General features: G+C 49.5%; 3 protein-coding genes across 6 annotated transcripts in view; 2 read left to right on the top strand and 1 right to left on the bottom strand.

The window, feature by feature from the left end:
* PLA2G5 (phospholipase A2 group V) overlaps positions 1 to 2,336 on the top strand; it is a 21,791-nt gene extending 19,455 nt beyond the window's left edge. For 2 of the 3 annotated variants that reach the window (XM_034957061.3, XM_003814411.5), the window contains 2 exons: positions 223 to 329; positions 1,002 to 2,336. In XM_034957061.3, coding sequence (XP_034812952.1) covers positions 223 to 329; positions 1,002 to 1,126 — 232 coding nt within the window. In that variant the 3' untranslated portion in view covers positions 1,127 to 2,336. The other variant, XM_055097315.2, reaches the window with a different exon arrangement.
* Positions 2,337 to 22,367: 20,031 nt separating this feature from the next.
* On the bottom strand, positions 22,368 to 30,379 carry PLA2G2D (phospholipase A2 group IID). Of its 2 annotated transcripts, XM_003814410.6 has the most exons (4): positions 29,866 to 30,379; positions 26,740 to 26,884; positions 25,912 to 26,018; positions 22,368 to 24,664 (listed from the first exon to the last, which is right to left on the bottom strand). In XM_003814410.6, exons 1-4 carry the CDS (start codon positions 29,951 to 29,953, stop codon positions 24,519 to 24,521), a joined length of 486 nt encoding a protein of 161 aa, XP_003814458.1. In that variant the 5' UTR covers positions 29,954 to 30,379; the 3' UTR covers positions 22,368 to 24,518. The 2 variants fall into 2 exon arrangements, with proteins under 2 accessions (XP_003814458.1, XP_057156925.1); XM_057300942.2 differs by lacking the exon at positions 25,912 to 26,018.
* Positions 30,380 to 49,871: 19,492 nt separating this feature from the next.
* On the top strand, positions 49,872 to 64,843 carry PLA2G2F (phospholipase A2 group IIF). The gene is made up of 5 exons (XM_003814409.5): positions 49,872 to 50,092; positions 50,713 to 50,765; positions 53,995 to 54,139; positions 55,119 to 55,228; positions 58,727 to 64,843. Exons 1-5 carry the CDS (start codon positions 49,977 to 49,979, stop codon positions 58,936 to 58,938), a joined length of 636 nt encoding a protein of 211 aa, XP_003814457.4. The 5' UTR covers positions 49,872 to 49,976; the 3' UTR covers positions 58,939 to 64,843.
* The last annotated feature ends 5,359 nt before the right edge of the window (positions 64,844 to 70,202 follow it).

Genomic DNA, 70,202 nt, shown 5'->3' with positions numbered 1-70,202 from the left:
GTAGTCTAGTCGTGAGACCAGGAGGAAAAAGAGGGTCCATGACCTGCTGGCTAGAAATGAGGAGCAGGAAATTACTCAGTCACACTACCAGATCCTCCCTGCCACATCGCGTCCACCAAGGTGGCCTCTGCTAAAGTGACATGGTTGAATTTTTGCTCCTATTAGGGATGGGGTCAGGAGGGCACCCCTCCCACTTGGGATCTAAGTCTCTTGCACGGACAGGTGCTGTTGGGCGCATGACCACTGCTATGGGCGGCTGGAGGAGAAGGGCTGCAACATTCGCACACAGTCCTACAAATACAGATTCGCGTGGGGCGTGGTCACCTGCGGTAAGGCTGGGGCTTCCCGTTCGGGCCATTGGAAGAGCACCTGACTTTAAGTTCAGCTGCCCTAGAGAACAGCCAGCCTGTATCTTGTTGGGGGAGGAGGAGTTGGGTGCAGAACTGGGACGAGAGGAGCAGGATTACTGCAGCTGTATCAGACCCCCAGGGTAGGGCTGAATCATCCACTGGGTGCAAAAGTGCTTGACATGCTTCCTTTTTCTTGATTCCCCCCCAAAATACCTGTAGAGTATGTTTAGTCTTCTCCATTTTAGACATCAGGAAATGGAAGCTCGAAAGCCTGCCAGTGCACACAGCAGGATTCAAGCTCAGGGCCTCTGAGTTCAAGGCTAAATCTGGGGATGGTTCTGCTCTATGAGAATGAGAGTTCCTCCAGAGCAGCGGCTGCCTCCACCATCAGACTGGGAGTCCCCCAGAGGAAGGAAGGTGCTTCCTCTATCAGACTGGGAACTCCCTGAGGGCAGGAGCTGTCTCCTGGACTGAAACCTCACCCTGAGCAGCAGCTGTGCCCCTTCCATCAGATTCTCTATTCCCCCGATTTAGGAGCCATGCCTCTTCCATCAGGCTGAAAGCTCCTCGGAGCAGGAAGTCCATGGGGTCTCTGCTGAGACTGGAGCATGCTCTTCCCACCCTCATTCTGCTCTTGGTGTCCTGTTGCAGAGCCCGGGCCCTTCTGCCATGTGAAGCTCTGTGCCTGTGACCGGAAGCTCGTCTACTGCCTCAAGAGAAACCTACGGAGCTACAACCCACAGTACCAATACTTTCCCAACATCCTCTGCTCCTAGGCCTCCCCAGCGAGCTCCTCCCAGACCAAGACTTTTGTTCTGTTTTTCTACAACACAGAGTACTGACTCTGCCTGGTTCCTGAGAGAGGCTCCTAAGTCACAGACCTCAGTCTTTCTTGAAGCTTGGCGGACCCCCAGGGCCACACTGTACCCTCCAGCGAGTCCCAGGAGAGTGACTCTGGTCATAGGACTTGGTAGGGTCCCAGGGTCCCTAGGCCTCCACTTCTGAGGGCAGCCCCTCTGGTGCCAAGAGCTCTCCTCCAACTCAGGGTTGGCTGTGTCTCTTTTCTTCTCTGAAGACAGCGTCCTGGCTCCAGTTGGAACACTTTCCTGAGATGCACTTACTTCTCAGCTTCTGCGATCAGATTATCATCACCACCACCCTCCAGAGAATTTTTACGCAAGAAGAGCCAAATTGACTCTTTAAATCTGGTGTATGGGTATTAAATAAAATTCATTCTCAAGGCTAATAAAAACCACATTGGCATTTTCCTCTGCTGTGGGGGATCGCTGGTGCCTCTTTCTCTGCCGCTGGGGCAATAAACCCAAAGATGTCTACATTATCTCCGAAACAGAAGGGAAGATTAGTAAATGCACGGTTTTCTGGGATGAGCTTCAGGCTTTCTCTTGGGCTAATTTTCTTAGACCTTGGGGTCCTCTCCAGTATTGGGTCTCATTCTTCCTCGATGGGGTCAGGGAAAGATAACTGGTGATTATGCCAGCTTCAGCTTCCAGGCCAGAGAGGGTGGCATTCAAATCCCAGTGCTGGCTTCTTCAGCTGTGTGGTCTTGGACCCGTTACTGAACCTCTTTGACTTTCAGTCTCTTTGAGAAATAAACTGTCTTGTTCCTTGCAATGTAAAATGAGACTTCTAAAGCCCACCTTGATGCTGATATGGAGAATGCTGAGGTTCTAGGATTTCACACAGCAGGAATTTTTTTTTAATAGGTGTCAGCTGTGGGGTTTATTTTTTTACAAAGTAAGGACATTAAAAAAACCAACCCGTCTATCAATTCATAAAAGAAAGGATGTTCTGATACCAAGACTGAAAGAAGAATGGATGTATTCCAAAACAAAGGAACATCCTTCCAAGAAAGGACCTATGGCTTCTTTATTCCGACATACCCCAAAATAACTGCATGATAAATAGGTCTATATTTAAAAAGCTCTAGTGTTGAATGTTTTCAAAATAAAATTTAATTTTATGAGATTACCCTGAATGCACCAGTGCTTTAGAAAAGTTTGATTTAGACTCGGTGTCTATATTTGACAATGCCACACAGGGAGGGACTTAAATGCTGAATTTGCTTATGAAATATTTAAAATCAAAGCCATTTCCCAGATCCAATTTTGAATGGGTATGTGGGGGAAATTGAAGTCTTCACTCTAATCCCATTTTCCTTCAATTGTGATATTCTGGATGACAGAGAAGAGAACCCAGTCCAGACTTCTCCCTTCTCCCATGGGGGTCAGGTGGGAGGCAGGGCAGTGTTTTGCTGGTAAGTTCTGCAGGAGGGGGTGTGGGCAGGCCCTTCTCATTGGCACATCCCAGCTCAGGGTCCCAGCATCCACACAGGAGCAGGATGCTATGAGGTTATGAAGGCAACACTACAGGCTGGTGTGGGATTGAGTTGGAAGGAACCATGGAGAACCTTCATTTATCTACCAAGAAATTGAGGCCCAGAAAGTTTAGGAGACTGTCCAAAAGTCACACAGCACATCAACAGCAGACGTAGGATTCGATCTCAGATCCTAGCTTTAAACCCTGGGCTCTGGCCACTATCCCACATTGCCTTCAACCCCAGCCCACAAAAGGAGCAGTTCAGGGACTCACCCACATTAGGGGTTCGTCAGGGGAACCCCTGGATTCCAGCTGAGGGCCAGCTCCATGTCTTCCCTGCTGCAACTGCCTCTTTGGATTCTGGAGGCTGTCCCCGGGTGGTCAGTCAGTCTGGGGCTCTGGGCTTCATCCTCAGTGGAGGAGATCCCATTGCTGTCTTCCACCTTGGCTGCTGTGAACAGCTCTGGGGAAATTATGAGAGCAAAGGGAGCCTCGAAACTTGGGGAAAGGCGTTCTCCTCAATTGTTGCATTTGCTGATCCCTTGGCTGGCAGGAGAACCATCAGGGAGGTCATCCCATTTTAAGAAAGCTAGTGAAACATACAGACCAGATCGCAATGCCTCCCTAGCTAGATCTTTATATGTCCTTAATGGACAGACTGCCCTGTACATACAGATCCTTTACTGTTATCTGAATTGGGCTTCAGGCACAAATGTGAGCCTCCAAACATAAGTAAAATGATCTCTATAAGCATATCTACAGAGGGGTTGGGCAGTGGGGAGCCCCCTTGCAGTTGTTACCAAACTGAAAAAGCCTCAAGTAAAGCCCACTGATCAGGATGGAAGGGAGGAGGACAGAGCTAAGGTGGGCTGATGAGGTAGGAGGTGTATGGATCTTCTTCTTCTTCTTCTTCTTCTTCTTCTTCCTCCTCTTCCTCCTCCTCTTCTTCCTCCTCTTCTTCCTCCTCCTTCTCCTTCTCCTTCTTCTTCTTCAGATGGAATTTTGCTCTTGTCACCCAGGCTGGAGTGCAATGGCACGGTCTTGGCTCACTGCAACCTCTGCCTGCTGGGTTCAAGCTATTCTCCTGCTTCAGCCTCCCGAGTAGCTAGGATTATAGGCATGCACCACCATGCCCAGCTAATTTTGTGGTTTTAGTGGAGACAGGGTTTCACCATGTTGACTCGAACTCCTGACTTCAGGTGATCTGCCTGCCTCGGCCTCTCAAAGTGCTGGGGTTACAGGTTTGAGCCAGCGAGTCTGGCTGGAGTTTCTTCTTTGTGCGGGACACCATGTAGACATTATTAACTGCCCAGTGAGGCTGCTGTTTTCATTCCCATGTGAGGGGTGGGACCTGACGACTGGAAAAGTGAAGTGTTTTGCTTGAGACCACACAGGTAATAAGGAAGAGAGGTGGGAAAGAAGCAGTCTGTCTGATCCCAAAGCCATGTTCTGTGGTCTCTTTTTTTTTCAGGGACAGGGTCTCACTTTGTCACCTAGCTGCAGTGCAGTGGCGTGATCATAACTCACTACAGCCTCAAACCCCTGGGCTCAAATGATCCTCCCACCTCAGCCTCCAGAGTTACTAGGACTACAGGCATGCACCACTACACCTTGATAATTTTATTTTTCTGTAGAGCTGAGGCTTTTGCTCTGTTGCCCCGGCTGGTCTTGAACTCTTGGCCTCAAGCGATCCTCCCACCTCGGCCCAAAACCGTGTTCTTAGTAGAACATCATGCAGGGGAAGCTTGGAGCTGGGGCCAGGTCTTGCAACAGGCACTGAGGAAAACACATTTTGTTTTGTTCAGGGTGGGTGTGGCAAGTTTGGATTGTGTAACTTTAGCTAAGCTATGTTTCCCAGAATTCCTTTCCCTGTAGAGTTCTGGGTTAGGTTCTGGTTAGTTGCTGTAGTTTAGGGCCCAAAGAGATGTTTTGTTGAGATTTGGGAGGCAGATGGGAAGTGCAGTCATATTCTCTTTACACCTGGGAGCAGGGCATGTTGTGTTTGTGGCTCAGGCCCATGGATCATGGATCTGCCGGCTCGCCTTGCTGGGGCGAGCCTGCTGGATTTCTTTAACTTCTCTGACTCTTGGGCCAGATGTGTGTTTAGCTCTGTAAGTAAGGGAGCCAACTTCCCCTGCAGGGTGCACAGGCAGTTAAACTAGGGTGGAAGGTATTGAGATCCATCTGGTTCTTGTTTGTTCTTTTGGGCTCCATGCATCCTCCCAGGTACCAATTTGTCCTTGCTCTCCCCTGCCCCTTCACACCCATCTTCCGTTTCAGACTGTCTGCCCTGCTAACTTCAGGCTGTAGCACCAGGCACAGGAGAAACAGCCTCCTATGAAGGACTAAGCCAGCAATCCCATCCGTACCAGGTCAAATCTCTACCAAAAAAGTATTGTCGTATGAGAGTACTTCTGCCTTTCTGCCTGAACTCCTTAACCTCTTCAGAATTTGGTACTAGGAGAGGCTTCTGAGGAACAACTTGAAGGATGGGCTCTTTGAATTGCATCTGGAATTGGTTTTCTTCTTGGTTAGATTTAAAGGCATAAATGACTGGTTTTTAGTGGTAAGGGGAACATTGATTGACCACAGCCTGAAGAGATAAAACAGCTACTTAAATGATCACCTCTGTCCACACCTGTTCAAGGGTGACCAAGTAGTTGATGGCACAGAGCACTTTAATGGAAACAAAAATATTATTATGGGTTGGAGAACTTGGAAAAAGAAAGTGATGGTCTCAAGGCTTTAAAATCTCACTCAAGATCCACAGACAGGGCCAGTCATGATGGATTACATTTATAATCCTCGTGCTTTGGGAGGCTGTAGTGGGAGGATTCATTGAGCCCAGGAGTTTGAGACTAGCCTGGGCAACATAATGAGGCCCTGCCTCTACAAAATAAAATCTGCATACAGGACATGAATGCTTCTTTTCCTGCCTGTATGGAAGACAGATGCCTGTTAGAGAAAGACAGTGGAGTACTGCAAATTTGATCAAGCAATGCCTCCAATCACAGCTGCTGTAGTTTTGTTGCTGGAGCCAATCAACACATCCCCTGGCACCTATTTTTTAATTATTCCACTGCAGAATGACTTTTTCCTTATACCTATTAGTAAAACTGTCAGAAGCATTTGCTCTCAGCTTGCAGGGACAGCAATACACTTACACTTTCCAACTGCAGGACTACATCGACTCTCCAGCTCTATGCCATCATCTAGTCCAGAGGGACCTTGATTATCTTGGCATCTCACAGGACGTCAGCATTGGTGATGACATGTATGACATGTGTTTGCCTTAGGGGGGAAAAATCCCACAAGAATTCAGGGGCCTGCTACTGCAGTGGCATTTTCCAGGGGTTCTTTAGTCTGGGGCATGTTGAGATGTCCCTTTGAAAAGGTAGGACAAGTCACAGCATCTGGCCCTCCCATCTATTGAGAAGGAAGCACAGTGCCTTGTGGGCACTTCAGATTTTAGAGAGTAGCTCATGTTTCAGGTCAAAGTACCACTGAAGTACCATTTACCAGTGATACCAATGAAGTACCACTTCAACCCACTTACCAATCGACCTGAACAGTTGCTTGTTTTGAGTGGGGCCCAGAACAAATAGGTCCAGGCTGCCATGCAAGTGGCTCTGCCACTTGGGTGTATGACCCAGCAGATCCAATGGTGCTTGACGTGTATATGCACATAGAGATGCTACATGGAAGCTCAGAGGGGCATCTGTGGGTAAAGCATAGGGCAGACCTTAAGGGTTTTGGAGCAAAGCCATGTCATCAACTGCAGAGGACTACTCTCCTTTTGAGAAACAGTATCTGGCTTGCCAGCAGGTCTTGGTAGACACTGAATGCTTGACCTCAGGTTACCAAGTTATCATGAGACCTGAGTTGCCTATCATGAACTGGGTGTTAACAGGCCCATCAAAACAAAGTTCAGCATGGATAGCAGCAATTGCATAATCAAATGGAAATGGTCTTGTGAAATCGGGCTTGAATAGCTTCTGAAGGCCCAAGTAAGTTGTGTGAGCATGCCCATGGCCCTAGTGCCTGCCACAAGCCTCCTCCTTCACCTATACCTATGAATTCATGGCGAGTTCCCTGTGACCAATTGCAGGAGAAAGAAAAAGACCCGGGCCTGTTTTACAGATGGCTCTCCACATATGCTACCATTCCCTGACAGTGGATGGCTGCAGCATTGCAGCCCCATCTCGGGTGCTGCTGTTTACATAAGGTGTATCAGTGTTGTTAACCTTATATCTCAATATTCAAGTCAGAGGATATCAAAAGGGGATTGTCACTCAACTAGAATAGAAATGAGAAATTGAGATGGATAAAAGAACTTTGTATCCTCTATCCACTTTGGGGAGAGGATAGCTTGTTAGATTGTATACAGGGAAAACTGCATTATGTTAGGCAGGAAGATGATCTTGCTATTGCCTTTATTTGGGAGAGGTGCATATGGGTGCCAAGTCAACAAGGGGTGGACTCTTGGGGGTTTGTATTATTTCACTTAACTAAGCCAAAGTTTCATTTCCTAGAATTCCCTTCCCTGCAGAGTTCCAGGTTAGCATGGGTCTCAAGAGATGTCTTGCATAAGATTTGGAAACTGGTATGGAGTAATTTAATTTTTACAATCTCATAGTCGGAGCAGGGCATGAAATGCTGTTGCGGCCAATGTATGCTGGCCCTTATGTGCTGGCTCATGGTGTTAGTGCAGGGAAGCACTGGGAGCTGCAGCAACTCCAGGTCCTGGCAGAGGATCTTCAGCTCCTCTTACTTCGGAGCCAGGAGCGTACTTGGTTCCATGATGAAGGGCACTGGCTTCCCTTGGAAGACACTGCATCATCAACATGGAAGACGTGGGGGTCTTCAGTGAGAGGCTGAAGGATGTCGTTGTCTGTCCTCATAGAGCTCTACTCATCCTTGTAGTTCCACTCTGCCTTGCCAATTGGGACACGGGACTGCAGGTCACAGCACCAGCACAAACAGAAACAGCCCCACCCACACTGTTTTACTGGCTCCCATAATCACAGCAAGCTAAATCCCTATAATACATCTCTTATTTTATATATAGGTATCTCCTAGTAGTTCTGTTGCTTATATCAAATCCTGGTTGCTACAGGCTTCCCAGTGCCTGTATCAACATGCCAGCATGCTTGGACCATAGCAGATGCTTGGAAAATGTTTGTTGAATGAATGAGTGACTGAATAAATAAGCGAATGACTGAGATGCAGCTCCTATCCTCAGGAAGCTCACATACCAGTGTGGAAACAGAGAGAACCAATGAGTTGGGCAGACAATACAGTGATTGTGGGATTTTGACATCTGCAGTGGGCAGTCTGGATGAGAGCTGGGCTCACCGGTGACCTCACTGTCCCTGAGGTCTCCCTGGGCTGGGCTTGGCTGGGTAAGGGGATGGGCATTGCATTAGGACTGGCATGCTAGGTGGTGTCCTCAGGGGGCTCAGAGTCTTTAACTCAGTCCCCCAGTGTCCCACAGGGAAGTGTCATCTTCTAGCATGGCTTCCTGCTGAAAATGAGCTTCCAACCATTGTACGTGTCCAGGTGCTGCTGCACTCATGAAGCCAACTTCAGGTCACACTTGCAGATCTGCTTCTGGCACTTGCTCCCAGAACCTGGACCAGCCAGGGAAGAAATCTGGATTCTCACTTCTGGCCAGACAGACAGACCATCCCACCTCTACCCTGACCCAGGTGTCAAGACCTTCCCAGGATGGTGCCAGGGCCCCTTTTCTTGCTGAATTTAGAAAGCCCACAACTATACAGTGTCTTCCCTGGCAGGGGTTTGATATTATCAATCAAGGGTCTGCTGGCCACCTTCTCTTTCATGAACTCCAGTTGCATCACTCCCTTCCTCTAAGGCCTTCAATGGTTTCCCATTGCCAAGTTCCTCAGCCTGACAGTTAAGGTTCTTCGCTGTGGCTGCACTGCCTTTCCAGTTTGAATTCCCAATTATTCCCCACCTCCCAAACCTCCACTCCTCTGCTCTTGCTCTGGTTTTCCCACCTTTCTGCCCTTGCTCTTGCTGTTTCTTCCCCCTCCGGAATGTTCATCCCCTATCTCTAGCTACTAATTGCATTTTTAAAATCAGTAACAATAATAAGAGCTACCACCTGCTGATTGTCTACCAGGTGCCAGGGACTTTCCTACAGTTTATCTCATTGAATCTCCAACAGCCCAACAACTAAGTGTAATCATCCCACTTAATGGGGGAGTAACTTTCAATCTGAGGCTGAACGTGTGCCCTAGGCCATGCAATCAGAGATGGGCAGAGTGGGGATTTGAGCCTGGGTCCCTGCAAATCCCAAGGCTGGGCCCACTGGCACAGAGCCTAGGCCTCGCTGCTCTCATCACTCTCCACTGTGCTTGACACAGGGCCTGGCACAGAGGGAGCGCCCAGTAAATGTCCACGAGTTAAATCCCATGCATACCTCTACATCATGACTGCCATCAGTGGTGCCCAGAGGGCAGGGGTCACAGCTGTGTCTTCTGGGGAACCACACCCAGGAGTCAGATTTTACAATGTGAGAGGCAGAAGTCAGAATTAGGAACTCAACACAGAAAACCTGGTCTGGGGGAAGACTGGCCCCCCAGGACTCCCACTGGGTCTCCTACTGGCCAGAGGCATTTCAAGCACCTTCTGAACTTCCTCAGAAGCACAGAATTAGACCCTCTGTAGCTGTGAGGTCCAGTTCAGTGTCTTGTACCCCAAATTATCCAAGTACTTCATACATACTAAGATGGGCTAACATTCTATTAACCACAGTTTTGGGTAACTAGAAGTATTAGAAACTAAATGCCAGGTTTGGGGCCGGGCGTGGTGGCTCATGCCTGTAATCCCAGCACTTTGGGAGGCTGAGGTGGGCAGATCACGAGGTCAGGAGATCGAGACCATCCTGCCCAACACGGTGAAACCCCATCTCTACTAAAAACACAAAAAATTAACCAGGCGTGTTGGTGGGTGCCTGTAGCCCCAGCTACTCGGGAGGCTGAGGCAGGAAAATGGTGTGAACCCAGGAGGCAGAGCTTGCAATGAGCTGAGATCGTGCCACTATACTCCAGCCTGGGTAACAGAGTGAGACTCCGTCTCAAAAAAAAGAGGGGGGGGCGGTGGGGTGCGGAGAAAGAAAGAAAAGAAAAAGAAACTAAACACCAGGCTCTAGTTATGACTTTGCGCAAGTACTAACTTTGGGCAGCCTTCTTACCTGTCATGGGTCTCTGCTTCTCATCTTTACAGAAGAATTGATAGATCATGTTTTAAAAACTGCAGTCCCCGTCCACTAGTGGGTCATGAAATCAGTTTAGAGGGTTGCATCCAGTGTGTGTGCACATGTGTGTGTTAATATATCACAAGTAGTAAAGTGCTGCTTCAGCACTTTGTGTGTCTATGCTGGCTGTGTATGTGTGGGTGGACTGGGTCCAGATGTCAATTTTATTACATTTTGTGGGTTGCCTTCAAAAGGATCTGAGAAAGCCTCATTCCCATAACCTTTCAGGGCCCTTCTGGCTCTGAAGTTGCAGGTGTCTGAGTGGCTTTAGGGTCTTAGTCTTAATTAAACAAACCCCCAAAGGCTCCCCTGGGGCTTAATGTCCCTGGACTCCCCCTCATCCTTCTCTTTTGTCTTCAAACATTAGATCAGAAGTGGCTTCTGAGGTTGAGTGTGGTGGCTCACACCTGTAATCCCAGCACTTTGGGGAGCTGAGGCAGGTGGATCACCTGAGGTAAAGAGTTCAAGACCAGCCTGGCCAACATGGTGAAACCTGGTCTCTATCAAAAATACAAAAATTAGCCAAGTGTGGTGGTGGGTGCCTGTAGTTCCAGCTACTTGGGGGGCTGAGGCAGTAGAATCACGTGAACCCAGGAGATGGAGGTTGCAGTGAGCCAAGATTGCGCCACGGCACTACAGCCTGGGCAACAGAGCAAGACTCTGTCTCAAAAAACAAACAAACAAACAAACAAACACACACAAAAATCCCAAACAAACAAACAAATGGAACTGGGCTTCTGGCCTGCAATCTCCAAGCCTCTGACAGCATCAGTCCCAACATGTTCACTAACCACCCAGCGCAGGAACTAGCCACACAAGCACAGCTATTTGGCTCCTCTGTGGGACAGACATCCAAGCCACTGAGTTTAAATCACGCAGAGCTTGTGTTGTAAGGGCCTTAAAATCAGATCAGGGCTCATATCTTAGCCCTGTGTGTTTCCTCACCGTGTGACCTCAGACAGGTGATTTCAATTATCTAAGTCTCAGTGGTCTCTGCTGTCAAGTGGGCTAATGACACTTTCCTCACTAGGTTGCTGGGAGTATTTGATGAGACAATGCACATAAAGCATCCGCTACGGGGCCCTATATACAGTAGGTGCTCAATCAATGGCACCTGTCATGGAAGAGGACCACCAAACCCCAGCCCAAGAGTTTTGACTCCAACCATTCGCCCTAAACCCAAGTCCTAGGGGCCAAGGCAGGTGTCTGGGGCAGAAGGTGGCCCCTCTTCTCATCTTCCCAGGCTGCCCCATGAAGCACTCACTACATTGGATATGGCCACCGGTGATGCTGGAATTGCATCGGTGCCACTTAGGGGAGCTCTGGTGAGGTGTCAAGAGGGAGTAGCAGCAATCATGCGGGAGACAGCACCTGTGGGGAGATCCAGGCTGTGTCCAGGGCACACAGCCCTGCAGCCGGTCCCAAAGTGGCGCATGTCGACACTTCCAGTCCTCGCCTGGGTGGTGCCCTCTGCCTGGAACGCCTGTCCCCCTACCCCACCGGCAAAATCCCTCCCTCCCTGTAGGCTGCCGCGTGCACTTCCCCTGTTTCCCCAGCAGAGGTTCTCCTTTCTCTTCTGGTTCCCACATCATCCTGTTGATTCATCCGCTCAAACACTCGCAGTTAGTGCTTCAACACACATTTAGTGTGCCAGGCCTGGGCTAGGCACTAAGGTCACCACATCTCCACCACCACCTGTTAGTCTCTCAGGGACTGACATGCAAGAAGCAAGAACTCCACACTGTGATGAGAACAGGAGGTCAGTGAAAGCATTTTGAGTTGAACCAAGAGGTTGTGGTGGCTCACATCTGTAATTCCAGCACTGTGGTAGGCCAAAGCGTGAAGATTGCTTGAGCCCAGGAGTTTGAGACCAGCCTGGGCAACACAGTGAGATTCTGTCTCTACAAAATACTTAAAAATTAGCTGTGTGTGGTGGTCCACACCTGTAATCTCAGCTACTCAGGAAGCTGAGGTGGGAGGATTGCTTGAACCCAGGAGGTTGAGGCTGCTGCAGTGAGCTGTAATCATGCCACTGCACTCCAGCCTGGGTGACAGAGTGAGAACCTGTCTCAAAAACAAAAACGAAAGCAGCTATGTCTAAGCAGGAAGGTGGCAGTTTGCCATGAGCCCCTTGGCTCCATCTCCACCAAAGCCAGCAGAGATTGGCATGCGCTGTGTGTAAAGGGTCTGATTTACAGTCTCTCAGCCCCCTCCTCCCACAGGGGGTACCTCGTGACTCCTGTTCAGTGAGCACCTCTCCCCAGTGATAAGGCACAGCCTCCACTGGGACAGAAGGAATCCAGGCCTAGGGGAGAGGAGAAAGCTGGGACCTGGTGGATTCTGAGGCGGTCCCAGGGACTGACAGGTAGAAGGGCTGCATCAGAATGACCAGAGCTCTGAGAGGAATCAACACAGCTGGTCTAGGGCCTGGACATCTGTATCTGTCAACCAGCTCCCCAGTGATGCAACCGGTGGTCACGTGTGGGACACTGGGAAGGGGTACAAGCCCTGGGGGGCTGTATGGGCCACTCACACATGCTATTTTGTTATTTTGCACCAAGAGATGAGCAAAGCTTACTTGATCTATTCACACATATCCACAGGTATACCTGATGACATCCCCAGAGGCTGAGACAAGCTTTGGTCCTGGTACTAATTTTCCAGGTTTCTAAATTTGGGACTGTGCACTACTCAGGGGTAGAGGGGTGGGAGGTGCACCCTCCTAATGAGTAAAGAACAAAACATCACCATCATCATCCCCCTAATGTGGACATTTTATAGCTTTCTCCTTTAAAAATGTATTTAAGCTGGGCATGGTGGCTCACACCTGCAATCTCAACACTGAGAGGCCAAGTGAGGAGAATCACTTAAGGCCAGGAGTTCAAGACCAGCCTGGCCAACATAGTGAGACCTCATCTCTACAGAAAAAAAAAAAGAAAATTAAAAATGAGCCAGGCACAGTGGTGTGCACCTGTAGTCCCAGCTATTCCGGAGGCTGAGGTGGCAGGATCGCTTGAGCCCAGGAGATCAAGGCTTCAGTGAGACGTGATTGCACCACTGCTCTCTAGCCAAGGCAACAGAGCAAGACCTTGCTGCATATAAAATAAAATGATAAAAATTTATTTAAAACATTTTTCATCTTTTGATAGAACATTTTCTTTAAATGTGTTATGTACCTCTTTGCCTTTTTGAACTGAATATAACGCCTATAATTTGGTTAACCTTTTTAAAATAATTTGGGGTCATTGTGTTAATGCCCTGGCAGTGACGTATTCCTGGCCCAGCAAAAGAGTTGGGGGATAGTGAGATAAACCTTACAGAAAGAAAAGTTGGAACTCAAAATAACCTATGCAACAATTCCAAAATGGTCGATTCTAAGAATCAGTGAACAACTCATTCATTAAATCAGGGCAAGCCTGATTCAGAGAACCTGACAATTCTTTAGTTACCATGTCTCTTTGAGTCATCAGTTCTAAACTGTTGATCCAGTAAATTCAGAACGTTGCATAATTGGTTTCCTATAAATCAAAGTGAACCAGCTGCTGGATGCTGAGATTACTCAGGTTTCAAATAAACTTGTGGGTTGCAAGCAAGTCATTGTTACATCTTCTGTACAGATCTACAAGCAATGGTCACATTTGTTACTGTCTTAAGAAACTCTATCTGGAGACAGCTATACTGTCCTATTGAACCTCTAGTCGAAGTTCTAAAGAGTCATTTTACAGACTTCCCTTCTACACAGACCTTTTCACATTTTTATGCTTTTCAAAGTGTTTTCAAATCCATGACCCAATTTGCACCTCACAACATCTCATTTTACAGAGTGGAAAACCAAGAGATAGAGAGAAAAGTGTCTCACCTGAGGTTGCCCCCAAGTTAGTAGCGAAGCCAGAACTTGAACCAGGCTCTCAGATCCTGGCATTTGGGGCAGTCCCGCCAGCCTGAGCTGGTTCCCCACGGCCGTAATACAGAGCCTCTCATGCGACGGGGACCGTGGCTCCTCTGTGCGCCCCAGGGCTTTCCTGGTGCTGGACGCCACTGAGCAGGTCTCAGTGTGGACAGTGTCCCAAGGGCCCATCTTTGAATTTTACTTATTTTATGTGAACTCTCATGTGTCTAAATATCAATAGAAATTTAGTGCCTTTTCTTCTGCTAATAGGTCTTTTGTTATTCATTCACAGGGTCCCACTGCAGTAAAATAAGAGAATAAAGGCCAGTTGTGGTGGTGCACGCCTGTAGTTCCTGCTACTTGGGAGGCTGAGGCAGGAGGATTGCTTGAACCAGGAAGGTCAAGGCTGCAGTGAGCAGTGATTGTGCCACTGCACTCCAGCCTGGACAACCAAGTGAGACCCCATCACAAAAAAAAAAAGAAAAAAAAAGAGTAGAGGAAAAGTCTTTCTCCCTGACATTGACCTGCAACTCCCCATCAACACCAAAGTGACCAGAGTGAAAAAGCTCAGGGCTTCTGTACCCTTTTAACAAAGGAAAGTGGGTTTGGGCTTCGAGGGACAATAAATTGTGGGGAAGTGACTAGGAAAGACATGGGGAGCTAATGCAAGATAAGAGCTACTGTAGTGAGGTCAGTTTAGGCAAATTCGTCTTCAAGGATAAGAATCACTCTTCTCTCCTTGGTGCAAGGCGTGGGGGGCACCTTTCTCTAAGTGAAATTATATTTATTTTTATGGTCACCCTCTGTTTATGACAAGCGATACTTGTTTTCCCTATGCCAGAGGGATATAAATTTCCTTCTTAAATAAACCCTTAAATAAATAAATTTAGGCCAGGTGTGGTGGCTCACGCCTGTAATCCCAGCACTTTGGGAAGCCAAGGCAGGTGGATCACCTGAGGTCAGAAGTTCGAGACCAGCCTGGCCAACATGGCAAAACCTTGTCTCTATTAAAAATACAAAAGTTATCTGAGTGTGGTGATGGATGCCTATAATCCCAGCTACCGGGGAGGCTGAGGCAGGAGAATCACTTGAACCTGGGAGGCAGAGGTTGCAGTGAGCCAAGATGGTGCCACTGCACTCCAGGCTGGGCTACAGAGCAAGACTCTTGTCTCAAAAAATAAAATAAAATAAAATAAATTTAGATTAAGTGAAAAAAAAAAAACCCAAAAGCAAATATTCAACCAGGCCTCAGGAAGGTGACCTGTGGCAAGCTGAGCTCTGAGCATAGTCCTCCCCCATCTTCTACTTGACAGATGAAACTTCGGAGGCTTGGGTGCAGGTGATCTAGAATGTGGTCTCTAGTTTGGCAGCCCAGGGAGCCGTGTCTACACAGGATGGACAAACCTTGGTGTGAACAGCTGCTCCATCCCTGGGTTGGCAATGGAGACAGGTCTCTGTCTGCTCCAGGTGCTGCAAGTAGGGGAAGTGGGGATAGTGGGGGTGATAGAGGAGGGGGGGCCTACACGCTTTTCAGCATGTAATCCCTGGCCAGGTGCATCAGGATCTTGGGAAGCCCTTGTTAAAAACTGTCGACCAAAAGAGTCAAACTCTGCAAAATATTTGAAGGATTTATTCTGAGCCAAACATGAATGACTGGTGGCCCATGACAGTGCCCTCAGGAGATCCTGAGAACATGTGCCCAAGGTGGTGGAGGTACGGCTTGGTTTTATACATTTTAGAGAGACATAAGACATCAGTCAATACACGTAAGATGTGTATTGGTTCAGGCTGGAAAGGCGGGACAACTGGAAGTGCAGGTGTCAGAGGCATTAGAACAAGACCAACTCCATCTTGAACAAGGGCTGGGTAAAATGAGGCTGAGACCTACTGGACTGCATTCCCAGACAGTTAAGGCATTCTAAGTCAGAGGATGGGACAGGAGATCGGCACAAGATATGGGTCATAAAGACCTTGCTGATAAAACAGTTTGCAATAAAGAAGCCAGCTAAAACCCACCAAAAGCAAGATGGCTACAAAAGTGGCCTCTGGTTGTCCTCAGTGCTACACTCCCACCAGCACCACGACAGTTTACAAATGCCATGGCAATGTCAGGAAGTTACCCTATATGCTCTAAAAAGGGGAGGCATAAATAATCCACCCCTTGTTTAGCATATCATCAAGAAATAACCATAAAAGTGGGCAACCAGCAGCCCTCTGGGCTGCTCTGTCTATGGAGTAGCCATTCTTTTATTCCTTTACTTTTTAAATAAACTTGCTTTCACTTTACTCTATGGACTCACCCTGATTTCTTTCTTGCATGAGATCCAAGAACCCTCTTTTGGGGTCTGGATCCAGACCCCTTTCTTGTAACAGAGGCTTCCAAGTCATAGGCAGATTCAAAGATTTTCTGATTAGCAATTGGTTGAAAAAGTTATTATCAATAAAAAGGAACGTCTGGGTGATGATAAGGGGTTGTAGAGACCAAGGTTTTATCATGCAGATGAAGACTCCAGAGAGCAGGCATCAGAGTTAATAGATTGTAAATGTTTCTTATCAGGCTTAATAGATCCTGTCTTATGAGTAATTCCAAAAGGGAGGAGGGTTTAATGAGGCATATCTGGCTTCTCCTTCCCATCATGGCCTGAAACTAGTTTTTCAGGCTAACTTTGGAATGCCCCTGGCTGAGAGGAGGGAGTCCATTCCGATGGTTGGGGAGCCTTAGAATTTTATTTTCAGTTTACAAAATACAGGTTCCTGGGCTCCACCCTAGACCTACAGAATCATACTCTTCAGGTTTGGGGCCCCGAGAACCTGCATTGTAAACTTGCTCCCCTGGGTGATTTTTTGTCCACCATAAAGTTTCAGACCTGCTGCTTTTGAAGCCATCCTCAAGAATTCTGGACAGAAATATGGTGATAATGAAGCATTAATCAGGCTGCACATTGGCTCACTTCCATGTTGCTAAAAGTCACAAAGCACTAGATACTGACCCACTTTCATCTCATGTTACTATAGATAGGATTCCTGACACTACAATTGATCGGTATTCCCATTGTTCCTATAGATATGATCTCTGACATTAGAATCACAAGACTGACTTGTTTAAGGATTGCTTAGGGTGTTTTTCAAACCCCAAGTTCCAACCACCAGCTTGAAGACTCTCACAGAGGAACGAGATCAGCATGAGAATGCATGTTCTTCCTCTCCCTGTCCCGTGACATCAACCTGCACTCTTCAACCATTCAATGATCTCCACACTTTGTCCCACTCCAAAACCCTTAAAAACCCCAGCCCCAAACTCCTCAGGGAAATGGATTTAAGGTTCTCTCCTGTCTCCTTGTTTGGTGACCCTAAGTTTAAACCTCCTTCTCTGCTGCAACCTGGTGTCTCATCGTGTTAACTTGCTGTGTGCACCAGGCAACAGACCTATTACAGTTCCAGCGTAGGGAGCACACTACCTGGGGTGGTGAGGGTCGCACCAGGACCCTGGGCTTAACATGGCTTTTGCTCACTTTTGCCCAGCTTCCACCATTTCTTTCTGGGGGCAGGGGGTGGGGGGACACCAAGTCTTGCTCTGTTACTCAGGCTGGAGTGCGATCTTGGCTCACTGCAACCTTTGCCTCCCTGGTTCAAGCAATTCTCCTGTCTCAGCCTCCCAAGTAGCTGGGATTACAGGCATACGCCACCAAGCCCAGCTAATTTTTGTATTTTTAGTAGAGATCGGGTTTCACCATGTTGGTCAGGCTGGTCTTGAACTCCTGACCTCAAGTGATCCACCCGCCTCGGCCTCCCAAAGTGGCCTCCACCACTTCTCCATGAGTGAGTTACCTCAGGCAAGAAGTTTAACTCATCAGAACCTGTGTCCTCATCTGTACTGTGTGACCAATCATACCCACCTTCGTTTTTAAAAAAAATCATACCCACCTTGCTGGGTCATGCAGAATGAAGGGTAAGTGAGAAAATGTATATAAGGTTCTTAGCACACGGGAACCCAGAAATTGGCATTTTCCCATTCCCTCTCAGGAAGCCAGAAGCACTATGGCTGAATTTTACTCCCTTCCTTCTGCTCTGCAGTTCCTGGGTTGGTGTTTGGGGCAGGGAGGGACGCTTACCGCAGAGCCAGGGCCAGCTGCTGCATCATCTCAGGGCTGAATCCTTGAGGAGGGAACAGGAACAGCTTTGGCTTCCTCTCACCTCAGCCTAGCCCTGGATCCTGGAAAGGGCTCCAGCAGAGGCAGCCCACAAGCAGAATGCACTTTGACCCCACTTCAATGGCCTCCTGAAAGTAGGGGGAGTGTCGTGGCAGAGGGTGAAGAGCTAATTTCTGATCATCCTGAGAGAAGGCTTCGGAGGTGATAGAATGTCCCTGCCTTTCCTACCTGCCCACCCACCCCTTCCACCCTGTCCCAACCTTCTCACTGGTGGGAAGTTCTCAGTAGGAAAGAGATGAGGGTTTGGTCAAAAATTCCCTTTCAAGGGTAGGCGTTATTGGTTAATTTTACTAATCACAAATTGAGAATCAGAGAAGTAAAACTGTCAGAGGTGTGTGAACCAGAGCAACTCCATCTTGAATAGAAGCTGGGGAAAATAAGGCTGAAACCTACTGGGCTGCATTCCCAGACGCTTAAGGCATTCTAAGTCACAGAATGAGATAGGAGGTCAGCACAAGATACGAGTCATAAAGACTTTGCTGATAAAAGAGCTTGCAGTAAAGAAGCCAGCCAAAACCCACCAAAACTAAAATGGTCACGAGAGTGACCACTGGTCGTCCTCACTCCTGCACTCCCATTAGTGCCATGACAGTTTACAGATGCCATGGCAACATCAGGAACTTACCCTATGTGGTCTAAAAAGGGGAGGCATGAATAAGCCACCCCTTGTTTAACGTATCATCAAGAAATAACCATAAAAATGGGCAACCAGCAGCCCTCGGGCTGCTTTGCCTATGGAGTAGCCATTCTTTTATTCCTTTATTTTTTTTAATAAACTTGCTTTCACTTTACTCTATGGACTCATCCTGAATTCCTTCTTGCGTGAGATCCCAGAAGCCTCCTTAGGTCCAGATCCGGACCCCTTTCTTGTAACAAAACCACAAGCCCAAGGTCACACAGCTGGGAAGTAGCCCAGCTGAAAGAAATAGGAGGAGCTTTCCTATCAATCCGTATTCATTCATTCATTCATTCATTCAACAGAAATGTCCTATGCCCCCAGCATTGTTCTAGATGCTGGGAATGTTGTGGTCCTTCCTGTGTCCAAGGCATTCATATTCCAGTCAATTGTTGGGGTGAGAGAAGTGAATTGCTGAATGCTGATTAAGAAAACCATCAGAAAGTGTAAAGCAGAGAATTAAAACAGGGCAGGGAGACTGGGAGTAACCAAGGGTGGGAGGTAGTTGCTTTCGGTTGGGAGGGCAGGGACATTTTTTTGGAGGGAGAAGCAGTTCAGCTGAGCTCTGGGTGAAGAAGGAGCCCGTCTTGCCAAGACCCAGGGGAGGCTTCCCCCAGCAGAGGCCCCAAGGTGAACGGGGCTTGGCCAGGAACCAAAAACTGAAAGGGACCAGAGAGGAATCCTCATCCTGCCTTCTCTGACCTTGCTTTGAGCTTTTACAAACTGCTTTAAAAATCTCTTCATTTTAAATTAAAAAAAAAAAAAAAATAGGGGACTCTGAGCTCTAGAGAACAAGCCAGGCCAGCCAGTGGGAGACATGGGCTATTCAGCTTGCCCTGGTGCCCTGAGGTCAGGATGACCCTCCGGCTGACCTCAGTCAGGAACCCCACGTGTGAATGCCCCCTAGTCCTCCTCAAGGGGACACTGAGATAGGGTGGGGAGGGGGTGGCAGGAGCCCAGCCCCTCCTGCACATCAAAGCAAGGCGAGGATGTGGGGAATGAACATGGGCATTTGGAAGCAGGATCCAGCCAGAAAGACAGGCAGGGCCTTGGAGAAGTCGTCCCTGTCACTTTGTCCCTGGGCTGGGCCCCCTGGAGGTGGAACCATGCATTCCAGGTGGCCTGAGGCTTGTACCCACCAATGGGTAGGTTTCTGCCTTTGACACACATCACCCCCACCTGGTAGTCCCTGGGTGTGGCTAGTCCCCCGACAGGAGCACCCGGGGGTGAGTCAGGGACTGTCTCAGTCAAGAGTGTGGGAGATAGAGTGGGACATGGCCCTGGAGCCAGAGATACCTGGGTTCGAATCCCAACCCTGCCACTTATCAGCCAGTGACTCACCCTTGGAGTTTCAGTTTCTACAGCTGTCAAATGCAGTAACAGTACCAGCGCCTCAAGGTAGGTAAGAGGAGGGGTGAATGGGCACCACAGGTGTTCCGTGTCCACTCCACTTCCCACACTGGGCAGAGCCTAACCCCAGAGGGAACAGGAAGCACAGTGGCTGCCTCTGCCATCCAGGAGCACTCAGAGGGGCAAGTGGAGAACAGAGGCTCTCCTGGGAATTACTCCTTCCTTGCTGCCTCTTGTCCAATTTCAATCATTGGACACTGATCCAGGACAAGAACTTGCAGGGTGGGACATTCCAAGTCCTGCTGCCTGAGGCCCCACCTGAGCATCTAGCCTCCTAATCTAAATAAATCCCATGTCTTTACCAATCTGAGATTCATTCATTCATTCATTATTCATTTATTTGTTCAACAAATCCCTATTGATCACCTACTACATATCAAGCCTGCCCTGGTGAGAAGGTGGTCACAGATGGGAGCACCCCAGGCACAGCTCTGCTCCCAGCCAAAGTGAGAGCGGGTTGCAGTCCCTGGCTCTGGGCTTGCTCGCCCAACACAAATTCCTTCAGCTACCCAACCCCTCAGGGACATTGATCCTGTTCCGTCTTGGGGGTAAATAAACCCTAAGGAATCTAAACCAACCAGGCTCATCCCATTGTCTTGGGTAACCTCTGGGTTAGGGTGGCCTGTCCTGAAGAGAAGTCGGTGGGTGGTGCTGGCGGGCTTATTAAAAAGACACAGGAGGCCGGGCGGGGTGGCTCACGCCTGTAATCCCAGCACTTTGGGAGGCCGAGGCAGGCGGATCATGAGGTCAGGAGATCGAGACCATCCTGGCTAACATGGTGAAACCCTGTCTCTACTAAAAATACAAAAAATTAGCCGGGCATGGTGGCGGGTGCCTGTAGTCCCAGCTACTCGGGAGGCTGAGGCAGGAGAATGGCCGGGAGGCAGAGCTTGCAGTGAGCCGAGATTGCGCCACTGCACTCCAGCCTGGGCAACAGAGCGAGACTCCGTCTCAAAAACAAACAAACAAGCAAACAAACAAACAAACAAAAAGACACAGGAAGAGAGGAAGACACAGCGTCTCCTTGGCTGGATGCTGTCACGTCCTGGCCTGCGGGCTGGCATCATGGTTGCCAGCTTGGAGCTGTGAGGGGAGTCACCCAGAGGGCAAAGCCAACACACAGAGGTGGCTTGCCAGGAGCAGGAAGGAAACCAGGCCCTGATGATATCAAGCTCCGAAGAGCCAGACTTGGAACCACCTCCTCTCTGAACGTCTCATCATGTGAGATCATAAACGCCTGCATTGTTTCAGCCCACTGAGTCACAGTTTTTAGCTGCAAGCTTCTTAACCAATACAAACGTGATGCGGCGAGGGAGCGGAGCAAGAAGAGGCTGGGGCGAAGCTGTGGCTCTGCCTTTCTCGGGTTGTGGGACCTCAGGAGGGTCCTCAATTATAAAATGGGGATCGTAATGGCTAAGTCAGCCAACATGAATATTAAGAGAGATGTTGCTGCAAAGCCATAGGGAGGTATTGGGCCAAATTTGGTAGACAAATAAGAGTCATCAGCTCCCGATGGTGTCTCTTGAGTAAATGCATCCAGTGTCACTGAGAGAAGACTTGGCGGGAAAGGAGGAGGACACTTTCTCCTCCTGATTTCTCTTGGGGGTGACTTTAGATCTGGTCACTACGAAACAACAACATTAACCACGCCGCTAACATTTAAAGTTAACACCCTGTGCCAGGTGCCTGCTGTGCTAAGAATTTAATCTACACTAATCTTATTTAATACAAACATGAACACCTTCTTATTCTCTTCTTTTTAAAAAATTTTCAGTCCAGTGCAGTGGCTCAAGACTGTAATCCCAACATGTTGGGAGGCCAAGGCAGGAGGATCACTTGAGCCCAGGAGTTTGAGGCCAGCCTAGGCAGCATAGCGAGGCCCCATCTCTACAAAAAATACAAAAATTACCCAGGTGTTCGGGTGCCTGGCTACTCAGGAGGCTGGGGCAGGAGGATCACTTGAGCCATGGAGGTCAAGGCTGCCGTGAGCCATGATCATGCTGCTGCATTCCAGCCTGGGCAACACAGCAAGACCCCGTCTCAACAACAATAACAAAAAAAAATTCTTATTTTTTGTAGAGATGAGGTCTATGTTACCCAGGCTGGTCTCTTCTTATTTTCATTTATACTTTACACGCAGAGAATGTTTCCTCCTGTAAGGTACATGGTTAGTCAGTGATATAAGTGGAATTAAAAAAAAAAAAAACTAGAGTTATTTTATTTTTTGAGACAGAGTGTCACTCTGTTGCCCAGGCTGGAGTGCAGTGTCGCGATCTGGGCTCACTGAAACCTCTGCCTCCCAGGTCCAAGTGATTCTCCTGCCTCAGCCTCCTGAATAGCTGGGATTACAGGCACCCACCACGATGCCTGGCTAATTTTTGTATTTTTAGTAGAGACGAGGTTTTGCCACGTTGGGCAGGCTGGTCTTGAACTCCTGACCTCAGGTGATCTGCCTGCCTCAGCCACCCGAAGTGTTGGGATTACAGGCATGAGCCACCATGCCTGGCCTAGACTTTATCTTTATATGGCAGTTTTAGGTTCACAGCAAAATTGAGAAGGTATGGAGATTTCCCTACCCTGTTCCCCCACACAGGCACAGCTGCCCCCATGGGTATCCCCACCTGGAGTGGTGCATAGAACTGGAATTTGAACCCAGCGCCCACAGTCCTTCATTCCTATGACACCACCTCACATGAGTCACCACATCTCAGAACTGCTCAGGCAGCTGAGGCACAGATGGTGCCACAGGCCCAGAGTGTGGGTGACTGCAGGTGCCTCAGCCCCCTGGCTGGAAACAGCTAGCCACACACAAATGGCAGATTGGGAGTCCTCATAGGAAAAAGTTGTCCCTCTTCAGTCTCTTTCCTTAGAAGCAGAGCCTGAGACAAGGATTCTTGTGCAAATGCTTTACTGAGGGAGTACTTTCTGGAGAAACCTGTGAGGGAACCAGGAAAACTGGATAGGCCAAGGGGTCAGACCAAGCAGAGAGGTGGTTCCAGAAGAGGCCTGGCCTCAGCCCGATCCCAGGAACAATTTGAGAATGTCGTTCAACCCAGACAATCCTGCACAGACACGGGGGAGCTGGCAATTGTACCCTCCAGGGTGTCACTCTCCTGGCCATGAGTGACAGGTGGCCTCTTGGTGGGAGAGGTGGGGCAGGGGAAGGCAGCTCCCAGTAGACCAGGGCAGTATTTAGGGGAAGGAGGCAGATTGGAGCAGTTGGCTGCCAACACCTGGCCTCACTCAGGGAGAGGGGCCTTGGGCCTGGAAGATATCTGGGTGAGGTACCCACACCATCTGCTGCAACCTCTGTGTATCCATTATGGGCTCACGCCATTCACAGGCATGAATTGAGCACCTAGTATGTGGGAAAACTGGGAAAACAGGGGAAACAGAGATGGCACAGACATGGTCTCCATCCTTCGGGGGCTCCAGTCTAGTTGGAGGAGATCAGAGAAGTTCCATTTGCCACTCTAGGCCAAGCTAGGTAAGCGGCAGAGCCATGAAGCATTGTGGGAGCTTGGAGGAGGGAGTGAGCCCTTGCAGTCAGGGAGAAGGAGTCAGCCTGGGGAGACTTCCAGAAAGTAGCCCTTTGACCCTGAGGAGGTGGGGATCAGTCGTGATGAAAGTAATAGCCATTCAGTAGCCCCTTGTAATTCACCCTGAGCCAATGCCTGGAGGCAGGAGAAAGTACTCAAGGCTCTGGTGCCTGGAGCCACAAGACCTGGCGGCTTTGTCTAGGCTTCACCCAAGAAGGATTTATGGAGCTCCTTCTTGGTTCTGGTGTTGCTTTGGGCACCAGGGATGCAACTGAGTTTAAGACAGGCATGGCCTCCACCTGCAGGGACTTCAGAGCTTGCCTGGGGAGAGGGTCACATGGCCAGACTGTGCGGGGTCCCCAACGCCTATGAGAGGCTTTATCTTAGGACAGTGGAGGGCCTTGAGGTTTTAAAAGATAGAACCACATGGACAGAAAGATCAATGTTGCCCTTTATAGTGGCTGCTGCGGTTGTAGCTCCGAGACTATATTGGAGGGGGTGAGGAAGGACAAGGGGGCCAGCAGGTGGGGGACAGCGGCAGACCCCTCCCCCACCCCGATGCTTTGGTCCAAACACCACCTCTGAGGGCTCCCTTGCTTGGGCTTCTCCCAAGATTCCCATCCACCCTCAGAGGACACAGCGGCTGCCTCAACTGGGAGGATTCGGAAAGCTTCAGAAGGTCAGAAGGCATTGGTAGAGGGTTCCGGGGGAGGCTGGGACTACCTCCCCCCGGAGTGTTTGAAAAGCCAGGCTGGTTCAGGTTAGATACTGAGGTGGGGATGCCAGAGCTCCATGCTGAGGAACAGGGTAGAGGGTGTGGGCTTCTAGCACCCAGGGGTCTGCCCCCGGCAGTGGGGCCGCCAGTAGAAACGCAGTCGCTTCTGGTAGGTGTCCAGGTTGCGCTTCAGGCAGAAGGCCACCTCCTTGTCACAGGCACACAGCTGCTGCTCACACCAGCTTCCCTTGTCAGCTGTGGATGGAGAAGGGGGAGCTATGTGTTTGTCCTTTTCCGAGACAGAGGCAGGTATGAGTCTAGCAGCCTCTGAAGTCAGTGCAGTTCCTACTCAGTCGTAGAGGTACCGGTCCCAGCAACCTCGATTCTAGCTGCATGACTTGGCCACGTACTGTGACCTCCCTGTGTGCCATTGCACCTTCAGTTATTTATTCACCCATTCATTAAACAATTATTGAGCACCTACCGTGTCATGGCAGGAGAGGACTGAACGATAGGGACATGAGAGAGGGGCAGGTATTAGAGCACCACAGGGAGGAAAAAAACAACTATGCAAAGTTAACATGAGGAACCATGCAGGGCTAGGAGATCAGAAAACAGGGTGGAAGAGCCTTTTGAGCTGAGATCGGAAGGGTCTGCTCTTCCTGGAGGAAGCTGGGGTTCGGGAGTGGGGGATGGCAACAGTCTATGCAAAGACTCCCGGGCAGGAGGGATCACAGTTTCATTATCCATGAAGCGGGGATAATGGCAAGAGTTGCCTAGGGGGCTGTCATGAGAGTTAAAGTAACAAGACAAGGCACTTAGCCTATAGTAAGTGCTCAATAAATGTTGGATATTATTGTTACTATTATTATGAAGCCCTCAATTAACAGCAGCTGCTGTGATGAGCCCTTTAGATTCCCAGCCCTGAGGACCTGCTACATTTCTATGCTTGTGATGCTGGAAAGGATGCAGGGGCCAGGTGCCCTGGGTTCCAGCCCAGACTCTGTCAGTTGGAGGCAGACACTTCCCCACTCTAGTTTTGGTTTCCTGGTCTGTACAATGGAGATAATCAGGGTTTTGCCGATCCTCGACAGGCTGCCACGAGCATCAGTGATGATGAAAGTAACAGCCAATCAGTAGCTCTGTGTAATTTATTATGGCAGGCATCCTGTGAGGCCCATTCTGTCTGTCTCATTTTAGCTCTTGCAATAACTTAATGGGGTAGATTACAGATAAGGATACTGAGGTTCAGAGAGGTTAAGCAATGTGGTCACCAAGCTGGTCAGTCGTGGGCCTGAATTCCAGGTGCTAAAGGGGCCAAACCTCCCATGGGTCCTCTCCATACCCCCATACCCATTCTTGCCTCTTCACAGCCCAACTGCAGCCAGTGGACCCATGCAAAAAAAAAACAGAGAGGTCAAGTAGCTGTGCTGTGAAGGCAGTGGGGGCCAGATCTCCCTTCCTGGGGTCTCCAGCTCCTGCCCTGAGGTCTGCGTACTCACAGCAGTGGATGTTCCCCTGGGAAAAGTTGTATCTGTAATAGTCCTTGTAGATGCCGCACCCCTGGGTCTTCAGGTGGTCATAGCAGCAGTCATGGGTCTGGCAGCACCTGGAGCAGACAGGGTGCACAGCTGCATGGGTCCCCGGCCTACTGGGGTCTCTGGCTGCTCCCCCTACTGGAGAAGAACCCGTGTCCCCACCTGGGAAGAGTCAAGGCCTGCAGGGCTGCAGTCTTCCTCAGGATCATGATGACTAACATTTTTTGAGCGATTCCTATGCACCAGACACTTGCTTTATCTATGCATTCTCTCTTACTCCTTAAAACCACCATGGGATGGAGGTACTCATATTATCCGCTCTTCAGAGATGAAGAAACTGAGACTAGGGGAGGTCAAGACAGTTGCCCAAGATCACACAGCCTGTAAGTGGCAGATCGTGGCAGTGTCCCCAGGCCTGGCTGGCTCTCACCGCTCCTCTAGCTGACTCCCAGGGTTGTTATGAAGATCAAATGAGATAACGGAAAAAAAAGAGGTGGCGAGGGGGGCTTTCAAAACCAATGTCCATTGCAGTGGGGAGAGAATGTGGGCATTGTCACTAGAGCAGGGGATGGGAGTGCAAGGGGGAGTCTGGCCTTAAGGGACCCTGGGGAACCTTCTGGAAGGCAAGCTCCAGGAGGGCTGGGACCGTATTGGCACTCAGTGGTATTTAGTACATAGTAGATGCTCAACAAAATGGATTCAACTCAACTAAATGAACAGGTGGGTGGAGAGAAAAGAAGAGTACCGTAGTCGGGGACAGGATAGGATTGCCAGCCCTGAGAAAGGAGTTACCAGTCCGTGGCATCTTTGGGTTGGCCTCTGCCACCTAGTCCGCAGTGACAGCCGTAGGGCCAGTAGAAGAGGATGGGCATTTTCCCAGTCACTTGCTTGACCATCTTGTTCAGGTTCAGGATCCCGCCCTGGATTGGAATCACACCTGCCAAGCAGCCCAGCAACCAGGAGAGAAGAGGAGATGAATTTCAGGGCAGCACCAATGGGCACAGGACGGCACCTCTGCTCTGCCCAGACCAAATGAGTGACCTCAAATGATGATAATAATAAAACGACATCTACTACTGCTATTAAAAATATAGCGACAGGCCAGGCACAGTGGCTCACGTCTGTAATCCCAGCACTTTGGGAGACAAAGTCTCGCTCTGTTGCCCAGGCTGGAATGCAGTGGCATGATCTCGGGTTTGAGAGGCCAAGGTGGGCAGATTGCTTGAACACAGGAGTTTGAGACTAGCTTGGGAAACATGGTAACACCCTGTATTTACAAAACATCAAAAATTAACTGGGCGTGGTGGTGGACACCTGTCGTCCCAGCTACTTGGGAGGCTGAGGTGGGAGGTGGAGGGTGCAGTGAGCCGAGATCTTGCCACTGCACTCCAGCCTGGGCAACAGAGTGAGACTTTGTCTCAAGGAAAAAAAGTGACAATTACTGAGTGCTTACTATAGGTCTTCTTTTGTATTGATTTCTCGACTCCATCTGGCTAGATAATTACTGTTATATTAAATAAATAAACTTTTTATTTTGGAATAATTCCAGATGTACAAAAAAGTTGCAAAGATAGAAAGCTCCTGTATACCCCTCAGCCAATTTCCTCAAATGTTATCATCTTACTTGTGATTCATTTGTTAAAACCAACACTGGTACAATGAATATTATTTTTAAGCCCTATTTTACAGATGAGCAGTTTGAGGCTCAGTAACTTGCTCAGAGTCTTAGTGGCTGGTAAATGGAGCCAGAATTCATCACTTAAAACAGTCTGGTTTCATTCTCTGTCTCTGGGTGTTGATTTCCCACTCCATAATAGGAAGAATGGTCCCAAGTCACCCTTCTTACCTCCAGCCCCTAGAAAAATCTGAGTCTGTAATAAAGAGAGTGTGTGGGTCTTCTGCGAGGCAGCATGATTTAGAAATCAGTGCTTTTCATGGATAATTTTATTTCACTCATAATAACTGCTGATTAGAATTGATAGTAAGGGGAATTTATTTTACTGGAAGAGAGGAATGCATTATGTTGAGTTAGGAGAAATAAAATATATTAAGTCCATGAATTCAAGTGGGAGGTTGGGAGAAACAGATGGCAGAAGGGAATGGAGCTGTGCCTGTGTGCAACTCCTAGAGATGATTAGAGAATGCAGGGAGCTCACGTCCCGATGGAGCCCAGAGTCTCAGGGAGACTGGGCTGGGCAGCCCCTCTTCGAGTGAGTCTACTTATGGAACCCGCACCCAACCTCAGGCAAATGAAGTCAATAGTACACAGTGGGTGAGCCACACATTGGGGCCCGTTGGGCTGGGAAGGGTGGTTAGGAGAAACTCATACAGTGGACAAAGAGTGAGACCACACACGGGTGGCCTTGGGTTGCAACTCAAAGTGACTGGGCCATCGTGTCCCCAGTATGTCCCCTCAATGTGTGGGAGTCCATGTTGCCACGCCTGTTTGACATGGTGCCTCTAGCTGTTAAGACATGTGCAAGAGAAGACTTGCTAAGCTTTGGCTGCACTGGTGAAGGATCCTGGGCCCTCTGGAATCATACACAATCCATCAGAGATTCCTGGATTCCATGATAAGGAACCCAACTGCAAACGGAGAGTCCACCTTGCAGATCAACCAGAGCCCTGCGTTCAGAATCTTGCCTTTCTTAGGGTACCCTGGTCCTCTTTTTTTTGCCCTAAATATAGCCCTTTCAATCTGGGCTCAGAAATACATAAACTGAACTCACACCTGAATGATGCAGCTCTTTCTTGCCATGTGAGAAATACATTCAGCTTTGATTCAGAATGCTTTTGGGAGGTCTTACTTGCCATAATTTTAAGGTGAGGAGGACCCAGCCTGAGAAACGGAGCTGGAGCTGTGGCTGGGGAGGTGTTGATGAACTGGCTTAGCTTGTCAGCCGTTCTTGCCTGGGTAACTTTTCCCACCCTTGGCTGCCACTGACAGGGGTGAAGCTCCTTCTCCCAAGGGATGGACACAGTGGGTGGGAGGAGGTGCCACTGCCATCTTTCATGCATGTGCCATGTGTGAAGCTATTATTTAAGTTTACTCAACACTTAGTATCTGTTTTCTCATTAGAGTCCCTCTAACAGCCCTATGAAGGGGGTTGTACCCATTTTACAGATGAGGATATTGAAAGGTTTGGTGATTTGGCTAAAGTCATACTGCTAAGAGATGGCAGGGCCTGCATTTGACTGCAGGTTCATCTGTGTATTTGATCTCTACAGTGTCTTCCCTCTTTACATCTGAGAGATGAATTTTTGCAGCTCAATTGCACATTTCCTAATGGTTTTTGCTGTAATCCTGGAGACATGTTCCTCTAGAGAATTTCGGAGTCCCAAGATAACATAAAACTACATTTTAAAATGCAAGTCCTTTCCAAAATCACAATTTTGAGATGGATTGAGGACAAAAAGGCCAATTTGCTAGCAACTGCACTTTATATTTGGTCTGCTTAAGATCAAATGGAAATTGCCCCCTCTTCACCGAAGGTCAAGGGAACCCTCTTCCCAAGTTCAAGGAAGATCATGAACATGAAACGGCTCTAAAAATATGGAGTGCTATGCATTCGTACGGGTTGTTCCTATTCAGTGGGAGAGGCAGGGGTGAAGTGACCTGGGTCCAAAGCGTCATCATCATGGGCCCAGCAGACCCTGGTGCTAGACTTCTAGTTTGAACTTTCACAGCAGTCCAGAGACATGCAGAGCAGCTTGGCCAGCCATAGCTCTCTGGCTGAAGCTACCATGCTAGGAGACTGACGGCCACTGAAGGCTCTTTGCAGAGGGGCAGAAGGATTGGGGAGTGGGGGCCAGGCTCCTGGGGATCAGAGCAGCAGCCCCCCAATCTGGGAAAGAGAGCACAGGGGTACACTGGCCTCCCTCCTTCCCTTCCCAGCCTGGGTCCCGTCCCCGACTCACCAGCCATCACCACCAGCCCACACAGCAGTGCAAGTTCCATGATCCCAGCACAGAGCAGTGGAGGCAGATGCTGGCAGTCCCTTTCCATGCAGGCTGCCCCCTTATATCAGATGCACCCCACCCAGCCTTGCCCAGCCCTCTCTCCCAGCCCCCACTCTCATGGAGGCAACACATGCTTCTTTCACTTCCACTTTTCTGGCACTGGGGAGTTTTGTTTTGTTTTAAACATATGTTTTTTTTCTATTTATTTATTTAATGTATTTATTTATTTATATTCATATATGTGTATATTTTGAGATAGGGTCTCACTCTGTCACTCAGGCTGGAGTGCAGTAGAATGATCATAACTCACTGTAACCTCGACCTCCTGGGCTCAGGCAATCCTCCTACCTCAGCTTTCCAAGAAGCTGAGACCACAGGCATGAGCCACTATGCCTGGCAGTTTTTTTTAAGACAACACTATGTTGCCCAGGCTGCTCTCGAACTCCTGGTCTCAAACAATCATCTCGCCTCAACCTCCCAAAGTGCTGGGATTGCAGGTGTGAGCACCATGCCTTGGCTTCCCCGCCACGCCCTTTTTGATAAAAGAAACATACACTCAGTGTAGAAGATTTGGAAAACCTAAACAATAAACTTAAAATCACCTGCAAACCTATTAAGCACCATTGACATTTTGGTGTACGTCCCTCTGTGGTCCCGTTGCTGCCTGTCTCTCTTTCTGTCTCTCTCTCTCTCTCCATACTTTCCCCCAAACAAATTAGGAAAATGTTATATATGCAGAGCTTCGTAGCCTATTTTTTCATTTGCTGATATAACTTGCACATATTTCTATGTCATTAAATATTCCTCTCTAGTAACATTGTGAAAGGCAGGTTCCTGGCTGGGCACGGTGGCTCATGACGGTAATCCTAGCACTTTGGGAGCCCGAGGCGGGTGGATCACGAAGTCAGGAGTTTAAGACCAGCCCGGCCAAGATGGTGAAACCCCATCTCCACTAAAACTACAAAAATTAGCCGGGCGTGGTGGCAGGCACCTCTAATCCCAGCTACTCGGGAGGCTGAGGCAGAGACTTGCTTGAACTCAGGAGGCGGAGGTTGCAGTGAGCTGAGATTGTGCCACTGCACTGCAGCCTGGGCGACAGAGCAAGACTCCATCTCAAAAAGAAAAAGGCAGGTTCCTATTTCATTATACTATTATATATATTATTATACTGCTATACCATTTATCTAATGAAGCCCCATTGATGGATATATGGGTGGCTTCTGATATTTTTTTACTAATCTAGACTGTAGAGTGAAAGAAGGCCGAATTTCAGTCAGTTCATGTCCAGAATTGCTTCCATAGGATCTACTCCTAATGTAGACTTGCTGAATCAAAGCACACACACAATTTGAAGGCAGGCAATTGATATGTGTTGACAAGTTACCCTACAGAATGTCTGCCCCAGTTTACATGTGAGAATCCTAATGAGGCAAATGGGGTGGAGCCGGCCCAACTTGGGTGGAGGAGCTGACGGGAGGACACACATGGCCATGACACAGAGAAGGTCAGCCACCAGGGCTCCACCGAGAACCTTGTTCCCACAGCTTTGATGCCTGATAGATGGCTGTCTAAGGACAGAATGCCCAGGCTGACCTCTGTTGCCAGCAAATCAGCCCATCCAAAAGAATATGCCAGCAGCAGCCACTGCTAGGAGCTTCCCTCTCTCTCTCTTCTCTTCCCTCCCTTTTAAATCTGATTATTGCCTTTGTTCCTTGACTCAGTCAACCAACTGACCAGCTCATATGTGTGTCAACAATCTACATACAAAGTAATTCAACAGCAAGCAAAGCAGATACCTCTGGCACATTTTTTGATGCACCCCCTCCCATGTAGGCTCAATAGTCTTCTGCACTTACCAGTGTGGTACCTTACCCTATAGACAATCCTCCAGACAGGGACTCTTGGAGGGCCACGTGGCTACCTGTCAGAACTCACGCCACCCTCCATCTGGTATGGAGGGATGGGAGCAAAAGTAGCCACAAGCCCTTTGTTGATTCCAGAAGACTTTTCCCTAAAGGGAGAGAAGGCACGATATTGGTGCTACAAAGCGTCCTCAAAAGCCCCATCTTCAGAGTTACCTCAGACACATCCAGAAGCCCCAGGGCACATCCAACAGGCAAGGTTTGGGATCAGACAGATCTGGTTCAAATCCTGGCTCCTTCTCTTACCAACTGTGGGACCCTGGGCAAATTACTTCACCTCCAGGAACCTTGGTTTCTTCATCTGCAAAATGGGGTCAACAGTCTCTCCCTTCCCTGATGGCTGTGAGATTTAGAGACAATGTCCATAAAGCACATGGCACCAAGCCTCACCGATCTAGGGAATGGCATTACAGTAACCACAACATGGGAGGTTAAGAGGACTGGGGAGATGGGATTCAAACCCAGACTGACTGGGTTAACAGCCTGGCCTCCCTGACGTTCTGGCTGTTTAACTTGGAGCAAGCTGATTATTAACTCCGTGTCTTCCTCTTGCTCCTGTGTAAGACAGGGGTGATGACAGTACCTACTTCATAGCGTTACAGTGAGGATGAAAAGATGATACTTGAACAGGGTTTGGTCCACAGCTAGAGACCAATAAATGTCGGCTGCAGTGACTCCCATCCTCCTCCTCCTCCTCATCATCATCACCCTCATCATCACTGCTTAAAATAAGTGGAGTAACTAACCTTTTCTCCTGCATTCTCTGATCTGCTGTTAATACTATCCATTGTTTTTTTCCCATCTCAGTGCATTTGGTCCTCTCTGTAAATTTAATCTGGGTCTTTTAAATATTTTCTGTGCTTCTCCTTAACATGCTCATCTTTCTTTGTTTTTTCAAATTAAAAAAAAAATTTTTTTTGAGATGGAGTCTTGCTCTGTTGCCCAGGTTGGAGTGCAGTGGTATGATCTCAGCTCGCTGCAACCTCCACCCCCGAGGTTCAAGCCATTCTTGTGCCTCAGCCTCCCGAGTAGCTGGGACTACAGGCATGTGCCCATGCCGAGCTAATTTTTGTATTTTTAGTAGAGACAAGGTTTTACTATGTTGGCCAGGCTGGTCTCGAACGCCTAACCTCAGGTGATCAACCCACCTTGGCCTCACAAAATTCTGGGATTGCAGGCGTGAGACACTGTCCCTGGCTTCTTTTATATCCATAAACATAGAGAATCTACAGTAGTTCCCCTTTATCAGTTTCCTGGCAGTTTCTCTTTCCACAGTTTCAGTGACCTGTGGTATACAGGTCACTGAGATTTTTGGTTTGTTTGTTTGTTTGTTTGAGATGGAGTCTCGCTCTGTTGCCAGGCTGGCGTGCAGTGGTACAGTCTTGGCTCACCACAACCTCTGCCTCCCGGGTTCAAGTGATTCCCCTGCCTCAGCCTCCCGAGTAGCTGGGACTACAGGCATGCACCACCACACCCAGATAATTTTTGTATTTTTAGTAGAGACAGGGTCTCATCATGTTGGTCAGGCTCGAACTCCTGACCTCGTGATCTGCCCACCTTGATCTCCCAAAGTGCTGTGATTACAGGCATGAGCCACAGTGCCCAGCCGTGACACTGGCTGTGACTCTCTCTTGAAAGAGAAAGAGAGACCACATTCACGTAACTTTTATTATAGTATATTGTCATAATTGTTCTATTTTATTATTAGTCATCATTATTAATCTCTTACCATGCCTAATTTATAAATTAAACTTTACCATAGATTTGTATGGCTCATGTATGAAAAAATGTAGTCTATATAGGTTGGGTCCTATCCGTGCTTTCAGACAGCCGCTGGGGGTCTTGGAATGTATCCCCTGATGATAAAGGAGGACAACTGTAGTTATAACTTTCAATGTCCTCCAACTACTAATTCTATCATTTGTGTCATTGCTGGGCATTTTTCTATTGTTTGATGGTTTCTTTAGTATAGATTTCCAGAAGTGAAATTTCTGGGTCAGAAGACATAAAGATTTTTGGAGGCTGGGTGTGATGGCTCACACCTGTAATCCCGGCACTTTAGGAGGCTGAGGTGGGTGGGTCTCTTGAGCCCAGGAGTTCAAGACCAGCCTGGGCAACATGGTGAAACCCCATCTCCACTAAAAATTTAAAAGTTAGCTGGCAGGTCGGACACGGTGGCTCATGCCTGTAATCCCAGAACTTTGGGAGGCCGAGGTGGGCGGATTGTTTGAGACCAGGAATTCGAGACCAGCCTGGCCAACATGGTGAAACCCTGTTTCTATAAAAAATACAAAAATTAGCCAGGCATGGTCTTGTGTGCCTGTAATCCCAGCTACTCGAGAAGCTGAGGTGGGTGGATCACTTGAGCCCAGGAGGTCAAGGCTTTAGTGAGCCGAGATCAAGCCATTGCACTCCAGCCTAGGTGACAGAATGAGACCCTATCTCAAAAAAAAAAAAAAAAAAAAAGAAGAAGAAGAAGTAAAATTCACGGCACATGGTGATGTGGGCTTGTAGTCTCAGCTACTCAGGAGGCTGAGGTGGAAGGATTGCTTGATCCCAGGAGTTTGAGGCTGTAGTGAGCCACGATCATGCCACTGCACTTCTTTCAGCCTGGGCGACAGAGCGATACCCTATCTCAAGAAAAAAAGGCATTATATAATTTGCATTTGAAGAATTAAAAATGAGGATGAATATATAAAGGTTTCCATGGCTTTTCCTTTCTCTGAAAGTCTGTGAATTTGAAACCCCCTTGCTTCTGCCCGTCAGCAGGTCTTAGTATCTATTGGGCCTGGTTGTTTCTTGGGACATATCAGCAAGTCTGTGTGTTTTTACTTCCCTGGCAACAGTTGGAAAAACATTGATGATACTGTTAAGCCACAACCTGGCAAGCTCTCCAGGTGGAGGGTGGAAGGGAACAGGAAGGCTATCAGATGCTGAGAGGGGAAACTCTGTTAAAAATAGCTACTGTCGACTGAGTTTCTACCATATGTCAGGACCTGAGTTCTTATGTCATTTGATTTTCACAGCCACACCATGAAGAAGGCACTGCTATTCCCATATTACAGGTGAGGAAGCTGGAGCTCAGAGAGGTTAGAAACTTGACCAGGGTCACACAGCAGGTACACAGCAGAGTTTGGGTTAGACCACAGCTCTGCTGGAGCCCGCCTTACTGTGGGGTGGGGGGGGGTACTGCCCTAAGAACTCCACATATAATAAATCTAAGTAGGTACTGTCATAATCTCCATTCCATGGATGAGTCACTGTGTCTTGGAGCACTGCCATATGAATTCTCTTACCCGCCCAGCATAGACAACCGTGAAAGCCAGAAGAGCTGGCAGAGTCTAGAAGTTGGCTGCCCCCACCCTCGCTGCAGACCAGAAGAAAGTGGACCCTCTTTCTCACTTCCTAAGAATACCCCCCGAGGTGACAGCACATCCTCTCAGCCCGTGGCAGGAGACCTCCCGTGCAAAGCCCTGTTGACCAGAAGAGTCCCATTGCCCGGGTTCCATTCACCATGAAAGCCTGCCAGAGTGTATCTGAAATGAAGCTCCAAATTCCCACAGGTTTGCAAGTTCAGAGGGAAGCAAAGGAGAAGGGCTTCCCCAGGGCGGGAAAGAGGGAGGAGGGAGAGATTAGCTTTTGTGGGAGAGTGACCCACTTTTCTCTACCTGAATCAAAGGAAATGGATTAAACAACTAGACTCCCCCCAAATGCCTGTCAACAGTAGAATGGAGAGACCTGTGGCGGTATAGTCAACCGATGAGAACACCATGTTAACAAACCACAATGACACACAAGGACATGGATGAATCCCACAAGCATAGAACGAAAAATAAAGCCAGATACAAAAGAGCACAGAGTGTGAGACTCCATTGCTACGACGTTCCACAATAGTCAAGCTCATGTGTGATTTCACAAGTCAGGACAGCGTTCCCCACGGCTGTGTGTGCTGATTAGAGGGGGTTACTAGAGGTCTTCCTTCAGGCAGTGCTGCTGATGTTCTGTCTGTTTGGTGTTGGTTACATGGGTGTGTTCGCATTGCAATAATTCATCCCGCTGTTCACTAAGGTTTGTGCACTTTCCTGGATGTATGTTACATTACCATGCATTTGAATGATAATAATGAGGATGAGGATGATGGTTTAATTTTTTTTTTTGTAGTGCCTGTAATCCTAGCACTTTACGAGGCTGAGGCAGGAGGATCACTAGAGATCAGGAGTTTGAAACCAGCCTGAGCAACATAGCCAGACCTCATCTCTATCAAAAATAAAAATTAGCCAGGCAGAGTGGCTTGCCCCTGTAGTCCCAGCTACTCAGGAAGCTGAAGCAGGAGGATCCCTGGAGCCCAGGAGTTTGAGGCTGTAGTGAGCTGTGATGGTACCACAGCACCCCAGCCTTGGTGACAGCTGAGACCCTGTCTCTTAAAAAAAAATAGGTTCAAACTTCAGCAGGAGTCCTTTGGACATCCTTCCAAGTTATCAGGTATACTTCCAGGTTATGAGCAACCAAGGCCGTGTAGTAGAAAGAAAGACCCAGCTTTGATATCAGAAAACTCTGTCTTTGGCTTCTAGTTTAATAACTGTGTTACTTTGATCGGGGTGCTTCATCTCTCTGAGGGTCAGTTTCCCAACTGGAAAATGGCACCAATGATGCAGCTCCTTTAGGCTTGTTGTCATGATTACAGGTAGCATGATTGGCACATGGTAAGTGGTCAGTAACAGGAGGAAAAGGTCTAGGGTTCAAACTCAGGCAAGGGGCAGGGCAAACTGCCCTCTTTCTGCACCTCAAGCCCAGAGAGTCTTGTTTCAGAATGACACAAAGCTGGTCACATGCAATGGGGGGATTCCCAAGCCAGTGGCCACGAGAAGGCACTTTCAAAATCATTTGAAATCCCCATGCCCAGCAGCTTCCAGATGGTCATTGCTGGAAGATTCTTTCCTATGTTTAGATGCAGCCCAGCCCCCTGCTGCTTCATAAAGGCCACATCCGGTGGGAGGCCGCAGACCCTGGGTATCCAGAAGGAGGCCTGGTGGTCAGACAGACCTGACATGGATCCTGACTCCCCCTCTGTTTTCTCATCTGTTACACGGGGCAGGGGAAACTGATAATACCCAGCTAGTGGGATTGTTATGAGGATTCCTAGACGTGGGGCATGCATGGCACTTGGCAATGTGCTTTGTGCAGAACAAACACTCGATAATGGCACTTGGTGCTGCTGTTATTAGTATTAGCTCAAGGGAGGCAAAGAGCACATTTCCAGGAAGTCCTACAGGAGCCCAGCACATGATTCCATTCCACGGACATTCCTGAGCACCTACTCTGTGCCAGCCCCAGCCAGACTCAGCACACTGTGCAGGGTGCAGAGACGAAGGAGCAAGACAAGGCCCTGCCCACCATGAACTTACAGTGTCCTCAGAGTGACCAGACACTTTTCCAGCTGGTTGGGACCTGGGCAGTGCAGATAGTTGGTGGCCTGTCCGGTAGGTGCAGGTGAGGGGTTCACACTGATTTGCACAGAAGTCGGTTGCCCTGCCTGAGGAGTTGGAATGGAGGGCTGACTGTGGACAACAAGATAATTGTCTGGTGGGTTTGGCCGGAGTCCTGCAGAGAGACCCTGTAGAACCTCCTGGCACCCCTCTGGTCACTGAGAGGGGCTATGCAAGGCACAGGTGATAGAGGGTGTCACTGTGGCATGGGATGGGACTGGGGGCACACACCTCTTCCATACAGAGCGTGTATGGCTCTGAGGCTGGAAGGCAAGGCGACTTTCCTGGCACCCTGAGAGTCTGCAGCTTTGGGGGAATCTAAGGTCAGCACCCTGGGATAGGCCCGATCTCTGTGGGTGCCAAGGCTTCCATGAGTAGCTGTGAGTGGATGTCAACACCGGGGTCAGGGGAGCAGGGCAGAGGGATATGAGCAGCTGGGGCTCCCGAGACGCTTCTGAAGATGCTCAGCTGACATGGCAAGGCGTTATTTTGGGAGGGCCGGTGGGCTGACTTATGTGGGTGGGACAGAGCCATTTCTGCCTGTTAATATGATCCCACAGGGGCTCATAGCCTCATGAAATCTGGCAGAAGGTTTAGCCTGGAAGGGTCCACCATCCACTCCACAGGAAATAATAGCACTTGGGCACGCACAGAATCTTCTCTCTTTCTCGCTCCTTGAAGCACATTTTATATTTTGGGCACTATTTTTACCAGGTGCAGATGAGGTTGGTGGGGCTCTGCAGGGTCTACTTCCTGTCTCTATGAATTTGACTAAGTACCTCACATAGGTGAAATCATACAGCATCTCTCCCTTTCTACCTGGCTTCTTTCATTTAGCACAATGTTCGCAAAGTTCGTCTGTGTTGTAGCATATGTCAGAATTTCCTTCCTTTTTCAGGCTGAGTCACATAATCTGTTTTTAAAAACAGCTTTATTGGCTGGGCATGGTGGCTCATGCCTGTAATCCTAGCACTTAGGGAGGCTGAGGCGGGTGGATCACAAGGTCAAGAGATCGAGACCATCCTGGCCAACATGGTGAAACCCCATCTCTACTAAAAATACAAAAATTAGCTAGGCATGGTGGTGCACACCTGTAGTCCCAGCTACTCGGGAGGCTGAGGCAGGAGAATCTCTTGAACCTGGGAGGCCGAGGTTGCAGTGAGTTGAGATTGCACCACAGCACTCCAGCCTGGGCAACAAGAGCAAAACGCTGTCTCAAAAAAAAAAAAAAAAAATCCAAACAAACCAAAACAGCTTTATTGAGATATTCACTCAAATGTATAAGTCAATGTTGTTGGTGGTGTTTTTTGTTTTTGTTTTTGTTTTTTCAGATTTACAGTTTTGCAACCATCACCACAATCTAATTTTAGAACTTTTTTTCTTTTTCTTTTTTTTGAGATAGGATCTCACTCTGTCACCCAGGCTGCAGTACAGTGGTGCAATCTCGGATCACTACAGCCTCAACCTCCCGGGCTTAAGCAATCCTCCCAACTCAGCTTCCCAAGTAGCTGGTACTACAGGCACGCACCACCACACCCAGCTAATTTTTGTGTTTTTTGTAGAGATGGGGTTTTGCCACGTTGCCCAGACCGGTCTTGAACTCCTGGGCTCAAGCAATCCATCCGCCTCGACCTCCCAAAGTGCTGGGATTACAGGTGTGAGCCAACACTCCAGGCCTAGAACATTTTCGATATCCCAAAAAGAAGGGTCTCCAGCAAAGGACTGACCAGAACCGGTTCTTCTCACCTTAAGTCTAATTTTTCCCCCTAGAGGCCCGCAGTCAGGAGCCATATGGTATTGTCATGGGCAGCACCACAGCCCATGTGTCCCCCACCCCAAATTAATATGTTCAAGTCCTAACCCCCAATACTTCAGAATGTGACTGTATTTGGAGGTAGGGCCTTGGAAGAGGTGATTAAGTTAAAATGAAGTTACTAGAGTGGGCCCTAATCCAATATGACTGGTGTCCTTATGAGAAGAAGAGATCAGGACATAGACAGGCACACAGAAAAGATCATGTGAAGACACAGGGAGAAAGTAGCCATCTACAAGCTTGGAGAGAGGCCTCAGAAGGAACCAGCCCCACTGACACCTTTCTCTCAGACATCCGGCCTCCAGAACTGTGAGAAAATAAATTTCTATTGTGTAAGCCACCCAGTTTGTGGGACTTTGTTATGGCAGCACTGGAAAACTAATACAGGTGTTAAGAGAGGCCAGAGAAAATAATGAATACACAGTAGACTTCCTGGAGGAGGTGAGCAGCCGGTAGGTCATTGCTCCTTTCTTCTGCCTGCTCCCCTCCCACTGGACGCCAGGTATGCACACGCAATCCCTGCAGGACAGAGACCTGCTCGGAGAGACTGGCCTGGTCCTCAGGGAGCCGCCTATAGTCGGGTCTTCCCTGGTTCATGGGGCTGAGACACATGGCTTCCCAGTTTGCTGCCTCAGTTTCCACCTCCATAAAATGGGAATAATGACATTTGATGCTTCCCTCTCCAGAGTTAACAGCTTAATGATTAGGAAATATTTGGTGAAATGGTGATTATCTAAATATTTTTGTTATAAATGTAGAAATTGTTTCTTATAAAAATTATTTTTTTTGTAAATTCACTGTTTTGCAACCATCACCACAATCTAATTTTAGAAACTTTTTCTTTTTCTTGAGACAGGGTCTCACTATTTGAGGTACACTTTATATAAAAATATATTCATTTGAAGTTTCGTGAATTTTTACAAATATATGACATTTGTCAAGTATTTGTATGATAGTAACAGAAACGGACCAGTGACAACTACTGGTCCACTTCAGTCACTGTAGTTGAGTCTTGCCCTCTCCAGAATCTCAGATAGGTGGAATCACACAATTTGTAGAATTTTTGTATCTGGCTTCTTTTATTTAGCCTAATGCTTTTGAGGTTCATTCACGTTGCTGCATGAATTTTATTGCTGAGTGGTATTTAGTTGGATGGATGCATTGCAGTTTGTTTATCCTTTCTTCAGTTGATGGACACTTGGTTGTTTGTAGTTCTGGGCTACTATGAATATAAGGCTGTTATAAACACTTGTGAATAAGTCTTTGTATGAACATATGCTTTTTTTTTTTTCCTTTTGGGTAAATGCCAACGAGTAAAGTGACTGGGTGTTATATGGTAAGTGCATGTTTAACTTTATAAGAAATTGCCCATTTTCCAAAGTGGTTGTACCATTTTACATTTCCCACCACAAGTGTGGGTAAGTTTCAGTTGCTTTACACCTGTGCTACATTTTGATTTGGTCAGTCTTTTTCAATTGTAGGCATTCTAATAGGTGCACAGCAGAATCTCATGTTCTTAATTTTTATGTATCTGATGACTAATGATGCTACGTGCTAATTTGCCAATCTGTATACCTTCTTTGGTGAAGTGTCTGTTCAAATCTTTTGCTCATTTTTTATTGGGTTGTTTATTTTGTTATTAATGAGTGTTGAGAGCTGTTTCTATATCTTGGATACAAGTCCTTTATTGAATATGTGCTTTACAAATATTTTCTTCCACTCTGTGATTTGTCTTTCCATTATCTTTTTTTTTTTTTTTTCGAGACAGAGTCTCACTCTGTCACCCAGGTTGCACTGTAGTCCACTGGTGGGATCTCGGCTCACTGCAACCTCCACCTCCTGGGTTCAAGCAATTCTCTAGTGCCTCATCCTCCCAAGTAGCTAGGACTATAGGTGCACACCACCATGCCCGGCTAAGTTTTTTGTATTTTTAGTAGAGACAGATTTTTGCCTTGTTGGCCAGATTGGTCTCAAACTCCTGGGCTCAAGTGATCTGCCCACCTTGGCCTCCCAAGGTGCTGAGACTACAGGCATGAGCCACCGTGCCCAGCCTCCACTATCTTAACAGGATGCTTGAAAGAGCAGAAGTTAAATTTTCTTTTTTTTTTTTCTTTTAAATGAGGTCTCGCTCTTGTCCCCCCAGGCTGGAGTGCAATGGTGTGATCTCAGCTCACTGCAACTTCCACCTCCCGGGTTCAAGCGATTCTTCTGCCTCAGCCTCCTGAGTAGCTGGGATTACAGGCACGTGCCACCACACCCAACTAATTTTTGTATTTTTAGTAGAGATGGGGTTTCACCATGCTGGTCAGGCTGGTCTCGAACTCCTGACCTCAGGTGATCTGCCTGCCTCAGCCTCCCAAAGTGCTGGGATTACAGGCGTGAGCCACCGTGCCCGGCCAGAAGTTAAATTTTCATGAAGTCCTTTTTATTGATTTTTTTTCTCTTACAAATTGTGCTTTTGGTGCTGTATTAAGAAATCTGCCTAATCCAAGGTCACAACAATTTTCTCCCTGGTTTTCTTCTAGAAATTTTTATAAGCTTAGGTTTTATATCTAGGTCTATGATCCATTTTTTAAATATTTTTTTAAATTGTAGTAAATACAACATAAAATGTACCATCTTAATCATTTTTTAGTGTACAGTTTAGTGGCGCTAAGTACATTCACATTGTTGTGGAACCATCACCACCATCCATCCATAGCACTCTTTTAATCTTGCAAAACTGAAACTCTGTACCCTTTAAACACTGACTCCCCACTCTCCCCTTCTCTCAGCCCTTGGCAACCACCATTCTACTTTATGTCTCTGTGAATTTGACTAAGTATCCCATATAGGTAAAATCATACAGTATTTGTCCTTTTCCAATCAGTTTATTTCACTTAGCACAAGTCCTCAAAATTCATCTGTAGGGTAGCATATGTCAGAATTTCCTTCGTTTTTAAGATTGAATAATATATTCCACTTTTTAAAACAGCTTTATTGACTGGGCGTGGTGACTCACACCTGTAATCCCAGCAGTTTGGGAGGCTGAGACAGGGGGATTGCTTGAGCCCAGAAGTTAGAGACCAGCCTAGGCAACATAACAAGACCCCATCTCTACCAAAAAAAAAAAAAAAAAAAAGCTTTATTGAGATATTCATATACCATACCATTCATTCAAGTGTATAATTCAATGGGTTTTGTGTGTGTGTGTGTATCCATAGTTTTGCAACCATTTATAACCATTTGCAAGTGTTCTAATTTTAGAACACTTTTGATACCACAAAAAGAAATTCTACCCATCAGTAGTCATTCCCCAATCCCTGTCACCACACACTCCCTTTTCTCAGCCCCTGGAAACCATCACCTACTTCCTGTTTCTGCAGCTTTGCCTATTCTGGACATTTCATAGAGCAAAATTGTGTGATATGTGACTTTTGTGACTGGTTTCTTTCATTTAACAATGCTTTCAAGGTTCGGCCATGTTATAACGTGTATCACTACTCTATTCCTTTTAATGATTGAAGAATATTTCCTTGTATAGATATACCCTATTCATCAACCAAATGTCCATGGACATTTGGTTTTTTCCACTTTTTGCTTATAATAAATAATGCTGCTATGAACATTGGTGTACAGTTTTTGTATGTGGATGTGAAAATGTTAAAAATGCAAAGTGTCAAAATGGAGACATTTCTCTTGGTATTGTATTAGTCCGTTTTCACACTGCTGATAAAGACAGTCCCAAGACTGGGTAATTTATACAGGAAAAAGGTTTATTGGACTTACAGTTCCACATGGCTGGGGAGGCCTCACAGTATGGCGGAAGGCAAGGAGGAGCAAGTCACATCTTACGTGGATGGCAGCAGGCAAAGAAAGAGCTGGTGCAGGCAAACCCTCCCTTTTTTTAAAGCCATCAGATCTCGTAAGACTTATTCACTATCACGAGAACAGCATGGGAAAGATCTGCCCCCATGATTCAGTCATCTCCCACCGGGTCCCTCCCACAACACATGGGAATTATGGGAGCTACAAGATGAGATTTGGGTGGGGACACAGAGCCAAACCATATCAGGTATATGCCTAGGAGTGCAATTACTGGGTCTTAGGGTAACTCCATGTTTAATGCTTTGAAGAACTGCCAAGCTGTTTTCCACAGTGGCTTCACCATTTTACATTTCCATCAGCAATGTATGAGGGTTCCAGTTTCTTCGCTTCCTCACTAACTCTTGGTATCATCTGTCTTTTTGATCGCAGCCATCTTAGTGGGTCTGAAGTGGTATCATATTATGGTTTTCTTTGCATTTCCCTAATGACTAATGATGCTGAGCATCATTTCACATGCTTGTTGGTCATAAGGTTATCTTCTTTGGATAAATGTCTTTAAATCTTTTGCCTATTTTAAAGATTGGGTTGTCATCTTTTTACTGCTGAGTTATAAGAGCTCTTTAGATATTCTGGATACAAGTTCCTTATCAGACACATGGTTTGCAAATATTTTCTCTCATTCTGTTTTTTTTTTTTATTTTCTTGATGGTACAGTTTGCAGCACACATATTTTTCATTTTGATAAAGTTCAAATTATCTTTTTTGTGTCACTTGCGCTTTTGATGTGCTAAGAAACCATTGATACCTCAGTGTCACAAAGACTTAGTCCTATGTTTTCTTCTAAAAGTTTATTGTTTTTTTCTTTTTTTTTTCTTTTTGTTTGAGACAGAGTCTTGCTCTGTCGCCCAGGCTGGAGTGCAGTGGTGCAGTCTTGACTCACTGCAACCTCCTCCTTGCAGGTTCAAGTGATCCTCTTGCCTCAGCTTCCCGAGTAGCTGGGATTACAGGTGCCTACCACCACACCTGGCTAATATTTTGTATTTTTAGTAGAGATGGGGTTTTGCCATGTTGGCCAGGCTAGTCTCAAACTCCTGACCACTAGTGATCAGCCCGCCTCAGCCTCCCAAAGAGCCGGGATTACAGGTGTGAACCACTGCACGGAGCCTAAAAGTTTATTTTTTGTTTGTTTCTTTGTTTTGTTTTGTTTTGTCTTGTTTTTGAGATAGAATCTCACTCTGCTGCCCAGGCTGGAGTGCAGTGGCACCATCACCGCTCACAGCAGCCTCGACCTCCTGGGTTCAAGCAATCCTCCCACCTCAGCCTCCTGAATAGCTGGGACTACAGGCGTGTGCAAACATGCCCATGCCCAGCTCATTCTTTTTTTTTTTTTTTGGCAGAGATGAGGTCTCACTATGTTGCCCAGGCTGGTAAAAGGTTTATAGTTTACGTTTAGGTCTCTGATCCATTTTGAGTTAACTTTTGTATGTGGTGTAAGGAAGGGGTTCAACTTCATTCTTTTGCATATAGGTATCCAGTTATCTCAACAATGTTTGTTGAAAAGACCGTTTTTTTCCCTGTTGAATTGTCTTAGCACCCTTGAACTGTGATGAGTTTCGGTTAATTTTTGTATATGGTTAGAGGTATGAATTGAAATTCTTATTTCTTTTCTGTCTTTCTCTCCCTTCCTTCCTCCCCTGATCCCTGTTCTGTTTCCCTCTTTCCTTCTCATCCTCTCTCTTTCTTCTTTCTCTCCCTCCCTCTGTTTCTTTCTCTCTTTCTCTCTCCCTCCTTCTCTCTCTTCTTTCTCTCCCTTTCTTTCTCTCTATTTCTCTCCCTTTTTTCTCTCTATTTCTCTCTCTTTCTGTTGATAGTCAGTTGGCCTAGCAACATGGTTGAAAATTCTGTTATTTCTCCATGAACTTCCCTTTGGATCCTTGTCAAAAATAAATTTTCCACATTTGTAAGTCTGATTCTCAATCATCTATTCTGTTCCATTGACCTATTTGTTTATCTTTATATCAATACCATACTATCTCGATTACAGTAACTTTTTTTAAGGCAGAGTCTCACTCTGTCACCCAGGTTGGAATGCAGGGCACAATCATAGCTCACTGAAGCCTCGACCTCCCAGACTCAAGCAATTCTCCTGCCTCAGCCTGCTGGGTAGCTGGGATTACAAGTGTGTGCCACCAAGCCATGCTAATGTTTGTTTGTTTGTTTGTTTGTGAAGACGGGGTCTTGCTATGTTGTCCAGGCTGGTCTTGAACCCCTGGGCTCAAGCAATTCTCCCACCTTGGCTTCCCAAAGTGCTGGGATTACAGGTGTGAGTTGCCGTGCCTGGCCCACTTTATAAGTCTTAAAATCAGGTAGTGTAAGTCCTGCAATACTATTCATCTTTTCATAGTCGATTTGGCTATTCTAGATCCCTTGAATTTCCATATGAATTTTGGGATCAGCTTGTCAATTTCTACAAGAAAAGTCTGTTAGGATTTTGATTGAGAGTACACTGACTAATGAGCAAATGAGAATTGACATTGTAACAATATTGGGCCTTCTGATTCATAAGCATGACACATCCCTTGATTTACTTTGGTTTTCCTTGATTTCTCCGAGCCTCATTTTAAAGTTTTTAATGTACAATATCTGTTTTTTGGTCAATTTTATCCCTAAATATTTCACATTTTTGGATATTATTGTAATTTTTTTTAAATTTCAGTGTCCAATTATTCATTGCTAGTATGTAGAAGTACAATTATTATGACTATTTCGTATTTTTATCTTAAATTCTGCAACCTTGCTAAATTCAGTTGTTAGTTCCAGCAGCTTTTTTTGTAGCTTCTACAGGATTTTTTATATGGACTATTATGTTGATGCCAATAGACATCAACTTTCTTCTTCCTTTCCAATCTGAAGACCTTTCATTCCTTTTCTTGGCTGTTGCACTAACTGAAATCACCAGTACAACGTAGAATAGAAGTGATGAGAATGGACATTCTTCCTAATCTTCAGGAGAAAAGCATTCAGTCTTGCACCATTAAGCCTGGTGTTGGCAATAGGTTTCTTGTAGATGCCCTTTATCTTTTTTTTTTTTTTTTGATGGAGTCTGGCTCTGTCACCCAGGCTGGAGTGCAGTGGCGCCATCTCGGCTCACTGCAACCTCCGCCTCCCGGGTTCAAGCGATTCCCCTGCCTCAGCCTCCTGAGTAGCTGGGATTACATGCATGTGCCACCACACCCAGCTGATTTTTGTATTTTTAGTGGAGACCAGGTTTCACCATGTTGGACAGGCTGGTCTTGAACTCCTGACATCAGGTGATCCACCAGCCTTGGCCTCCGAAAGTGCTGGAATTACAGGCATGAGCCACAGTGCCTGGCCGTAGATATCCTTTCTCAAGCTGGGGAAGTTCCACTCTGTCTCAGTTTGTGGACAGTTTTTTAAATCAGGAATGGATGTTGGATTTTGTCAAGTGGCATTTGTTTTGTTTTCTTGGATTTGTTGAGATGACCATATGGCTTTCCTTCTTTAGTCTGTTAGTATGGTATATTTACACTGACTGATTTTTAATGCAAAACCAATCTTTCATTCCTGGGATAAACCCCACTAGGTCATGGTATATTTTCCTGTTTACCAGCATTTGCCCGTTTGCCAATATTTTGTTAAGAATTTTTTTATCTATGTTGATGAGGAATTGTAGTCTTGTAGTTTTCATTTCTTGTAATGTCTTCATCTGGTTTTGGTATTAGAATAATGTTGGCTTAGTAGAATGAATTGGGAAGAACTTTCTTTATCTAAATTTTCTGGAAGAATTTGTGTGTAATTGGTGTTATGGACTCAATTGTTTTCCCCTCCCCTAAATGTGTAATTTGAAGCTCTAACCCATGGTACCTCAGAATATGGCTGTATTTGGAGATAGTGCCTTTAAAGAGGTGATTAAGTGGAATCAAGGGGGGGTCCTAATCCAGCATGACCTGTGTCCTTATAAGATGAGTAAATTTAGACACACAAAGAGACACGAGAGATGGGCATGCGCAGAGGAAAGGCCACGTGAGGCCACAGAGCGAAGGTGGCATCCTCAAGCCACAGAGAAAGGCCTCAGAATGAAATCAGCCCTGCCAGCATCTTGATCTTGGACTTCCAGACTCCAGAACTGGGAGAAAATAAATTTCTGTTATTAAAGTCCCTCCATTTGTGGTATTTTGTCATGGCAGCCCTAGCAAACTAATACAATTGGTGTTTCTTCTTCCTTAAGTATTTGGTCAAGTTCACCAGTGAAGCCATCTGGACCTGGAGTTTGTTTATGGGAAGATTTTAAACTATATATTCAGCAGCTTTCATAAATATCCAGCTATTTCCAGTTGAGTGACTTTGTGCCTTTCGAGGAAATTGACCATTTTATTGTAATTGTTGAATGTATTTTTACACTCATTTTAATACCAAAAATTACAAATAAAAAAATAAAAACCACCATTTATTCCACTGTCTAAAGATGTCCATTACTAATGCTTTTACATTGTATCCTTCTAGATAATTTTTATACCTGTGTACACCAACTCCTTTTTAAAAATGCTATTACCTTGTAGTACAGGGTGGTTTTTTTGTGTCAACAAATATTATTTGAAAACATGATTATGGATGGATGGCTAATAATTTGCTTAACTAACCCCTAATTTAAGTTGCTTCTAATGGGGTTGGGGGAGCATCAAGAAAACACCCCTTCAGTGTCTCTAGGAGCAACTCAAGTTGGCATTTGGTCTGCAGTCCCAGAAGTGGAATTACTGGGTCAACCAGTTTATTATTGACTCGTTATTGAGCACCCTGAGCTTGGTAGGGGGAGGGTGGAGGGAGAGGGAAGAGCCCGTCCTCTTCCTCAAGGATCAAGCCTCTCTGAAGACCAGCCCAACCAGCATGTCCAGTGGGAATTCCAGTTGATAAAGTAGCAGTGATGCTGCTCAGAGGCTCTCAGGGGTCCCCGGCCCCAGCCTTGGCCTCCTCGACCTACGTCGGAGTGGCTCTAGTTATCTGCAGGTTGGAGGCTGTATCTTCAGGATTTGGACATACTGAGCCTTACTTCTCGATTCTTCCTTCTTTGGAGTGTGGTGACATCATTAAGTGGTATTTGAGAAAATGGAGGCAAAGATAGAAGCCAAACTTTGTGCAGACAAGTGAAGACAGAGACTAGTCTTGTTTTCCAATCACTCCCAGTCTGATGAAGGAGATGCAGCCTTGTCCCAAGGGGGAAGCCCTAGGCTTTTGGAAAAAACAAAGGCCCCTTCCTTCCAGGATCCCCAGTCTGAAGGAAGTGTCAAGATTCATAAACCAAAACATATACAGGTAACATCACCTGTATATGTTTTGGAATGCATCACCAAATGCAAACAAACACCCTCCCATGCAAGGACCTGTGACTGGATGCAGTGGGGTTTTTCCGGGATAACTTCCTGGAAAGGAGATGGACCTGGATCCACAGAGAGGCAGCTGGGCAGAGGAAGGGTGGGGGCTGGGTGAGGGGGATGACATGTGGACTGTGGTTTGGTATAGCCAGAAGAGGAGGCTGGCAAAGCCAGGGGCAGGAAGGGAAGCCCCAGGGGTCTCTTCTGCCCCTTGTTGGCAGGTTTGAGGACATTGAGAGAGATGGATCAACTTGAAGGTGAGGGGATTATTTGCAGTGTCAACTTCCAAGAGTCATCTTCTCCTGCCTCCCTTACCATCCCCTCCTGGCATCTCAATTCTCCCCAAGGCTGGAGATCAGCCCCTACTTTGCTGTTGTTTGTAGACATGCGGTCTCACTATGTTTCCCAGGCCGGTCTCAAACTCCTGGCCTCATGCAATCCTTCCGTCTTGGCCTCCCACAGTGCTGGGATTGCAGGTGTGAGTGATCACGCTGTGCCCAGGCCTCTACTTTGTAACAATCAGATCTTTAACTGGGCACTTACACCTGCCCCAACCCACCACATGACACCCGACTTGTATGAGCATCACCCTCATTCGGTGAGGCCTTGTTATGTGCACTTACAGCTGAGAACTCAGAGACCAGGGAAGGGAGCTCTCCTACCAAGGCCTCACGGCTGGGAAGTAGGGGTCCTGGCATGGGATCTTCTATCAGTGCGACTGCTCAAACCCCCAAGCTCAGCCCAGGTGACCCAGCCCTGAGAGGGGCTCCCAGAGCTCACACTGCCTTGGATTCTCTCCAGCCCCATCTTTCTCATACATACCACCCCCCTTCAAAAAAGGCAAATGGTGCTGACAACCAGGCCCCCCAGGCTCTCCGTCAGATAATTGTGCCCCCTTCAAGGGCAAATTTGGCAATGTCACAACGCTGCTAAGTTGGTTTAGGTAGAATCCTCAATTTTGTCCTCCATATCTGATTGGGTTTCTTGTCCTCCGTGGCCCCCAGGTGATGTCTGAGCAACCCACCTGCCTTCAGCAGGAATCCTGGTGGATCGTTTAGCCAGAGTCTCCCAACCCCCTACGACCCCTGATGTTTCTTCTGGTTAACTTTCCAACCTCAGACCCCACCCTGCTCCTTGGCTATGAATTCCCGCTTTTTCTTATTGTATCTGCTGTTGAGTCCAGTCTCTCTTCCCCACTGCGGAACCCACTGCCATGGCCCTACACCTGTCCCCGTGGCCCCTTTGAACAAAGCCTGCCTTACTGTGTTTCAACAAGTGTCACTGAGTGATGTTTTATCTTTAACATCTTTCAGATGGGGAAAGAGAGGCCTTTGGGCTAATTTCCTTTCAGATGCATGGGGAAAGACTGATTCTTCTATCAGGTATGTAAACCCCCAAGTCAGGCAGACCAGAGCACCCAGGGGTGGGGACTGTACCAGCTGGCTGTGGGCAGGGCTGTGGGGGAAGGAGGAGGAGGTGGAGCCTCCTTTTTCTAGGGCATGTGTCACCTGCCTCCTGCCCAGGGGCATTGCTCCGGCACTCCCCTGCCAGTGTGCGAGGCAGCGTGAAGCTGGGGCCTGCTCCCCGCAGCCTCTGGAGCGCATCTCAGACCTTCCGAGACCTATGTTGCTGGCCCCCCAGAACCCGCAACATGGCAGAAGGGGCGCAGGCCAACCCCAAAGGGTTCAAAAAGAAGGTGCTGGATAGATGCTTCTCTGGGTGGAGGGGCCAACGCTTCGGGGCCTCCTGTCCTTCAAGAACCTCCAGGTAGGTGCCTGCTGCCCTGAGATGGAATCCTCCAGGGAGGGGCAGGGACAGGGGTGAGGGACTGGCTCCTAGAATCGCTTTCTCCTAAGAGTCCACATGGTGGGCAGAACCCCAAAGGGATCATTTAGTCAACCTTCACGTGGCACTCATGTGGCCCAGGGAGAGTGAGGCCACAACCCTCATGTGGCCCAGGGAGGCTGAGGCCACACATTTTGGAAGCAGTGCTGGGACTGGAATCCAGGGACCTAGGACTCCTGGCTTTGGATTCAAGACCCAGCTGCTAGGCTGGGTCATATGACTTCCTTCCCGGACTCCCTACTGTGTGCATGGGAGGTCTGGCCTGAGACAGCAGGCTTCCTGTCCTGAAGGCTGATGCGTGGAGGGGGTTCCTGCCAGAGTGGGGGGCAAGGAGGTGTTCGTGCCTCCTGGCTCTGCCATCTGGGGTGCGCTCCTCCAGGAGGGGCTGGGCAGGTACTGATGACAGCGCTAGGAGCAGCAACTAGGACATCAAGGGACAGCATTGATGACACCTGTCCTGAGGCTCAGGAAGGGAGCAGCAGGTCCAACACTGCCAAGGGTGGAGGGGATGGACTCAAGCTCCGGGTTTCGTCCTCCCTCAGGTCTAGCCTGGGTATGAAGAAGTTCTTCGCCGTGGCCATCCTTGCTGGCAGTGGTGAGTAAAGACTCCAGAGGGCTCCTCCTTCTCTCCCACTCCCAGCTTGTCTCCCGTGACCTTGGGCGCCTGAGTTATGGTTCCACTGACCAGCCTAGCTTCCTTCCTGTCTCTGGGCCTCTGCTTCCTGTCTCAGCCCAGCAGGCTGCACCCAATTCTGGGGCTGTTTACCCCTCCAGCCACCTGTAAACATGCATTTATGAGCCCTGGGCGGCAGGGTGCAGGGCTGAGCAAGCATCGTAAAATGCTGGTGTTGGCTGGGCATTTGTGTACCTGTGTGTACTAGTGTGTGTCCATCAGACAGGAGTTAATGATTTTGTGTGCAGACAGGCACAGGCATCTATGTGTGTATAGGTGTGTCTGAGCACGTGATGTCTATGTGTGCAACATGCATCCATAAAGTATGTCACAGTGTAGGCACCTGAGTGTGAGCCCATTTGTGTCTCTTTGTGTGAGTGTGTGTTAATTGGGGTGTGTGTCTTCAGAGCATGCTTATGGATGAAGGATGCATAGATCTGCAGGAGGGTGTGTGTGTGTAGGATGGGTGTCTGTGTACTGCAGAGTGGTGGGAGGTCAGGGGCTTCTTTCTGGGGGTGGTACCCAGGGCATCATGGCTCTGGGCAGCCGCTCCATAGGATTGTTGCATGAGGCTCTTGACACAGACCTGACCCTGCCACTCGTCCCGGCATCATTTATGTGGCAGGTGTCCCAGCTCCATGGACCATTGGCTGGGCCTCTCACTGGCCTTTCATGCAGCCTGTTAAACCTCGCCAGAACACAGCCTGGCTTGAGGAAAAGAAATAAATGACAAAAACCAAAATAAGGTTCCACGTGGCCAGACGTGAGAGAGGGCTGGTTGCATTCAGGCAAAGTGACCTGTTATTGAGAAGACGACTGCTTGAGTTCAGTCCGAGCCACTGGTTAGGGGCAGAGCCTTCAACCCAACTGAATGCGGACTTGGATTCCTTCGCTTGGACGGTCAGTGTGGATGTGGCCTTGGGCCAGGCCCCTGATTCTCCCCTGGATGCGTTGTGTATGTGAGTGCATCTGTAATGCACGAGGGCGAGTGTGCAAGTGTGTGTATCAGGTATGTGTGGGTGTGTATCATGTATGTATGGGTGAGTGTAGGTGTATGAGTGTATCAGGTATGTATGTGTGAGTGTTGAGTGTATCAGGTATGTGTGGGTGAGTGTGAGTTTGAGGTGTCTGGGAATGAGTGTGTATGCAAGTGCATGTGGTGTGTAAAGGAGAGTGTGAGGTGGGCAGGTGTGTGAGTGTGTGTGAGATGGATGTGTGTGTGTCAGTGTGTGTGTGTTCACCCTGTGCATGGCCGCGTAGACTTCTTGCTCTTCTTCTCTTGCCACATGGGAGTTGACTGTCGGGTGTCCTGGGAATGGAGGTGCCCCCTCCCCCAGGGTAATACTTACAAGGCCAGGGGCAGATGGGGAGGCGGCCAGGGCCTCGCAGTGGTTGGGTCCCTCCTCAAGGCGTTGTGTGGGCCAGGGACTCTACACACCTTCATGATCACACTTCAACCTCCAAGGTGCCCTGCAGGGAGGCGTCATGATCCCCACCGTCTGCTTTGGGCATTGTGATCCGAGAGGTTGCTGGTGTGTGCCAGGCCTCCAGCAGGGCACTGGCCTGCCTGATCTCTCATGGTTGAGATTGTTACTCCCATTTTACAGATGGGAGAACAGAGCCCCAGGGAGTCCCAGCTGGGCTTGGTTATTGGCCTAGTTCTGTCTGACTCCAGATTCAATGCTCTTCCCACTAAGGCACATTGAGGTGGTGAGTTCCCTGTCATTAGAGATGTCGGACACCATGTCCCTGGAAGCAGGCAAGAGTGGCCTTTGGGATTCCCCTGAGCCACCAGTTTCTGAAACCGTTGGCTTTCCCCTCTCCCAGTACATTTCCTCATTCAGGCTGGGGAGCAGGGTGGACATGGAGAGAGTGGCAGGAAGGGTGCTGAGCAAGGCCCCTCAGGCTGGCTTCAGCTAGAATGGCTGGGGTGGGGGAAGCAGGCGGAGCTGCACTGCGCTGCGCTGTGGTTAGCTTCCCAGCTCCGCAGTACACAAACCTGGGGCAGTCTGGGCTCTGCCCCCTCCAGCCTGTGGGACCTGGGCAAGCCTGCACCTTTCTGAGCCTTAGTTTCCTCACCCATAAAATGGTGATAGATTGGCTCTCCTGCTGGTGTGTGTAGGGCAGCTTCCCCCAGGTAAGGACTGTAGGTGCCAGGCTGGGCGTGTGGACGCAGTGCTGCATCCAGGAGGATGTGCAGAGGCAGCGCAGGCAATTCAGAGAGCCGCCGCACAGGCACAGACCGCAAGACGGAGAGAAGCAGTGGCCAGGGGGAGAATGTGTCCTGGGGTGGGCCGGCCTGGCAGGTGCCACAAAGCTGATTTCGCTGGTGCAGGAAGTGTCCTTGCACTATTTCTCCCTCTGTATGTGTGTGGGGAGACTGTTTTCCTTCTTCCCACCCCCAGCCAGTATCAGCCTGTAATACGAAGCCTTTTCTGTTTCTTCATTAACGATCAGGGCACCGAATTGTTGCTGGATTGATCCTGAGATGCACCAGGCCCGGGATCAGGGTGGGGACTCTGAGGCCCCCAGGAGGGCAGAGGCAGGAGGCAGAGACCAGGAAGGGACCCAGAATCAACCCCCTGAGCTTCCTAAGAGCATGTGGCCTTTGCGAAGCCCCCTCCAGCATACCAGGCACTTGGGCATCCCCCTTGAGAAGTGTGTACAGCCAAGTGGCAGAGGGTGTGGGTGCAAAACCCTCACTGCCTGGGTCCAAATTCTGTCTCCACTGCTTTCTGACAACGGGATGTAGAGCAAGTTACTAAATGCACTGGGCCTCAGTCTTCTCATCTTCACAGTGGCACAACAAGAGCATGCATGGGGTTGCAGTGAGCACTCAATGGATTCATGCACATGGAAGGGGCTTGGGACAGTACCTGGCATGGAGCAAGTCCCTAGCAAGGATGACCTGCGTTGTTTTCTCAGGGCCGCAGGGATGTGGGTGCACACCATACATGGTACCTTGCAGATTTCTTTCCTCTGGCTTAGCTGCCCACCCTTCTTGCCCCAGCTTCCTCTCCTGCTTTCTCCTTCCTTCTCCCACCTACCCTAGGTATTGGGAGGATGGTCAGTCCAGACTCTCAGGATGAGAGAGGTTGGGAGCGGCCAGCCCCGGGGCAGGGGCTCAGAGCACCCCCTGGTTCTCTTGCAGTTCTGTCCACAGCTCACAGCAGCCTGCTCAACCTGAAGGCCATGGTGGAGGCCGTCACAGGGAGGAGTGCCATCCTGTCCTTCGTGGGCTACGGTTGCTACTGTGGGCTGGGGGGCCGTGGCCAGCCCAAGGATGAGGTGGACTGGTAGGTACCAGAGGCCTGGGCTCCTGTCAGGGGCCAAATGAGGGCAGCTGAAGGTCAGACTGACCTTGCCCTCCATCCCTGAGTGGGGGAGACCTTCTTTCCCCAAAGGATCCGGCTTCTTTGATGAGTTGGTGACCAGAGCCTGGTCTTTGACTATGTTCTTTCCAAACTGTTTTGAGCGCTTTCTGTTGTCCATCTCCAAGGCCACGGGCTTGGAAGTGTTTCAGCCCCTCCTCTCTCTAGGAAGGGACCTTTGACTGGCTCCAAAACACACATGGGAGAGCAGTCACACAGCTGACACCCCACAAAGGCAAGGGCTGTGACCCCTGCCCGCCTCACACTGGAGGCTCTGGAAGACAGGACCATGCCTCCTCCATCAGACTGTGAGCTCCCAGCAGCCATGGCTTGTCTTCTGCTCCTACAGCAGGCAGCACCAAGTTTGTATCACAGAAAGCTAAATAAATACACATTGACTAGCTGACTTCACGCCCCCAGAGGTGATGGGGACAGCCATACTGCCTGTGCTTCTTGTTCGCCATCCTACCAGTCCCTGTTGACCCTCCAGACCTTTGTCCCTCCCTGGCAATGAGGCACAGCCAGGGGTGGCCTCTGCCTACAGTCGACGCTCCTCCAACCTTGACGTAAACCTAGGCAGGTCCCTGACTCCTCCCACTGCTGCAGCCAGGGCTCTGGGGGAAAGCTGGGAGCCCTGTGGATAGAACAAAGACACAGGGGAGAATGTGTCCTGGGGGGGGCAGGCCTGGCAGGTGCCACGAAGCTGAAGCTGTGAGGATCAGAACCTGGGGTGCTGGCCCCAGCTCTGCTTGGCTGTGTGACCTCAGACAAGTAACTGTCCCTCTCTGGGCTTCAGTTCGAATGTTTGACCTGCGAGAGACTGGAAGAGATGATCAGAGGTCTCTGCTGGTGGGAGATGGGCCAGCCCGGCCATGCCTGTCCACTCACCTCTGCCGCTCCCTAGGTGCTGCCATGCCCACGACTGCTGCTACCAGGAACTCTTTGACCAAGGCTGTCACCCCTATGTGGACCACTATGATCACACCATCGAGAACAACACTGAGATAGTCTGCAGTGAGTCCCTCTCCTGTCACCTGGGCCCCCAGAGAAGGGAGTGGCTGGCTCTACCAGCCTGTGCTGGGTTGGTGGACAGGCTTGCCAGATTACATACAGGCTGCCGGCCAGGTGCGGTGGCTCATGCCTGTAATCCCAGCACTTTGGGAGGCCGAGGTGGGCGGATCACTTGAGGTCAGGAGTTCGAGACCATCCTGGCCAATGTGGTGAAAACCCGTCGCTAGTAAAAATACAAAAATTAGCTGGGCTTGGTGGCATGTGCTGGTAATCCCAGCTGCTGGAGAGGCTGAGATACGAGAACCACTTTGAACTTGGGAGGCAGAAGTTGCAGTGAGCCAAGATCACACGCCACTGCATTCCAGCCTGGGCGACAGAGTGAGACTCTGTCTCAAAGAAGAAAAGAAAAAGAAAAAAAGAAATACAGGCTGCCTAGTGAAATTCATTTCTTAGCTATACAATGAAAAATGTTTTAATATTAAATATGTCCTAAATATTGCATGGGACATATTGATACTCAAAACTAATGCTAGTATAAAATTAATTAATATTTATAGATAAGGAAATGTTTAGGACATACTTCTACTAATACATGTATTTTTTTTTTTTTTTTGAGACGCAGTCTCTCTCTGTCGCCAGGCTGGAGTGTAGTGGCGTGATCTTGGCTCACTACAACCTCTGCCTCCCAGGTTCAAGTGATTCTCCTGCCTCAGCCTCCCAAGTAGCTGGGACTACAGGTGCATGCCACCATGCCCAGCTACTTTTTAAATTTTTAGGAGATACAGGGTTTCACCATGTTGGCTAGGATGGTCTTGATCTCTTGACCTCTTGATCCACCCACCTCGGCCTCCCAAAGTGCTGGGATTACAGGTGTGAGCCACTGCATCCAGCTAAACATGTACTGTTTACCTGAAATTTTAATTAATTAATTAATTAAGACAGGGTCTTGCTCTGTTGCCCAGGCTGGAGTACAGTGGTGCCATCGTAGCTCACTGCAGCCTTGACCTGGGCTAAAGTGATCCTCCTGCCTCAGCCTCCCAATTAGCTGGGATTACAGGCCAGTGCCAACACGCCCAGTTGATTCTTGTATTTTTTGTGGAGATGGGGGTCTCACTATGTTGCCCAGGCTGGTCTTGAACTCCTGTCCTCCAGCAATCCTCCCACTTCTGCTTCCCAAAGTGCTGGGATTATAGGTATGAGCCACCAGCCCAGCCTGAAATTGAAATTTAACCAGGAATCCTGTGTTTTGATTTTGGTTTTGCTTTTTTGCTAAATCTGAATCTGACCAGCCTAGCTGTGGCTTGAGAACATCTCCCTGAGGTGCTCTGATGCTCCAGTCCTGGAATTGGCATCCCAATTCTCCTGTCCCCCAAATTCTGGGTGATTCTGATTCTGTGGGTGTTGGTGGGGCCCAGGAACTTGGCTTTCAGCCGGCTCCCCAGATGGTTCTGAGACTGCAGCTCTGCAGGGAGGCTCTGAGAGAGACATGCTGGCCTGGGAGTCGGGGGACCTGGGTTTGAACTCTGGTTCTGTCACCATCTCCCTGCTCCATGTAGCCCTGGGCAGGTCCTTCCCCATCTGGCCTGTTTCCTCACTCATGGGTCCACTGAGGGGTTTGGATCAGAGCGGACTCTTTCTCTTCTGGTTCTGTCACTCGGACCCCACCTGCAGAGGTGGCTCCATCCTAGGACGCCCAGTGTTTCCAGGGATCCAAGGTATTAGCACCTGGCCTGGCGGGTTCCTTCATTTACCATGAACTTGCTGTGGCTATTTCCCAACTGAGACATGTAGGTAAGCGCAAGTGGCATCCAAGTAGCAGCGCCCAGGTGTCCCTGCCCTGCCCCACTCTGTGCCCCTCTCTGGGACAGGACTTCCCCTGGCCCAGCCTGTGGGCAACCACTGGGCCCTCTTTGCCCCCATGTCTTCACCTGGTGGTACCAGTTGTTGCTTATTAATAGCTCACAAGCAACGCTGGCTTTGCAAAGACACTCAAATCTCCTGTCATTGGGAAGGAGTCTAGTGGAGACTGGGGTGCACTTGGGACCCCTTGGGAGCCCAGATCTCTGTGGTCCTCATGTTCTGCTGTTCAAACATGAGGTGGATGGGCTGGCCTGAGATAGCAGACGCCCCCCTATTAAAGCAGCTGGAGGAGATTCTCCCCCCGCCACCACCCACCAGGGGTAACAGACGAACTTAAAGCAGTGACTTTCATGCTGGGTTCTGGGAATCCCTGGGGCCATCAGAGCCAGAGGCCTTGACAGGTGACGGTCACAGTCCCTGAGAGGTTCAGCTGGTACTTTAGTGTATTTTATCATTAAGCAGCTTCTTCTGGTGCTGTCTGATGCATCAGCTTTCTTTAAAGAGTTTCGTTTAAGAGACAGGATTTTGCTGGTAGAAAGTATGAAAAGTTTGCAGACCGATCAAGCTAGTTGGAGGTTCTCAAAGGGTAGCCCCTGAACCAGCAACAGCAGCAGCTGCAGCAACCAGGAACTTGTTAGAAATGCCAATCATCAAGCCCTACCCAGACCTACTGAATCTGATACTTAGGGGCGAGGTCCAGCAGTCTTTGTTGGAACAAGCCCTCCAGCTGATTCTATTGTGCACCTAAGGATGATTTCTGAAATCTACTAACTATAACAACAGCATAGGGACAAACAACAGTAGCATTAGCCCTGGATTAGGCATGTGAGAGGCTCTTAGGCACTAAGCTTTTGAACAATTGTTTTTCCCACTCATTTCTTACCAATAACTCCCTCTTCTTCTTTTTTTTTATTTTAAGATGAAGTTTCGCTCTTGTTGCCCAGGCTGGAGTGCAGTGGCATAATCTCGGCTCACTGCCACCTCCTCCTCCAGGGTTCAAGCAATTCTCCTGCCTCAGTCTCCCAAGTAGCTGGGATTACAGGCGTCCACCACCATGCCTGGCTAATTTTTTGTATTTTTAGTAGAGATGGGGTTTCATCATGTTGGCCAGGCTGGTCTCAAACTCCTGACCTCAGGTGATCCACCTGTCTTGGCCTCCCAAAGTGCTGGGATTACAGGCGTAAGCCACTGCGCCCGGCAATAACTCCCTCTTCACTGGGCGTTCTTTGATTCTGTGATTGAAGGGAAGAGGTCTGGGATGGCAGGAAGTAACAAGCCTGGGTGGCGTGGGGGGTGCTTTAGTTCTGTGGGTGACTTAGGTAAACCCATCCCCCTTTCTGGGGCTCAGTTTCCCCAGCTATGCAATAACAGTGTTGGGCTTCAGTGGTTCCCCAATTTTACTATACACCAGAGTCCCCTAGAGAGCTTGTTACAACACAGACTGCCGGGCCCCAGCCCAGAGCTGCTGACCTTGTAAGCGTGGGGTCGGGCCCGTGGGTGGTGCTGGTCCTGCTGCCCAGGTAACACATTCTAAGGACCACTGGGATCTCCAAGTCTGTGTGCTCCCCTTCCCCAGCAGTAGTCCTGGGAGAGCTGCTGCCCCTTTCATCCACAGCCTTTGCCACCCCCATCCCCCTATAGGTGACCTCAACAAGACAGAGTGTGACAAGCAGACATGCATGTGTGACAAGAATGTGGTTCTGTGCCTCATGAACCAGACGTACCGAGAGGAGTACCGTGGCTTCCTCAATGTCTACTGCCAGGGCCCCACGCCCAACTGCAGCATCTATGAACCGCCCCCTGAGGAGGCCACCCGCAGTCACCAATCCCCAGCGCCCCCCGCCCCTCCCTAGAGCCTCTGAGGTCCGAGAGAGAAGAGCGGGAGGAGGGTCTGGCTTGGGGACCAGACGAGGTGCAGGGAGGGTAGGAGCCAGGCCGGGAGCCTGAGGGTTGCTGGTTGCCTCCTCCCTGGAGCTCTCCAGTGAGGGCTCAGCCCTCAGAAGACTCAGGAAGGCCTGGGTCCTGACTCCCCCAGCCCAGCCCCAGGCATGGGTGCCTCCTGCTGCTGGTTCTGGACTGGGTGGGAGGCACGGAGCTTATAGGGGTCTCTCCTGAGGGTGGCCGGGGAGACCTGAGAGAGAGGAGGAGGGGCCTCTGAGTGGGGCCTCTGTTGCTGGCGCCAGTTTAACTCCCCGGAGCCTTAGAAAGTCTGAGCCTTAGAAAGTCTGGGCCTGAGCATCCAGGCCCAGAGCTGGATGCATCCTCGGCCCAAGATCACAGGAAGGCAGATTGCTGGTCACAAAGCATGGGTTCCGGGAGCCCCTCAGTTGATCCCACAGGATGGCCTGGGGTGGTGGCTACTTTGGGCTTGAGGCTCTCTAAAGCCCCATTCACAGAGCAGGTGCCCCACCCCAGCCCTCACTGAGGTGGCCATGAGTCCAGGTTCAGACCCTAGGGGATGTGCAGTGCTGAGTGTCCCAGCCCCGAAGTCCAGCCTCAGAGCAGGCTCCTGGGCACTGACAGAGCCACACACCCAGGTACACCCCCCAGGCTAATATGGGGACACACAAAAATATGGCCTTCAACACCTACAAGTCTTCTCTGTGCCCCCCATCGACCCAGGCACGTCACCCCAACCCTGCTCTGCCACACCACGTGGGTCTGAGGAGCACTCCTACCCCCCGGCTCCGGGTCCCTGACAGACACTGCCCTCCTGGCCTGCACCTGGAACGGCAGCCAGGACACTGGAGGGGCACCCACACTCTCTCTCCCTGGGCTGTGGATGGGTGTCACAAGTCCCATCCCTCCTGGCCTGCACCTGGAACGGCAGCCAGAACACCGGAGGGGGACCCACACCCTCTCTCCCTGGGCTGTGGGCAGGCGTCACAAGTCCCATTGGTGGGGAAGAGGCTGAGGGCTGAGACCCACCTCAGTGAAGAGGGAAACGTAAGCAGGGAGAGCATCAAGGCGGGAGGCAGCCTGGAAACTTCTAGAAGAGGGTCAAGGTAGGAGGCTACATGGAAGCTTCTAGAAGGCAGTAAGGAACAGGGTGGTAAAGGAGAGGGGAGAAGATGGGAGCATGGAGAGACGAGGTGAGTGACAGCCGCCAGCAGGGAAGGGCCTCCAGGCAACACAGAGGAGCTGGGGGCCAGGGCCTTACGGGGCTGGGTTCCTGTGTGGGGCGTGGAGCTGGGGCTGAAGTGGAGGGGACGGCCCTGTGGCCCCCAGCACTGTTGTTTCTCCAGGTGCACCTTACCTTCCTCCTTACCTGCCCGAGCCTCAACTCAGGGTCAGCAGCCTCCACGGAGCCAGCCCCACCTGCCCGAAAACCACTGAAGCCACCCTCCGCCTGGACTCAACAGCCGCCAGCAAGCTCGCCTGGCAGTGCCCCTGGAGCACCATTGTCGCTGGGGAGGGAGAGCCGGGAAGGGTGGAGAAGGAGGCAGAAGGGACATGTATGAAAAAAAGGACAGGAAACCTGACCAGAGGCAGTTTCCAGAGCCCCAGCCTTGGAGACAAGGACACTGCCACCCAGCGCCACAGTCAGTCTGGGAGGGGCCCACGCCCCCCACCCCCCACGCCACACCGCCGCCTCCTGCTGGCCATGGTTCTCCGGCTGGGGGGAACGCAGGTTCCCAGCTGCGCCCCTCCCCCCCGCACACACACCCTCCCCTGTCCCTCGGAAAGTCTAGGCCAGGGTCTGGGGATGGGATTCTGCTGCCAGGGGTCCTGCCTGCCCCCACTCACCCCAGACACTTCGGATGCTGCAGCTCCTGGATAATCTCCACAGGACTCGGCTTCCTCTCCTCAAATGAATAAAGGCCTCCTACCTCAACTCCCCAAGGCTGGCCCCTCCTTGGCCAGGTGTCAGGGGAGGGCACAGTGACTCCCCCTGCTTCTCCAGCTCTGGGGAACGTGGGTTCCCATGCCCAGTAGCTGGCATGGCCCGTCTCCCTCCTGCCCCCAGCCTGGGAGTGAGAAGTGGTGCCCAAACCATGGACCCTAGGCCCCGTGGTCCGGCAGTGAGACTATGACCATGGTATGATGATAACAACAGGGCTAAGAGCTTTTCAGGCACAGATCTCTGCCGTACTCTCTCCACCCATTTCTGTTGAATAACCGAGTCCCAGAGAGTTCAAGTCACACAGGTCACAGGTGGTGGGGCTGGGCTCTGAGTCCTCTGTGTCGGACTTTTTTTTTTTTTTTTTTTGAGAGAGTCTCGCCATGTTGTCCAGGCTGGAGTGCAGTGGTGTGATCTTGGCTCACTGCAACCTCCGCCTCCTGGATTCAAGCAATTCTCCTGCCTCAGCCTCCCGAGTAGCTGGGACTACAGGCGCCCGCCACCACGCCCAGCTAATTTTTGTATTTTTATTAGAGATAGGGTTCCACCATGTTGGCCAGGCTGGTCTCGAACTCCTGACCTCAAGTGATCTGCCCACCTCAGCCTCCCAAAGTGCTGGAATTACAGGTGTGAGCCACTCCTGGCTGCGTCTGACTTTTAATCCCTGCTCCTTGCAGCTCCTGAATTATGATGTGGGCACCTGGGGCAGTGGGAGGAGAGACCGAGGTCCTGATGCCGGCCCATCCAGTTCTCCTTCCAGCTCTGCCGCTGACATCTGTTGAGCCTTGGTGGGCCCATCTGTGAAATGGGACTACATTTCTGCAGTGAAGGGTCCCAGGCTTGTTGTGACAGCCACTGAGACAGTGGGGGGGAAAGGGCTTTGTGAGCTGAGTGGGGTGGGGAGGGGAAAGCAGGAGATTATTACAGTCGAGATCGTTAGTATGGAGGCTGGATATTTCTTCAGAGTGAAAGTGAGTGACCGTGGGGCCATGAGGGTCCCGCAGGGCAGCTGGGTCCTGGCCCCTTCCTGACTCAGGCTCCTTCCTGTATGGGCATCCGTTGCCTCCCCTGCAGGGACCAGAGCGGCTGTTTCTTTTTCTTTTCTTTTCTTTTCTTTTTTTTTTGAGACGGAGTCTCGCTCTGTCACCCAGGCTGGAGTGCAGTGGCGCCATCTCGGCTCACTGCAAGCTCCGCCTCCCGGGTACACGCCATTCTCCTGCCTCAGCCTCCCGAGTAGCTGGGACTATAGGCGCCCGCCACCACGCCCGGCTAATTTTTTGTATTTTTAGTAGAGACGGGGTTTCACCATGTTAGCCAGGATGGTCTCGATCTCTTGACCTCGTGATCCGCCCGCCTCGGCCTCCCAAAGTGCTGGGATTACAGGCGTGAGCCACCGCGCCTGGCCCAGAGCGGCTGTTTCTCATGTTCCCTAAAGCCGTGGGCTTCCCTGGGGACATCAGCCTGTACCCCTGTGTTATATGGGGAAGCTTTCACAGGCGACCCTGCAAGAAGAGGGATTCCTCAGCTCAATATTTTAAAAGTTTGAAAATCCCTGGACAAGCTCACCCCACGGGTTCGTTCACTCAGCGGCCCAGCATGAGAGTCCCCTGTGTGCCAGCTGTGGTGCTGGGCTTCAGCCTCTGCCCGCCCCCGAGAAGCCTGCAGCCCAGGCGGGAGGCAGACGCTGAGCTCTTAACCTTGACACGCGGTGCCAAGTGGTGTGGCCGGGAGCATAGGGGTGAGGACCCAGGTCTGTGTGGCAGTCCCAAAGGTGCCAAAAGGGGATGGATGCAGCTGGGGTGGTGCAGCTGGGGGAGGAGCAGGGGGTCACATTTTGTGAGGAGGGGCCCCTTCTACCGCCTGGGGATCTCCTCCCCTGGGGACCCATGAAGACTCCATCGGGGGACTGAGGTCTTCCACGCTAAAGCGTGAGGACGGCGCTGTTAGTGCTCCTCCCTGTCCTGGGGGCTGCCATCTCTGCCCAGACCTAGGTCCGCCTACCCCCTCGGGACACCCATGCCCCTCCCGGCTCCTTTCCCGGTTCCTCGGACCTGTGGGGCGTCGCTGACAGCTTTTCCAGAACGCGGGCGACACCTAGTGGACATCACGGGTCACAACCGGTGCTCCACTGCAGCCCTCCCCGCCCCTCTGCCCTGGACCCAGAGTGGAATTCTGTTGAGGGCCTGCCACAGGCCCACAGTGTCCAGGAGAGCACAGGAAGTCGTCAGTATGGCCTCCACCATCCTCTCATTGTTGTCATCACCGCCTCTCGAGAAGCGCTGCCCTTAAAGCAAACAGCACAGGCTGGGTGGCACCCTGGCCCTGTCCCTAGCGGGCAGTGTAGATGTGGCAAGTCGCTTAACCCCTCTCAGCCTCAGTTTCCCCCTTCTGTAAAATGTGGTTGATAATGAAGCACACCTCATAGGGTTTGAGGATGACATGAGCTCAGGGATGAGAATGCCCCTAGCATAGGGTCTGGCGTGGAGAAGGGAAATTTTCTAGAGTGGGTGACTCGTGCCCTGGGCAGAAGACCTTCAGGTCGGGGTGGCAGACAGCGGCAGGTAGAAGAAGGTGTTGCTGATGGAAGTGGACTGCCTGTGATATTCTTCCCCAAACAGAAAACTGGCAGAAGCAAAGCTGTTATTTAGCAAGACAATCTGGCTCCCTGCCTGTGAGTGTGAGGGGGAACAGGAGCGGGTGGGAGGAGGAGGAGGGAGAGGATGCAGAAGGGAAGGGTCTGTGGACCCTTGCTGTCCCTAAGCCATAGCCAGGCACCCGGGGCCTTGACTGACCCTGCCCCCAGCTGGGCCTGAGAGCCGCCACTTCCTCGGCCCGGCCTTGACTATGAATGCAGAGAGGCAGCCCTTCCTCCAGAGGCTGCCGCAGTAACGCTAGCTGTTGGCTTCCCCAGTTGTGGCTTCCTGACAAGCAGCTGATGCCACCCACTGTGACAACAAGGAAAGTTCTGGAGAAAAACACCAAGGCTCCTAGCAACAGGAGACAGGGGTGCACAGTTTTTTTTTTTTTTTTTTTTTTTTTTAAAGACATATTGGGCCAGGCGCGGTGGCTCACCCCTGTAATCCCAGCACTTTGGGAGGCCGAGGCGGGCGGATCATGAGGTCAGGAGATCGAGACCATCCTGGCTAATACGGTGAATCCCTGTCTCTACTAAACAAAATACAAAAAAAAATTAGCCGGACATGGTGAGGGGGCGCCTGTAGTCCCAGCTACTCGGGAGGCTGAGGCAGGAGAATGGCATGAACCTGGGAGGCGGAGCTTGCAGTGAGCCGAGATCGCGCCACTGCACTCGGGCCTGGGTGACAAAGCGAGCCTCCGTCCCAGAAAAAAAAAAAAAAAAAAAGACATATTGCCCTGCCAAAGTCAACCCCTCTAAAACACCAATGCTCTGCCAAGGAAGGGGGTCTGTGATCTCAGGATGTCAGGGCCCAAGTAAGAAAAGCAGAGTGCATCGATCACTGTGCCCAGAGCTCTGTGTGTCCTCTCATTTAACCCTCTCAGCAGCCCTAGGAGGTGGGTGAGGAGAGAGGCCATTTCTCTTACTGTCTCCTGTCTCTGAAGAGAAGGAGGAAGTAAAAGTTGAAAAACAACAGGAATGAAGTCAGTGGCAAGACCAGCCAGTGCCACTGATGACCAGGCCTGAGGTTAAAAGTTTAACCACCGCCCCCCCAAGCCCGCCACTCTAACCACATGTGCTCTCAATCTACCACGACCCTTTCACGTGGAACCCCTTAGAGTTGTAAGCCCTTAAAACGGCCAGGAACTCTGTCTTCGGGGAGCTCTGTTCTTGAGACGCGAGTCTGCCGAAACTCCCAGGCGAATAAAGCCAAATCCTTCCTTAACCTGGTGTCTGAGGGGTTTCGTCCACGGCTCGTCCTGCTACATTTTTTAGTTCCCTGACCGGGAAGCAGGGTGACTGATGGACGGTCGAGGCAGCCCCTTAGGCAGTTTAGGCCTGCCCTGCGAAGTATCCCTGTGGGCGGCTCTGGCCAGCTTGAGTGACGCGGATCCTGAGAGCGCCCCCGGGTAGGTATTTGCCCCAGTGGGATGCCTCATCAGAGTGGTGCATGGCAGGCCCCCGTGGAGGATCGACGCAGTGGCTGAACACTGGGAAGGAACTGGCACTTGGAGTCTGGACAACTGGAATACGGTAGGACCGGTCCTGGGAATTTCCCCACTCCATTTGAGTGGAAGCGTGGACTGATCACCCACCGTGTGCCCTTATCGGCACTTGGGTCTCGGCATTGATTTTGATTTGGTTTGACTTGTTTGCAATCGGCACTTTGGTCTCAGTATTGATTTTGATTTGGCTTGACTTGTTTGCAAAAAGGAAAGTGAAAGTGAGTGCTTGAGTTTGAGACAGTCGAGACTACAGTGACCCCTTTACCCTTTCCTTCTTGTAGTGTGAGTGTTGTTTTGTCTCGGGAGGAAGGTGGGTGGAACGCAAAGTAAGCCCACTCTTCTAGGAACTATGTTGAAAAATTTCAAGGAAGGATTTGGTGGAGACTATGGAGTGAACTATGACACCAGGAAAGCTTAGAACTTTGTGTGAGATAGACTGAGCAGCATTAGAAGTGGGTGGCCAACAGAAGGAAGCCTAGACAGGTCCCTTGTTTCAAAGGTGTGGCACAAGGTAACTGGTAAAGGATACCTAGACCAGTTTCCATATATAGACACTTGGTTACAGCTGGTTTTAGACCCCCCCACAGTGGTTAAGAGGATAGGCAGTAGTAATACTAGTGGCAAAGGGCCAAACAGCCAAGGAAGAATCCTGCTCCACCCACCGAGGGAATCAACTCCTAAAGTCCTGTCCGACCCAACATCAGAGGATTCATGGCAAGAAACAGCACCAGTGACCTCCCCCTTTTACCAAGAAGGAAGGCCTTCCATTCCTGAGCCCACTGCACCCGAGCTTCCACAAGGCCTATATACCCCTAGGCCATCCAGAGTAGAAAAGAAAGGATGCGAGGCCTCGGGAGAAACCCCTCCCTTGGCAGCCTGTTTGAGGCCTAGAACTGGGATACAAATGCCCCTGAGACAGCAATGGTATACTGGGGTAGATGAGGACGGGCATATGGTGGAGAGGCGTGCCTTTGTGTACCAGCTCTTCACCCCTACCGATCTCCTCAATAGGAAAAACAATACCCCATCCTATACGGGAAAGCCTCAAGCTATAATTGATTTGCTCCAAACTATAATCCAGACCCACAACCCCACCTGGGCTGATTGCCACCAGGTGCTCATGTACCTCTTTAACACAGATGAAAGGAGGAGAGTGCTCCAAGCAGCAACTAAGTGGCTGGAAGAACATGTTCCTGCTGATTACCAAAACCCCCAAGAGTATGTGAGGATCCAATTACCAGGAACAGACCCCCAGTGGGACCCAGATGAAAGACAGTATGCAAAGGCTAAACCGGTACAGGGAAGCCCTTCTGGAAGGGTTAAAGAAGGGAGCTCAGAAGGCCACAAATGTTAACAAAGTCTCTGAGGTCATTTAAGGGAAAGATGAGAGCCCAGCACAATTCTACGAGAGACTATGTGAGGCCTATCCTATGGATACTCCCTTTGATGCCGATAGCTCTGAAAATCAGTGCATGATTACCATGGCTTTAGTCAAAATACAGAAGACATTAGAAGAAAATTGCAGAAACAGGCTGGGTTTGTAGGCATGAATACGTCACAGTTATTGGAGATAGCCAACCAGATGTTTGTAAATAGAGATGCAGTAAGCCGCAGAGAGCACCACAGAAAGTGAATGCCAAGCCCAGCGAAACACTGACCTGCTAGCGGCAGCTATTAGAGGGGTTTCCCCCAAAGGGGCGAGAGAAGGGGGGCCCCAGGAAAAATACCCAATCTGGCCATCCACACTTGCAGCGTAACCAGTGTGCTTTACTGTAAGAAAATAGGACATTGGAAGGAAGGGGCCCCCAGTTGAAAGGGAAACGAGGTGACTCTGAGCAAAGGGTCTCAGACAAGGACGAAGGAGCCTTGTTCAATCTGCCAGAAGGGTTACGGGACAGAGGGGGACCAGGCTCATGTGCCCCCAAAGAGCCCATGGTCAGGATGACAGCTGGGGGCAAGAACATTGAGTTTCTAGTCGATACTGGTGCTGAACATTCTGTAGTGACCAGCCCGGTTGCCCCCTTATCCAAAAAGACTATTGATATAATTGGAGCCACAGGGGTTTTGGCAAAGCAAGCTTTCTGTTTGCCCCAGACCTGTACCATAGGGGGGCATGAAGTGACTCACCAGTTCCTGTACATGCCTGACTGCCCCTTGCCTTTGCTAGGAAGGGACCTGCTTTGCAAACTGAGAGCCACCATCTATTTTACAAAGCACAGCTCTTTACAGCTAAAGTTACCTGGAACGGGAATCATCATGGCCCTTATGGTTCCTTGGGAGGAGGAACAGAGACTCTTCTTAACTGAGCCAGGCCAAGGGATAGGACCCTCTCGCTAAGTGGTGGCCAAGGGCAGAAGACAACCCTCCAGGACTGGCAATCAACCAGGTCCCCGTACTCATAGAAGTTAAGCCTGGGGCACAGCTGGTCAGGCAAAAACAGTACCCGGTCCCCAGGGAAGCTCTTGAAGGTATCCGGTCCATCTCAAGTGCCTGAGAGCCTTTGGAATTATAGTCCCTTGTCAGTCTCCATGGAACACTCCCCTCCTGCCTGTTCCCAAGCCAGGGACCAAGGACTGCAGGCCGATACAGGACTTGCACTTGGTCAATCAAGCTACGGTGACTTTACATCCAACAGTACCTAACCCGTACACATTGTTGTGGTTGCTGCCAGCTGAGGACAGCTGGTTCACCTGCCTGGACCTGAAGGACACTTTCTTTAGCATCAGACTAGCCCCTGAGAGCCAGAAACTGTTTGCCTTTCAGTGGGAGGATCCAGGGTCAGGTGTCACCACTCAGTACACTTGGACTTGGCTTCCCCAAGGGTTCAAGAACTCCCCCACCATCTTTGGGGAGGCCCTGGCTCGAGACCTGCAAAAGTTTCCCACCAGAGACCTAGGCTGCATGTTGCTCCAGTATGTCAATAGGCATAGCTAGGCAAGGTCCAACTGTCCCGCCCAGCATACAAGCTTATGGAGCTTGTATGCTGGGCTTATGTCAATGACCTCCTGCTGGGACACCCCATGGCAGTCGGGTGTGCCAAGGGAATGGATACCCTGCTCTGGCACCTGGAGGACTGTGAGTATAAGGTGTCCAAGAAGAAAGCTCAGATATGTCGACAGGAGGTACATTACTTGGGATTTACTATGCAACGGGGGAGTGAAGCCTGGGGTCAGAAAGAATGCAGGTCATTTGCAACCTACCGGAGCCTAAGACCAAAAGGCAGGTGAGAGAATTCTTAGGAGCTGTGGGGTTCTGCAGGTTATGGATCCCAAACTTTGCAGTACTGGCCAAACCTCTGTACGCAGTCATAAAGGGAGGTAACAAAGAGCCTTTTGAATGGAAGTCACAAAAGCAATGAGCTTTTCATGAGTTAGAAGAGAAACTCATGTCAGCCCCAGCCCTGGGGCTACCTGACCTGATGAAGCCATTTACACTGTATGTGGCAGAGTGAAAAGATGGAAGTTGGGAGTTTTAATCCAGACGGTGGGGCCCTGGCCAAGACCAGTAGCCTACCTCTCCAAACAGCTAGATGGAGTTTCTAAATGTTGGCCCCCATGTTTGAGGGCCTTGGCAGCAACTGCTCTGCTAGCACAAGAAGCAGATAAATATACTCTTGGGCAAAACCTGAACATAAGGGCCCCCCATGCTGTGGTGACTTTAATGAATACCAAAGGACATCATTGGCTAACAAATGGTAGACTAACTAGGTACCAAAGCTTGCTCTGTGAAAATCCCTGCATAACCATTGAAGTTTGCAACACCTTGAACTCTGCCACCTTACTCCCGGTGTCAGAGAGCCCAGTTGAACATAACTATGTACAGGTGTTGGACACAGTTTATTCTTGCAGGCCTGACCTCCGAGACCATCCTTGGACATCAGTAGACTGGGAGCTGTACATGGACAGGAGCAGCTTCGTCAACCCGCAAGGAGAGAGGTGTGCAGGATCTGCAGTGGTAACCCTGGATGCTGTCACTGAAGCCAAATCGTTGCCCCAGGGTACTTCAGCCCAAAAGGTCAAACTCATTGCTTTAATTTGGGCCTTAGCACTAAGTGAAGGTAAGACTGTAAATATTTATACTGACTCTCGGTATGCCTTCTTAACCCTCCAAGTGCATGGGGCGTTATATAAAGAAAAAGGCCCGTTGAAATCTGGGGGAAAAGACATAAAGTACCAGCAAGAGATCCTGCAATTAGTAGAGGCAGTATGGAAGCCCCAAAAGGTGGCAGTCATGCATTGCAGAGGACACCAGCGAGCTTCCACCTCGATTGCCTTGGGGAATTCCCAAGCTGACTCAGAGGCTCGAAAAGCAGCATCCACCCCCTTCTGGGCATCAATCACAGCCCCCCTGTTCCCTCAGGCACCTGACCTTGTACCTACTTATTCTAAAGAAAAGAAGGACTTTCTCTAGGCAGAGGGAGGACAGGTGATAGAAGAGGGATGGATCTGGTTATCGGACAGAAGAATAGCCATACCACAACTGCTAGGAGCCGCAGTCATATTGGCTATGCATGAGACCACCCACATAGGCCAAGAGCCATTTGAAAAGTTGTTGGGCCAGTTCTTCTACATCTCACATCTGCAAGCCCTTGCCAAAACAGTGGTGCAGCAGTGTGTCACCTGCCAGCAGCACAATGCTAGGCAAGGTCCAACTGTCCCGCCCAGTATACAAGCTTATGGAGCAGCCCCCTTTGAAGATTTCCAAGTAGACTTCACCAAGATGTCCAAATGTGGAGGTAACAGGTATTTGCTAGTTCTGGTGTGTACATACTCTGGGTGGGTGGAGGCCTATCCAACACGAACTGGGAAAGCTTGTGAAGTAACCTGTGTGCTTCTCCGAGATCTCAACCCTACGTTTGGACTGCCCTTACGAATCAGCTCAGACAATGGGCTGGTGTTTGTAGCTAGTTGGTACAGAAGACAGCAAAGGTATTGGGGATCACATGGAAACTACATACTGCTTACCAACCACAGAGTTCTGGGAAGGTGGAGTGGATGAATCAGACTATCAAAAATAGTTTAGGGAAAGTGTGTCAAGAAACAGGATTAAAGTGGGTATAAGCTCTCCCTATGGTATTGTTTAAGATTAGATGTACCCCTTCTAAAAGAACAGGATATTCCCCTTATTAAATATTAT

The sequence above is a fragment of the Pan paniscus genome, chromosome 1, assembly GCF_029289425.2.
Source record: "Pan paniscus chromosome 1, NHGRI_mPanPan1-v2.0_pri, whole genome shotgun sequence".
NCBI classification, from domain to species: Eukaryota; Metazoa; Chordata; class Mammalia; order Primates; family Hominidae; genus Pan; species Pan paniscus.
This window is presented reverse-complemented; position numbering and strand designations above follow the sequence as displayed.

Coding starts and splice junctions, on each gene's coding strand:
- PLA2G2D (XM_003814410.6), bottom strand. CDS start 29,953: ATGGAAAGGGACTGCCAGCATCTGCCTCCACTGCTCTGTGCTGGGATC. Junction 26,885..29,865: donor TGGGCTGGTGGTGATGGCTG/GTGAGTCGGGGA, acceptor GCTGCTTGGCAG/GTGTGATTCCAATCCAGGGC. Junction 24,665..25,911: donor CCAGGGGAACATCCACTGCT/GTGAGTACGCAG, acceptor CTCCATCCACAG/CTGACAAGGGAAGCTGGTGT.
- PLA2G2F (XM_003814409.5), top strand. CDS start 49,977: ATGGCAGAAGGGGCGCAGGCCAACCCCAAAGGGTTCAAAAAGAAGGTG. Junction 50,093..50,712: donor TGTCCTTCAAGAACCTCCAG/GTAGGTGCCTGC, acceptor GTCCTCCCTCAG/GTCTAGCCTGGGTATGAAGA. Junction 54,140..55,118: donor CCCAAGGATGAGGTGGACTG/GTAGGTACCAGA, acceptor GCCGCTCCCTAG/GTGCTGCCATGCCCACGACT.